This window comes from Falco biarmicus, chromosome Z, assembly GCF_023638135.1.
Source record: "Falco biarmicus isolate bFalBia1 chromosome Z, bFalBia1.pri, whole genome shotgun sequence".
NCBI classification, from domain to species: domain Eukaryota; kingdom Metazoa; phylum Chordata; class Aves; order Falconiformes; family Falconidae; genus Falco; species Falco biarmicus.
Genome location: NC_079311.1, coordinates 42,512,733 through 42,584,821, shown reverse-complemented (window position 1 = coordinate 42,584,821; position 72,089 = coordinate 42,512,733). Strand labels below are relative to the sequence as shown.

General features: G+C 40.7%; 1 protein-coding gene across 1 annotated transcript; it reads right to left on the bottom strand.

The window, feature by feature from the left end:
• Positions 1-21,650: 21,650 nt before the first annotated feature.
• On the bottom strand, positions 21,651-68,147 carry SLC28A3 (solute carrier family 28 member 3). The gene is made up of 17 exons (XM_056324893.1): positions 67,959-68,147; positions 54,763-54,845; positions 50,847-50,938; positions 49,236-49,425; positions 47,117-47,261; positions 45,338-45,451; positions 43,825-43,902; positions 38,655-38,735; positions 37,493-37,573; positions 36,324-36,449; positions 35,026-35,156; positions 34,062-34,230; positions 32,265-32,462; positions 29,456-29,537; positions 28,470-28,568; positions 25,985-26,108; positions 21,651-22,411 (listed from the first exon to the last, which is right to left on the bottom strand). The coding sequence occupies exons 1-17, from the start codon at positions 68,013-68,015 to the stop codon at positions 22,309-22,311; spliced, it is 1,953 nt and encodes a 650-aa protein (XP_056180868.1). The 5' UTR covers positions 68,016-68,147; the 3' UTR covers positions 21,651-22,308.
• Between the last annotated feature and the right edge of the window lie 3,942 nt (positions 68,148-72,089).

Genomic DNA, 72,089 nt, shown 5'->3' with positions numbered 1-72,089 from the left:
TTCAAAAGCTTTGCTTCACCCTCTTCAGGCCTGCCATTGGTGTACACTAGTGCACAGTGGCCAAACACCTAACAGACCTTCTACCTCTACAACCTTCTGGCTCTTCATGTTCTTCTTTTTTCAGTGGTCATGACAGAACCCTCATTTCATATCAATTAATTTCCTTTATGAGCAGACCTAGCACCTTCAACCTTAAAACAACCCTCATCAGATTACAAAAGCCCTCCCACCAGCAGCTTTTTTTTTAATTCTATCGAGCCTGGATCTCATGTGTCTGTGGGAGATTTGATTTCCTCAGACTTGCTTCCAGTTGGCTGGACACACATCAAGGTTTAATATTATTCAGTAGCTTTTCATGAGGATAAATTTTTTTAATAAAGGTAGTGCTTAGAAAAATAACACAAGGTTTTTGTTTGTAGTTTAAATGCAAACTAATCAGTTTCTGAGGATAAGAAGGATTTGGCTGAAGTAAGGCAAGAAGACTGACTGTAAAAGAGCATGTTCTAGTCCCTGAGACAGATACTTGAAGATGCACTTCAAAGAGAGAAATCGTAGAGAACTCACACTTACAGAGATGATTTTCTTCTCTTCGCTCTGAAAAGCAAAGGAAACAAATTGGTGCCATTTTCATTTGGGAGATTTACCTTATTTCACCCAGTCAAATTTCTTTTTTGAATTTTAGAATGAAAAGGAAAGAAAAGCTAGTTTCATCTGGTAGAGTTTAACAAGTTCTGATGTATGGATCAGCTCAAAAGCTGAAGCAGCTAATGGTCAGAGAAAGACACAAATGAAGGGTAGCCCAACAGCTACAACGTGGCAACCTCACTGCTGTTTGGGGCTGAGACTCACTACATTTCTTTTTCAGTGAACAAGCATTAGGGTGTGTATTACTAACTTAAATCCTTTTGAAATTATACTACCTTTACTTTCACGAAACTTGGCATCTGGTGGAAAACGCACTTCATATGCCGAGACTTGAAACTCTTTTGTATCAACTGCTCTTACTTCATGGTAAGTATTTTTGAATATAACAGCATTTATAATGTGCCTTTGCCTTGCCCGTTCGCAACCTATTCCCATCAATATCTGCCACCTGTATAGATTGCACAATTCATACTTTAGAAAGAAAATTTACTTAGGAGTTTAATCCATGGGTAGTAAATATTAATTAGGCACTTAAATTATTGTTTTAAAACAGCTTTTGTGACACAGAGGGCATGTTTTTCTGTCAGCTGCTCAATATTTATTTTAAGCATATTAAACCACCCCAGGAATATTCAGTGCACGAAAACCTTTTTATGTTTGAGTGGATTAAATTTACAAGACCAAATTAATGCTATAAATTAGATTTACATAATTCATTCTTCACAAAGGGTAATTTGTTTTGCATGTGTAGCTGTTAATATATGCAATTGAAGACAAAACCACAACGCAGTATTGTTGCCCGCATTGCTAATTTGGACTAAGCAGAGCTCATAGACCACTTCATCCCCCTCCTTGCTTGGTTGCTGGATCTTTCTTTCAGCAGCTGTTTTTCACAATTAAGCAGCATGTACATGTGTTCCCAAATAAAAACAGTCTTGCTAAGTAAACTCAAACAGGCCTTGCTTTGGTTCTTAGGAACACAATAATGCTTAAAAAGCTATTTTTAGTATTAGCATAAATAGGAAAAGGCAACTGGGGAGAAGTAATTGAACAGAAGGTTGAACACTAATGTCTCTCCTTGCTGATTTGAAACATCTGCAAGAAAAACTAAGCTGAGATCAAATACTAGTTAATATTAGGCTTTGATTTAAGAAGACAAAAGTTTTATGAAGTTAACCAAGGCACATAGCCATTTGTCTATCTTTGAAATTAATGGAAGTAATGTGGCTACATCCCTCTGCCATTTTGAAGCCCTAAATCCCACTGTAATTTCCAACACCTGAAACCACTTGTGCATTTGACATGCTTAATATTAGCAACTGGTTTTGCAAAATTGAACACCCTTATTACCCTAATGCCTGCTTTTAGAATCATGCCTTGTATCATACTAACAACCAATGATGTTCATGAGTATAAAGTAAGGGTACTTTGTATGGCATTAAATGGCCTGATCTTAAGTGATTTGTGTTCATTCAGACAGGAAATCAGAGACCCCTTTTTATCCCTGCCATCCACTGTTAGCTTTTAAAATCAACAGAAATATTGAAATTATCTTCTCCATTCTGCCTTTACCATGTTTGTTCATTAATTAAGAAGAGAAACCAAACCCAAAAGCTCCTATACAAGCACCTGCCTGGCAGTCAGATAAAATGGTTGAAGCCCAGGAGTTAAGTGGATCTGAAAGTGATGTTTAAGCTGGGCCATTTTTTTTCTTTTGTTGACCTCTGCCTCTTTCAACACAACATATGCACACAAATACAATAATTTGATTAGAAAATTATGACACACTCTTACAGATTTATATCCCATCCACAGACAAATAAATCAAACCATTGCTTAAGACATATGTAGTAAAAACTTCTTGAACCGTAATTATTATTACGATTATTATTTGTTACCCCAGCACTTATTTCTAGAGCTTGAATTCTCCCGTACTGCATTGCTTCAGTGACTAGACAGGTTTTGTTATTAATGCCATCTCACTATCTGTAATTTCAGATTTAATTCCAAAACTACCCAAATTATCCCTACTACCACTAAAATTAACATAATTTCTATAAAAATGTAATAAAAGAAAACAAAACTAGACAAACAGTACAGTGAGGATATAGGTTAGTACCTTGACACAAAAATTTCCATCCTTGAATGCCCTTCCTCAACAGCCCAAGAGCTCATGTCACCATGACCCTTCCTTGCTACCATACTTATGCACTGGTCCCCACGGGAAAGCGTTACCACATTTCAGCATGCACTTCCACCCATGGCTGTGCAGGGCCTCCTGTCAGCAGCTGTGCTCTCTGGTTTTTGTCTTGCTTGGAAAACAGCTGTGGAGATGACATAGATAAAGTGTGCTGACTGACATAGGCAGCTTGCACTTGTCTCAAAAAAGACACTAGGTTAAACAGAAAGTAGATGTATTTACAGCCTAGAGCTTATAGAGACTGTTCAGGAAAGCCTCCTGCCTTAAGTCAGTCTACCTCCTCCAAGGAATGACATGATGTTTTCTGAATCTGGAGGAATCATTTTCAGGAGAAAACATTTCAGTATCATTTTTTTGAGCTGAGCAGAGCCAGCTGAGGGTTCATTTGGTGCTCTCTTGCCCCTCACCCTCTGCGGTACTGTTAGCGGCCCTAAGCTTGGTATGCATTCTACTGTGCAAGGACTTTGGCAATGGAAGTAGGACTTGTGCCATGACTTCTGGAGTGCCCAAAGCAGGTTGATGCTGCTATCTGTTCCCCTTTATCATGGAAAGGGTGCTGCCATTTGCCTTTCAAATACAGACCATGGCTCCAGCTATGAAAACACAGCCAAGGAAATACATGCTGGAGATTATCAACTAAACCAACACTTCTGAGTCTGGCTGGGATGAAGTTAATTTTCTCACAGCAGCTTGTAGGGTGCTGTGTTTTAGATTTTTGGCCAAAACAATGCTGATAACATAGTGATGTTTAAGTTACTGCTGAACATTGTTTGCACAACATCCAGGCCTCCTCTGTTCCTTCCGTGCCAGCCCAGTGAAGCCCAAATTACGATTTGTGAAAAATTCAAACCTCAGGACACATTATTGTGGTGGAGGGATGAATCTTCCATTTTACATATCTTACAGATAAAAATGATCTTCAGCCCCAATGCAGAGTATGCTGTACATTAGTATTGAAGGGAACAGCACCAGAAACTGGAGAACAGGCAAGGACAAAAATCTAGAATGTACACTTAGAAAATGAAGCAACAGTGATAAAATAAGTTCAACTTAAATTCAAGAAGACAAAGTGCAACAACTTTAAACAAATAAAAAGGTAAAGCCTGTAGGCAGGTCTATATTCTCAGAAAATTACTACTGTGATGCACATAAAGAACAGTTAATGGGCTCCTTAACAGACTCCAACTGCCCCACATGCTTACATACACGAAGGGATGTCTTAGAAAAAGCATTAGTTGACAAGACCATTAATTCACTAAACAACCAGAAAACAGCTAGTTTGGATGATTTCCCATATAAATTCTTTAAAGTATTTAAGGAACTTGGAGGTCCTTTCTGTTTAACGTTCAGCATGGCCTCTAAATGCAGTGATGAGCCAAGACATTTGGCACAGCTCTGGTTGAGACTGCACATGTTCAACATCCTTTCATTTATCTGCAAAAGTCTTTCCAAAGAGCTTTAATCTATATTTGCCATTATTGAAAATCACAATTAATTACAATTTGTTAATGGAGATTATTTGATTATTAATAAATTTATTTATGGATTTCTTGTATTAATCAGAGAAAGTAGCAAGCATCATTACTCATGAAGTACAAAAAGGATTTGGTTGCAATGCCTTAGCTTTTAAACAGTGATAATAGGCTTGTACATCTATATCAGCAAATCACGGGAGATTTTTTTAAAGGAAATACTGTTCCTTAAGTACAGAAAGCCAGGAATTAGTCAAAGCACCCTTTTTCCTCCCATAAAAAGCTAATTTCTCAAAATGAAAATTGTTGCTGGGAAAACATTCCTTTCAACAAACTCCTGAGCTTGAAAAATATTTGGAAAAGTTTCAAAATTATCAAAATAGCCTGTTCACAATGCAAAATCCAGTCTTTTTCACTAGTGTACAAAATACGAGACAGTTATAGTGGCAGCTGTAGCTGACCTGAAACAAAATCTCCCTCCAGCTGAACAGTAGAGCTTCCACACTGAATCCTTTCACTGCATCTCCCAGTTACCCAAAGGGTAACTTTAGAAAGAGGCCCCTGATATCCTAAGACAAGCAGCTCCTTCTGGCCTTCTTACAAGGACTGAGAACTGTATCCACGGATTGTCCATAGTAAGAGATTGAAGGTTTTCCTTCCCCTTTGTGTAGGTCAGGATTGGTCCAAGATTTTCTTAATCTGGACCATCTGTTACCCTTCTGTCATTTTCTATCTCACAGGGAAATATAACCACAGCAAGAGGATTAATGTGTATGAAAAAAATTAATCTGTGTAATTGGAGCTTGCATTTGTTTTCCTGGGGTTTTTAATTATTTAATGCTCTTATAGTTTATTGTCTAGTTTTTATTTCCACTTCATCATCCTGGTCCTATTGATATAATGCTCTTATTCTTCAACCTTTCTCCCACTCCAACTACTTTGTTTCTTCCACTCACCTCTTTCTCCATTCCCAGTTCCTGCTTATTTTGTCTCCATTTCTTTTATCACCTTCTGTTTCTCCCTCTGACTTTTTTCTCTTTCTTGACTTCCCACCTCTCTCTTCTGTTTGTACTTCTTTGCTCATCCTCTGGTTCTAACTGTAGTCCTTTATGCTCTAGCTCACAAGGGTTTCCCTTCACCCCACACCCTCCCATATTCTTCTCTCTTGGTAAGACATAAACCTGGATGGAAGTAATCCCATTTATTTTTATTTTCTCCCCATCCCCCACACCAATTATCAGTGTATCACAAGAGGAGCGAAATTAAGCTGGCCAAGTGACATGTATCTGTGTGTTTCACAAGCTTTTTGTACAGTTTCTCTTTAACCTATAGCTGTTTCCTACGTTTCTAAATATTTGAGACTGTCTAATAGATGGCAACTTAACCCAGAGCTTGCAGAAAACTTGTATAATACTTGTGATTATGAAGACAGCCTTGAAAATACCTACTGAATGTGGCCAGTGCAGTGAGGTCAACCTGTACCAGCAAATAATGTGAAACAGACAATACATGACCTATTGGATTTGAGAGGTCTGGTGCCTGAAGGAAACTTTGTATCAATATTATTAGCTTTCTTTTCACTAATAATTTGGGAAACATTCAGCTGACATGTTTTTTGCTACAGTCAAAAGCACCATGGATATTACATACTTTCTGATCCTTGACTAAGTGAAAGGAGGTTGCTCAGGTTCCTTGGGAAACAAAAAATAAAAGCAGAAAAGGCAAAAGCAAACTACAGTAACAAAACTGAATTGGCCTGTGGGAATTATATCTGCAGGTTACAATGGAGGGAAGAGGGACAAGTACTTCTTAGAGCATGACCGCTCTGCCAGTGAGGGTAGAAACATGCATTCAGCCTCTCAGGATTTCACAGTGCGGTGAGCCACTTGAGAGTCATTCTTGTGGTTATTGTGTTATCAACGCTGCAATACACTTTTGAACTGCTACAGCTCCCAGTAATGACTTTTCTCTTTCAGTAAAACATAATTAGCCCCTGAAAAGTTACATTTAAAAAAAGCTAACAGAGAGGGCTCCTTACTTAAATCTTGAAAATTTCATTCTTCAGATCTTGATGTCATTCTCTGAGTTTGTCCTGCAAAAAAAGAGGAAAACCAAACTTTTTATTCATTATTTTAGCCATAGCTCAATTAAAAATATGTTAGTTACTTAGTCCTATGTAAAAGCATTTTCACTGCTGGTATTTCAAATTCCACTTAAGAATGACGTTGGAAAGACTGTGTCAGACTCTAAACCAGGGGTCCTCAAACTTTTTAACCAGGGGGCCGGCACGCGGATGCAGTGGCAGGCAGCCATCTGTGGCTGCTTGGTTCCCCCCCCAACCCCCGGGGGGGTGGGTGGGGGGTGGGGGTGGGGGGTGCGGGGGGGTCTGTAAATACCGGGGGCCGGATTGAGGACCCTGGGGGGCTGTATCTGGCCCGCGGGCCGTAGTTTGAGGACCCCTGCTCTAAACCTACACTGTGCCTGCCACATGTAAACCTGTTTCTTCCAATTTTGCCTGACAGTGACATTTCAAGAACCCATGTACATTATGCTTTTTTCATTCTTGTGCTTGCAGAGCTATAAAATAACAGATAACTTACAACTATTCAATGTATTTTATGTATAAAGATCTATTTTTTCATGGTCTTACAATGACACATCGCACCTCAGGTACTGTCTAACCCAAAAGCTCTCTGAAATTGGTGTGGCTTCCTCTGACTCTGCATTGACTTTGACTTATGTCAAAGCCCTGCATTGCTTTGACTCTCTGACAGGGCAGTAGACTGGAAAACTTCCTAGTGCTTGGCATGGTCTGGTCTTCCTTTTATCAGCAGATGTTAGTTATGTGGACATTAGTCCTATATTTACAGGTAGTCCCTATTCAAAAGTGCTCTGGGTTCAAGACTAGAAAAACAGGAGGAGGAGGAGGAGGAGGAGGAGGAGGGAATTCAACAGTGAGCTGAGGGAAGCCCAAAACCAATGAATGAATGTGTCTGGACAGCCCTAACGTGTACTTAATTGTCCGAAAGACTGAACTGTCAAACAAGTTTGTGAGAAGGAACTAGAAGATAGAAGGCAGTATAGCTGATGGGCTCAGAAAAGCAATTTTAAAAGCAGGCAACCATAGAAATGCCAGCTGAATCAGTAGGACACGAGTGGAACAAAGCCAGCTTGAAACCAGGGAGAGGAGTGAGGAGGCAACAGTTAAAAAAAAAAGGAAGTTTGAGAAGGTGGCAGGAGTTTCTAAAGTAGATTAATTTCCCATCATTCTCAGAGAGTGAAGAGGATGAGGATGAGTTTTCAATCAGTGAGAGACAACAAGGTAATAATAGAGAAAACATGGCTCTGCAAAAGTCTAGACAAAATTTGGAATCACAATTTAGTTGTCACACTGAAGTTGAGGGTTTTCTAGTGATGGGTATTTTTCCATTGATAGGAATTTTCAGTAATAGGTCTCTTTTGGTTCAAGAATGAGTACTGCAGGAAACCTACTTGATGAAAAGTGAGTGCACTTAATACTCTTATCATTTTCTCTCAAATGTTGTTTTGTCAATTCTTTGATGCATTGAAAACTTAAGCTTGGAAAACTGACAATGAAATAACAGGAAGCGCAGAATGAGATCAATCCCACAGAGTGGGTAGCATATGGATAAAGACCAGCCTCAAGTTTTCTAGGATGTTCCTCATCACAGTAGGTAAACTTTAGCTACATAAAGAGATGTTCTGGCAGACAAAAAGAAACCGACAAAACCTGGGAAGTAAAGAAGTTGACAGAGGAAAAATGAATTCCACCTCTGAAAAACACTCCTAGTAAACTCTCTGTTTTTCGTGTGAAAAATGGTGTTTTGGAAACCAGACAACACTAAAGCTGAGGAAAACACCAGACAACAAAATTAAATACATCTATGAGAGATTTACAATGAGAGATGAATCAGTCAAATTTTCAACATTGATGACAATTATTATATATTTTCTGGACATGCCTATTGTTAAAACATTATTCAAAGCTCATTTTAAAATACAAACTTTGCTTCCTTTTGCCTCATGAAAATATATAGCTTTGAAGAAATTGAATTTGCCCGTTAACAATAATGAACCTACTACATACCAGATGTGCGACTTATATATATTTCTTAATGGTGGGAAGCCCAAACACTGAACACCAACAAAGATGAGAATCCCACTTCCAGCCCATAGGGGAAAACAAAGTTTGTTCTGGGAAGCCTGTTTCAGAAAGTAATGGAAATTCAGAAAGTAAAAGAAATTGCACGGAAATTGTACAAGCAGCGATCAAAGGTTTTCATTTCCCACTCTGTTGCATTTTCTATTTCAGCTCCACTTTCCAGGCTTTCTTAAGTGTTTTCATCCTTTACCTTTGGGCTGGTGAGAAATTGTAGATGCTTCTGCATATACCCAGAGGACACAGTGCTGAAAATCCTCTTTGAGTTATGATAGTCTTCAGCTTGTGGATGGCATTTAGGGCCTTGTTTTGTGAAGACAGCTTTGAATTTTGGCATTCTGTGTGTGGACAAGGCCCTCACTCCATCCTGCCTAACACTGTGTGTCCCGCGGCTCCTTTGCCTACAGCCCTCCCTCCTTGCCGCACCACTATCCCCTCTCCCTGTCCCCCAACGGGAAAGCAACTGACTGGGGGGCAGCAGCACACTCCTGTCTCTGAAAAGAGGGACAGAGAGACACAGGGAAGCACAGCAGAGAGAATAGAAAAGAGACAGAAAAGTACTGGAGGGAGAACAAGAGCAGGGAAGAGGGGAGTGCCCATCCCCTGGGTGCTGGGAAGAGGAGCAAGCCTACTGCTGTGTGCTGTGAGGAGCCACAGTAACCTCCTTGGCAAGCTCCTTCACAAAAGGATCAGAGCAGAGAGCAAGTGCAGAAAAGAGGCTTGAAAATCTCTAAAAGATGCCATAGACTCAGAGAAACATCTGCCAGAAACACAAACACTAAAGTAGCAAAAAGCGTCCATCATGCCTGGAGATGCACGTTCTTTCATACTCTTTAGGGGAGTACTGCAGCTCATATGTTTTCACAACGTGCCACAACGTATGTCAGTATGTTACCGATGCTGTATGGATCATTACAATGTCCTACCGCAAACAGCATGGGGGGCATTTTCAGATCTTTGTAGTAAATTACTAGAAACAGCTTAAAAGCATACATCTAAGGTGTTAGTGGTTAGCATCCTTCACCTTTTTGTCACTTGTAGCCCTTGTCTCTAGAGAGTATCTCATAATAAATTCTCTAACATAGGCAAGCTCTACATTCCCTTCAGAAATCCTGTGAAATGCTGCTTTGTTCTTGCCTAGACCTGAAATCCAGAGAAGCAGGCAGTGTTCTTTTAGAGATCCTTCATTACTGATGGGTGAAAGGCAGAAAACAGTCACGTGGACTTTTCGCATCAGGGACTGTTCTTCATTCAACCCTACACGCACCATGCCAGCTTTGCTGGTTTGTTTGGTTTTCTTTAAAATTGTTTTCCTGATGTACTTTAGCGGAAGAATCATGGGATTCCAATGCACTGGTAAACTGAAGCAACTTGTAAGGCACTTTTAAGCAGAAGAGTGCTGGAGAAGAAGGTAAGTTTGGAAAAGACCTTGACTGACTGCAGAGCCTACCATAACCAAGCCTAAACACTACAGAGCCTGTTTTGAAGAGCTTACCCAGGGGACTTAGTTGGTACATGGTCAGTTTTGAAGGGTCCAATTTTGAAGGTACCATTTCAGTGTCAGAAAAGAAACAAATTCTTAAGATGTACAAGACTAGATTCTGAGCTCTCTGACTTTTTTTTGCCAGATGAACGAAGATCCAAAGAGCTTGAAGATGAGCACATGAAAGCTGTCTGTAAGTGTGATATGCTTGAAAAGCTGTCCCCGAAACCTGACTCATCCAACACGTTCACAGCAGTGTGGCAGCTCCAGGCTCAGTCACTTATTGATGTGCCTAGTCCTGGTAAGGTGGAACCACAGAGCAGCCCTTGTGCCAACCAGGTGCTGAGCCCTGCAGAAATAAGTGCAGGAACGGAAAAAAAGCCTGACTCTGCAGGTGTTCTTTTCCTTCTTCAGACTTTCCCGGGCAGGTTTTGGCTACTCAACAATACATTGTAACTGAAGCAGCTGAAATGAAAAATAATGAACTTCATCCTTAAATGATCTTACAGTTTGTATGAGAAGGATGATAAATATAATATAGATTATGATTACATTAACTATAAGTCTCAGACTGGTTCATTTAGCTCATTGTTTTGTTAAATAATAGTTAAACAGCATTGTTTTGTATTTCTAATTAGACAGGGAGTGAGCATAGATATTTCCATTACTGTCACTTACGCTGTTTGTGACTTTTTTATAGTAGACAGCGCTTGGAATTTGTTTACAGTTTTCTTTTTCACCTCTGACCTGCTGGGGCATCCAGACCAATTTCGTAGGCTGAACTTTCTCTACAGGCTGCACGTTGACAGTCTATGGAAATATTTCTATATACATGGTATGGGGACTTCATGTACAGTCCCTGTAAGGTATAAGACCTACCTTTTGTACTTAAGGTAAGGGACCATGCTCAAGTTATGTTTAAGCATTAAAGCAGTTTTTCACTTGCTATAAAGGAAAGGCAGATGCAAGTGAGGACTTTCTGCACAAAGAGGTGTAAAATTTTCCCTTTTTAGTCGTACTGCTCCTTTAGCAGTCTGGGGTTTGGTGCTGTGCTGACTGCCTACAGAAGAGATTGCAGCTGCAGCTTGGGGATTGGTCCCCAGCCCTGCCAGAACTGCTCCAATGTGGATCCTTTTCACAGGTACAGCCCTTCAAGAGATGGAGTCTTCCAGTGTGGGTCCCCCACGGGCTGCAGATCCTGCCAGAAACCTGCTCCTACATGAGCTCTCCACGGGCTGCAGCTTCCTTCAGGGCATGTCCACCTGTTGTAGCATGGCTGCAGGGTATACAGCTGCTCCAGCCTGGTCTTCCATGGGCTGCAAGGGGACAACCAGCTCCTCCACGGTCTTTTCTACAGGCTGCAGGGGAATCTCTGCTCTGGTGCCTGGGGCACCTCCTCCTATCCTTCTCCACCGGTCTGGGTGTTTGCAGGGCTGTTTCTCTCATGTTTTTCTCGCTCTTCTCTCCAACAACTGATGCACTGTGTTTTTTACCCTTTCTTAAACACATTACCACAGAGGCACCACCAGCGTTGCTGATGGCTTAGCTGTGCCCAGTGGTGGGTCTGTTTTGGGGCTAACTGGAACCAGCTGTGTCTGACATGGAGGCAGCCCTTGTCTCTGCTCACAGAGGCCAACCCTGAAGCTCCCTGCTACCAAAAGCTTGCCACGTAAGCCCAATACAGAACTTCATCCTAACAGGCTCAGTCCCATGTGCAGGAGTGTTCCAGCAACGGCAGCTCCATAACTTTCGCCACTGATGTCAGAAGAGTTCTAATAGCGTCACCTACATTGGTTTATGGTGGAGATCTAGCACAAAGCCATCACCCACCTAGAAGAGCCACTTAGACCTCATAGACCAGTCTTTAAACCCAATGTAGAACAGAGAGATGAATAAAATACTGCAAACCAAATATATTCTTTCATTTTTGAACATTATCAAACTATTTATAATCTAATCAAACAAGAAATCAAACAAAGCCATTGCCTTCCAACCCTCCCTTCACAAACACTTGTGAAAAGTCTGTCTTTGTTGCTTTCAGCTCCTTTTCAGCTCCACAGGTGCTACCAGCAGCAGCACCAGGCATATATTTTCAGTCCTGGTTTATCTAGACTTGTGATAAAGAGGATGGTGCTAACACTGGTTAAAACAAAAAACCCTCTCCCCAGATAATCTCACCAATGCTAGAGCAATACATGGGTCTCTTCAGAATATGCATGTGCATAAAACTCAAGTAATGAGAGGCAGTGGTGGAAACGAAGCCCCACATGCCCATCTATGATAACAAATGAGAACTTTGGCTCTTATCCATGCCAGCAATGGAGCTGACCAACACAGACCTAGCCATGGACGATAAACATGGGGCACAGCAGTGAAAGGAGGAGATTGTCTGATCGCAGTGTTCTGTTTTAGGACTGTTGAGGACTAGGGCTGAGGACTACACTATACAAATAGAATAAAAATCTTCACACATTCACCTCTTGCTTCAGAAAAGAGGCCTGGTTATGTTTGTATTGTCTCTGTATTGTATCATTAATGGCTGCTTAATCTGTATGGCCTTGAATTTATCTATGATAGCACTACTATAATTCTATGCACCTGTCTCTCTTGTTGCCTTGATCTCTACACATGCTTTTTCTGTTTATTCCATAAAAATGGGATTAAAAACTCTCTGATGCTTGGTCATTGTACAATGCAGAGTGAAACGGAGATTAGTGCTTTTTCATGGTCCCTGTGGAAATAATATAGTCAGAGTTATGTTTTAGAGTATGCTTTGTAGAAACAGTGCTGTCAAACAAGAAAGCCATCATCAACATAGTCTTATTCTGTCAGTCAGGAAAACGACATCTAGCAGCAGTTTGTTCTGTAGCATATAAGTACAAGAGGCTCTTCCAAGAATTTTAAACAAGATAATTATCAGAGACAGAAGAGTAATAGTGCATCGTGCCACCAGAATAGTTCCTGGGTCATTTGTAGCAAGATGTGAAGCTTCAGACCTGTATCTCTGAAATGTCTAGATTTGCAAAGAAAATCCACAAATGGAAGATTATTTTTTGTCTTTTGAAAACCGTTTTCCTTCATGTTCCCTCTCAAAACAAACCGGGGGAAGAATTGCTGTTCTCCTCTGCATTGGCAAGGACTATCAGCTCTGGTTCAATTGGAACTTTCTTTGGTAGATTCAAGCTTGTCAGCTAAGATTTTTTTCTTGACTACTAGTGCTGCAAAGTCAAATAGTTCTCAGGCACTAGTTCTGTGTTTGATGGCTAAGGAGTAACTATCTGACTTATTTGCACAGAAGTAGCTCTAACAGCTGTATCTAAGAAGGCAGAAAGCATGAAGAGAATCCAGTTCACTGTCTGCCACTGCTTCACATAGTTTTAGTGGGAGTCAAATAGGTTAACAAATATTTTTTTCCACATAAATAAGTGCTTGTAAGTGAACAGATATGTATATAGTGCAGAAGCCATTTTTGCCTGATACCTATGTTGTAGGATTTTGGGAGATGTTTGCACAGACCAAAGACCTTGTCTCAGAGAAGAAATAAATCTAGATGCAACTGAAAGCACCTTCCCATTGCTATTTTAGGGACTGTTTAAGGAGTAAGAAGGGGGTGAGGGTGACTTCTACTGCAGGAACAAGTTCTGTATAATTTTAGCACCTTACTGAATCCTCAAAGAACTGCAAAAGACAACATCTCTGTAGATCAGAACAGCAACAATTAAATACAGAATTATATTTTCCTAGTTATTGCAATATACTTAGGCATGGAGAAGAAAGTAATTCCAGTTGGCACTAATATTTTGAAGGAACTTTGGGCAGCAAGCTTGATGGAATGGAAAGTTATGCTAACTAAAGCCTTGCATTTCCCTGGAAACAAACAGAATATAGAGAAAGCACTGTGGTGAATTAGGCCAACACTTTAATCTTTTCCTTTTGGCCATTATTTGGAAAATTCTTCAATGGAACCAATCAAGTTAAAGTCTGCAGGACAGAAATGTACCTTTTGGAACTAGCTGAAAGTATTTTTGGAGAATATGCTCCCTTTCATGTCCAAGCAAAAGTTCTTTTATAAGCATGTTGCAGAAGAGAGAGCCTTTTCAATGTCTAGCATTGCTGGTAAGACCAACACCACCCACCTATGACTCAGAAGGCCTTTAGTTAACTCCGCCGATAAGTATGCACAATAGCCTTTATATAATTGCATTAGAAAATATGAAGAAAAGATAATGTAAGAAAGCCAAATCTATCTAAGCCTGTCTCAACAGCATGCTGCCTCCAGCTTTGAGCCCCTTGGGTTTTATGAGTGTTCTGTGAATAGTTCCAGTTCAGGTTTCTGAAGTATCGGTGCTCATATTCCCTCGCCTTTGTGTGTGCCTTTCCTCAATGTTCCCATTAACACAACCTGAGAGATGAAGAACAGCTCAAAGTAGGTAGCAAGTGCTCTGCTGTCTCATATTATTTGATGAAACATCTCTCAATTGAAGTGAAAGTAATGGAAAGACTCTCCTTATTTAGATTTTGAGGAGACTATATCCGTCCAGTCTCTTTTAAAAAGCCTTTAAAATTCTGTACAAGCTCTTGCAACTAACTCACTGTGAGCAGGGCAACTAACTTACTGTGAGCAGGTTACTGTTCTGTGAAGTGGATTACTTTGCCATATTTAGCAGCAAGTTTTTAAGTTCTTGAGTAGTGGTTCTAGTATCTCTGGAAGGCAAGAGACGTTCTTTGTGCTTTCCTCTTCCCTGTAAATAGTTTGCCAGACAATACAACAATTGATACTGCAGAAATAAGCCATTTACTTGACTCACATCTCGTAACGATATCTTGTCATTGCTTTCTCTGCAATACATATTTTCCCTCTCCTTTCCAAGGGTACCACTTTCTAGGGCTGCTATTCATGGTGTATGTCATCTTTAATATGTTTTTTCTTAACACTGTACCGAAGTGAGCTGATTCCTCCTGTTCCCCCTTAGCTCTACAAGGCAACTGAAGAAAACTATACCAGCATGTGAAAAGCCTTCTTGTGTTCACCAAGCCCCAGGGCAGAGCACATGCTGAGAGCTGGGCCGGTGGTGGAGATTACAGTAAAATGAACTTTGGTATTGTCCTTGGTGTTACTGTTCTGGGCCATGCGTGAGTTTTGAAAGCCTTTAGCCCCATATCATCTGCAGCTGAGGGATATTGTAGCAGGGTGCACAATTACCCTCCCCGCACCACCATTGCAAGTGTTTGCAGTATCTAAGCCTTTCTTTATTCCATAATCCGTTCTACTACTTTCACTAAGTTCACTACTGATAGGCATTAACATTCTTCACCACAATCTACAAAGGTAACAAGAAATCTGGAGGGATCAGCAGGTAGCATTTTAGGAAAAGATGATTTTCAGGGATGGCTGTGTGGCACTAAAAAGTGGGGCTATTCAAAGTGCCCACAGTGGCCCCTTAAAAGCAAACCACCTGGGCCAAAGCATATTATATCTTTATATTACTTGAAGATGGGGGGTAGTTAATAAAAGCATTTAACCTGAAATTTTGCGCAGCAAACCCCCCGAATCGGCCACACATATACAAATAAAAACGCTAGATACTTGTATCCCTACGTGTGTCTTGGGAAGAGCTTTTAGTGATTGTGTTCTGCCACCTAGTGATCCCAGAAAGGAAAAATTCCAGCACCCCTGTGGCAACGTGTGAAGTCAAAACAAGTAGCAGAGACAAAATCAAAATATGAACAGGGCTACTGCAAAGCTATGGAGTAGTCAGAAGAAGAAAAGATGAAAGGGGTGTGTGTGTGTGCAAGAGGCTTAGGAATACAACAATTACCTGGTAAATGAAGCTTGATCTAAAATCTTGGTCTGGGCTGTGCTGTGGTTTTATTACAGCGTTCAAGGTAGCACGAGGAGAGAACTGATAGCTCTGAAATTCCACGGGTTTTCCTGGGTGGTTTCAGGTTAAGCCAGATACAGCAATCGCTTATGCAGTGTATGTATAGTACCTCAGTTAGCTTCAGATGAGCTGTCTGCCAAAATAGTGTGTAACTGCAAGGACAAATTCCTTTTTTTAAATGCCTGGGCATGATTATTCAAAAAACTGTGGGGGCTGGATGTCTTTTACATGGTATTTGTGAATTGAAAATAGATAAAGGCTTTTCAGTGGCTTCCTGGGGAACTACCCATAACAGAAATTATCCAAGATATACAGATAAGAGACTTGGGAGTCTTTCCCTGTGTAATAATTGGTGTAACATGGCCAAATAGCCAACTAGTTTTGCAGGACAAGTTCAGTCAGCGGTTAAGGATACTTGGAATATTTGGTGTCACAGAGATAACAAAGTGGCTATGGAGGTAGCTGGGATGTTGCGATGTAACAGCAGTGATTTGGTATGGGCATGCATTTTTTTGTGTCCCTGCTGTTACTCGAGCTCAGATGCTACAGCAGTGCAAGTGTTTCTTTAGAGAGGGGAAATAGCATTGGTATGAACCTACCCACAGTCCTCTTCCTTTATTTGAACCAGAGCTGTTAGTTTAGGAAAAGTGCCAGACTAGTGGAGTTACGTATGTTTTGATCCATGTGTAAGAGCCTCTGACAGAAACTAGGCATGTTAATGCATAGTTCCTCATTACTTTTCAGTACAAAACCAGACCGGAGGCAGTTCCTGAGTGTATAATCCCACAACTGCAAAAGTGCTGCTCTCACATTCTTGCTGTCTAACAATTTTTGCTGTACTGCAACTGCTGGCAACACCCCAGGCTACTGCTTCATTTTACAGATCAGGAACAGAGACATCACAGAGATGAGAGCCTTTCCCAAGTACACATGGAGCCTATGACAAAACTCACAACTGGACACAAACCCAGGTTTATTATCCTACACACAGGGCCATTCCCACTAACATGGGGACTCCAAATGTTGCCATGCAATTACTGCTGAGGTAGGAACACTTCCACAGCATGTGGAAAACAAGTAAGCAACAAGTCCCAAGTATAATATTTCTTACATATATTTAAGCCCTGTAACATGCAAGATTTTGCATGTAAAAACTCAAGATTTTCTCATTTAATCTAGACAAACATGGTCCTGAACTGCCATACGTACTTGCCACCGGGGAACAATCTCTTGTAGCATGCTCCCATGTCCCTGACATGTCTAGTCTCCTGACATCAAAGGCACCAATCAATATAGCAAAAAGAAAATACCTGTTTTCACTATGGCAACCCGTGGCAACTCACGCATTCTGATCAATGCCTTTTGAGGTAGTACACTGGTTGCTATAGCAAATCTCTATGTTGCAGAATGCCATAGCAACAAGAAAATGCTTTGATTTTTTTTTTCCTCTATAAAATAAACTTCATGAAATAGTTCGGAGCTAAAGATTAAACTGATTTTCACCAGTTGTTTTTTCTGAATGCTCTCAGGTTTCAGATTCAGAGCTCCATGAGGCAAAACAGAAGCATGTGTACAGTTGCAATGATCATTATACAATATTGTATTTATTGAAGCACTTTCATTGGCTCATATGGACTGATAGGACTGAAAACTAGCTTAAAATCAGAATCAAATCCAAAGAAAAAAATTCTCATCTGATTTACACTGGTATGAGTGTATAGTAAGACCAGCTTCAGTGAAGATCCCCTAAGGTTAGATTGATGTAAACGAGAGAATTTAGTTCAGCCTCTCAAAGGTGATCTTTTTGCAACTTGTTTTTTATGTTTGATGTCAGATAACAGAATAGCAGCAGGCCTACCGGTTCTGTGGGCCTCCCTGCAGAGCTGGGATGGTACCACTCGAGTGAGCTGCGCCCACAAACTCCAAACTCAGTGCCTCACACCAGCTGCCCCCAGGGCATGTTTCCCGTGCCACCAGCTGCCAAGCAGGGCTCTGTGCTCCCCAAGACACGAACCTTACACGTGCACAGAGCTTCCCTTGCCCCATGCCAATGCCCTAGGCACAGGTTTGTCTTCCACCACTGCTGGCGGGCTGAGGTTCAGAGCTGCCTTCCCAGCTTATACACCACTGCTAAGCAACATGCTTAAGCAACTTTAAAGCTAAGTGTACCTGGCTGAAATTTGGAGGTCTGTTAGTGATCCACAGACTCACAACATTTGGGAACCATAGGTTTATGGCACTGTGTAGTGTGAAGCACTCTGACCACTGTGTAGCAAAAACTGTTTCGGTGTGCAGGAGGAAAGAATTGGTATTCATATTCTATATCTTTAGCATCTTGCCTCTGTACTCATATATTTTGTGAGAAAGAGATAATACTTGGTTTGGAGAACACCTGGCTCCACAACTTGCTGTGCATGACTTGCCTCTTTGATAATGTCCTGGTTTCAGCTGGGATAGAGTTAATTTTATTCCTAGTAGCTGGTACAGCTCTGTGTTTCAGATTTAGGATGAGAATGATGTTGATAACACACTGATGTTTTAGAGTTGCTAAAGAGTGTTTACACCAAATCAAGGGCTTTTTGGCTTCTCACACCACCACACCAGCGAGCAGGCTGGGGGGTACAAACAGTTGGGAGGGGACTCAGCCAGGACAGCTGACCCCAGCGGGCCAAAGGGATACTCCATACCATAGGATGTTATGATCAGTATACGAACTGGGTGCAAAGCTGGCTGGGGGCTGCTGCTCAGGAACTGGCTGGGTATCAGTTGGCCAGTGGTGAGTAACTGCATTGTGCATCACTTGTTTTGTATATTGTAATTCTTCTATCATTATTATTTTCTCTTCTTTTTCTGTCCTATTAAGCTGCCTTTATCTCAGCCCACAGATTTTGCTTTTTTTACCTCCTGATTCTCTCCCCCACCCCACTGCAGCGACAGGGGGGTGGTGGGGAGGGAGCAGCTATGTGGTGTTTAGCTGCCTGTTGGGTTAAACCACAACACATGGTCAATTATTCACATGTTCACAAAGGTTGCAAGTGCTGCTGTAGTATGTAGAATTGGAAAAAGAGCTTGTTTCTAAAAGTGTGTTTGTTTTTTCCATTTGCTTCTCAGCCAATTAAAGTAGAAATATTCCCATTACCTGCCAGTCTTCCTTCATTTACATATTTCAGTGCTTTTGTAGATCGGGGCCAGAGAGAACTTGTCTTACATTAAGGACAGTTTTCTTTGATTATATATGCTTTCAGCGTGATAAAGGCTACAGTATGTTTCCTCGAACTGTTGTTCACTGCACTGTATAAAACATTTCCTGGAATTATTACTGGTGAATTTTAGTGACTAACTAGCACACTGAATTCTACAGTAGGAAGCTCCACAAGGCAGTATCAGATACATACTGCCACCCAGTTGGTAGCTTCTGAGAGTGACAGAGTCATTGCCACCTGTGTTTCATTAACTAGTCATCTGTATTAGGTAGGACATATTGTGCACTGCCATGCCAGCAGCTGCAAAGCAGGTGAAGTTCTCCTTTTTTTCCAAGACCTTTGAAACAGTGATACTTCCACATAGGCTTCATCCATTACTTAATCCATTACTTCCAAAATGTTCATGTAGATCTTTGAATCTATGCAAGACAGAGTGTGTATTGGGTTTGTATGGCAAGGGGCGGGGGGGAAGGCTGTAGGGGTGCCTTCTGTGGGAAGCTGCTAGAAGCTTCTCCTATGTTCAATAGAGCCAGTGCCAGCTGTCTCCAAGAGGGATGTGCCACTTGGGCAAGGCTAAGTCCATCAGCAATGGTGGTAGCACCTCTGGGATAATGTATTTAACATGGGTGAAAAAAACCTGTGCAATTGCATCAGGAGACAGGAGTGAGAATATTTGAGAGCAACAACTCTGCATACACCTTAGGTCAGTGAAGAAGGTAGGGGAGGAGGTGCTCCAGGCACCGGAGCCACAATTCCCCTGCAGCCCTTGATGGAGACTACGATGTGAAGCAGGCTGTGCCCCTGCAGCCCATGGAGGTTAATGGTGGAACAGATACCCACCTGCATCCCCACGCCAGAGCAGGTGGATGCCCAAAGGAGGCTGTGACCCCTTGAGAAGCCTGTGCTAGAGCAGCTCCTGGCAGGGCCTGTGGCCCCATGTGGAGAGGAGCCCGCTCTGTGGCAGGTTTGCTGGCCGGGCTTGTGACCCCACGGGGGGACCCACGCTGGAGCAGGCTGTGCCTGAAGGACAGCACCCGTGGGAGGGACCCATGCTGGGGCGGTTCGTGAAGAACTGTAGCCCATGGAGCATGAAGGACTCATGTAAGAGAAGTTTGTGGAGAACTGTGTCCCATGGGAAAGACCCCACTTTGGAGCCAGGGAAGAGTGTGAGGACCCTCCCCCTGGGGAATAAGTTGCAGCAGAGACATGTGATGGACTGACTGCAGCCCCCATTCCCCACCACCCTGCACTGCTTGTGGGGAGGAGGTAGAGAAATCAGGAGTGAAGTTAAGCCCAGGAAGAAGGGAGAGGTGGGAGGAAGGTGTTTTTATGATTTGGTTTTTATTTCTCAGTTTTCTACTCTGATTTGATTGATAATAAATTAAATTAATTTCCCTAAGTCAAGTCTGTTTTGCCCATGATGGTAAATGCTGAGTGATCTCCCTGTCCTTATCTCAACTCATGAGCTTTTTGTTATATTTTCCATCCCCTGTTCTGCTGAGGAGGGGAGTGATGGAGCGGCTTTGGTGGGCATCTGGCATCCAGCCAGGATCAAGCCACCACAAGTACCAGCAAGCATTTCATTAAATCAAATGTTTCTTATCAGCTCTGTTGCAGGTTCATTGTTGCTGGCAATCACGTTGTTGGAAATGTGTTCATTTCCTGATAATCCAGGGTCTAAGCTGCCAGGTTAAACCTGAGTAGGTGAAGTGCGCAGCTCCCTTTTTGTGTCAAGAGAGACACAAAGATCTCTACATTGAACTCCTAGTACCATCACAACAGAGGCGAAGTTGTCACCTGAAAGCATGATGGTACTTAGCAATCCCATGCTGCTTTTGCTGCAATTTTTGCCACATTTAGCATGCAACGCCCCATGTATATCATCTTCTGATTAAGCCATCAGCAAACCAGGAGGGCAGTCTCTTTGACCATGTGTAGGTAGAGGCAATGTCACATATCCTCTGCTAAAACTGCCTTCTATATAATCCTGCTATAGAGTGTCAAAAAAGAGAAGAAACTCCACATCTCTTCTGTAGGAGGAATGCTGATGCCTCAAGCTATATGAAGGGCTTTTCTAGAAGTTCATGCATGGTTACCTTTACTAGCTGGAATAGTTCTTTTACCAGGTTACAATTGCAGGAATGGGAAGAGCAGCCATTTTAAAAGCCTAATATTAAATAGAGCATGTTAGGGAGCAGCCAGGAGGGAGAGTGCCAGTTATGACTGACTAATAAACAGAGTGTGTGGGATGTGTTCTGCTTGACAGTGAGAGTTAATGTTTTTGGCTTAATTGCCCTTGAAAGAATAGATTTCTCTATTTCAGACTCTAAACTTATTTGAAAGATAAACCCTGCCATAACCAGTATGCTGGCTAAAAATGGTGGACCAAACACATGCAGTTTCTTTAGCACAGGTTTGCATAAAATATTTGAGTATATATCTGCCATAATCAAGATTAGCAACTTTATTCACAAACACTGAAAACTGGGGTTGACATGCAGTCTCCTAAAACTAGGTGGATGAGGCCAAAGAAAAACACCTAACAATATGATACCTGTGATAAAAATCACAAGTAGTAGTAATACTGGCATTTATAATTTTCTAGAGGATTAAGCTAATAAACTGAGTTTTACAGGAAACCTACATTTTTTACAATAAGTGGCTAGTCCCTGATTTGAGTGCTTCAGTGACCTACCTGGTGGGGTGCACCACATGTTAGCAGTTCAGTTCACATGCAGCCATAGTTACTAGAAGAAATGTGTAGAGATTTCTGAGAAGAGAGTAATTTACTTTCATGCAGTAAAAACATATCTTTGGTACAAAACAGAGCAGAAATAATATTAGGAATGGATGGCAATTCTAAATATTATTTCTAGTTCACAACTTCTTTAAGTGGCAGTCATATCCTCTAAATCTGATTTTCTTCTTGCCCACAGTAGTTTAATTCTACAGATACATCAGTTTTAGGGTAGAGATGAAATCCGGAGAATTAAGCTCAGAAATGTTCCCTTCTGATCTGTAATGGGAGAAGAAACCTGCAGCAAAAGGTGTCTTGCATTTATCTTGTTTAACTCATGTGTAATTCCAAGCAAGTCAGAAGAATCAGGCTGCTAAGAGATGGAACGTAAAGGTTGTGGGAAGAGGGTCTGACACTTGCTATGGAAAAGGAAATTTTTTATTATGTTCCTACCGAGGAACAGAGTTCTTATTTATGGCCTATCCACCCAAAAGACAAGGCTTAATTTAAGTACAATGAGAAGCAGGTTGATCCAGTATTTGGCAACATCCTTTCAAGAAACTTAGGCTGTAGTTTCTTCCAGGGAAGATCTCCTGAGAATGATTTACGCTAGGGAAGGAGAGAAAAGCAGAAATCAGATATACTCTTTTTCTCTTATGGAAATTTTCACCCCTCCCTCCACCTCCCGTGTATATAGTGTGTATATATATACACACACGCATATGCACATCCACATGCACACACACTTGTGCATGTGCACATACACACACAGAGACACACTTTCTCCAAAGCAACTTTAAATGTGTTAAATTTCATGAGAAATTAAATGGATTTTCCAAACATCAGCCGTGTGCCATGACCAGATGTTCTCCCTTTTTGTGAGGGTAATGCCTGGTTTTCTGTATAAAGTACCCGTGCTTTGGGTATGTATTCCTAAATAACTGAAATATTGGTGGTTTCACTTCACTATTCAATGTTTTTGGATCTTTGAAGCAGTTGCTCTTCTGGGGTCTGCAGATAAGTTAGTTGACCTCAAAGACTTAGCCGTGTACCTTTAAGACAGCCACAAATTGTCAGGTATGTAAACAGGGTGTGAAGAACTGGAACTTAGAACCGCAGCATACGGGCACCTACAGCAACAGCAAATAGCAAGCAAGAAGAAGGACACAAAAACCTATCAGGGTCTAACACCTGCACTGTCTAAGATATATAGTTTGTATAAACAATAAAGGCCATTTTATCCAAACCCAGCCACGCAGACATAGTGTTTCTTTCAAGTCCGCCTCGACTTGCATCACCACATTGCTCAACATTCGTTTTGGTGAAAACACAGAAAGTTCTTGTCTTTGTAGCAATCTGGTAGAGTTAAAATTACTGTGATGAGGAAAAGTTGGAGCGGTGAAGAAATATGAATGAAGGAATGTAGCCAGCATCACAGATAATTTTTACTGTGCAAAGAAATTTGTGATACTCATTCAACATTATGATAAACTGGTTTGGAACTTCAGGTTGCAAGAACAGAAATTCCTTGCAGTGAAACTACAGGCTGGTCAGCCTCACCTCCATCCTTGGAACTGTGATGGGACAGCTCATCCTGGACATCATCTCTAAACATGTGGAGGAAAATGAGCTTATCAGGGGTAGTCAACATGGATTCACCAAGGGGAAATCATGTTTGACCAAACTGATAGCCTTCTATGACGGAATGGATGGACAAACGAGGGGAGAGTGGTGGATCTTGACTACCTGGACTCAGCAAGGCTTTCAACCCTGTCTCCCACAGCCGCCCCAGGTGAGCGCAGGCCGGGTGGGCTGGGCGCGTGGGCAGGGAAGTGGGCTGAGGCCTGGCTGATGGCAGAGCCCAGAGGGCTGTGACCAGCGGCGCAGCCCAGCTGGGGGCCCGCAGCCAGCGCTGTGCCCCGGGGCTCAGCACCGGGTCCCGTCCTGCTCAGCCCACCCCCCAGCGCCCTGGGTGAAGGGGCAGAGCGTGCCCGCAGCGAGTTTGCTGGTGGTACAGCGCTGGGAGGGCGGCTGATACCCCGGGGGCTGCGCTGCCGTTCGGCGGGGCCCGGGCAGGCTGGGCAGTGGGGCAGGGGGGGCGTCATGAAGCTCAGCAAAGGCAGGGGTAGGGTCCTGCGCCGGGGGGGAGCGACCCCACGCACCAGCACGGGCTGGGGCTGACCTGCTGGCAGGCAGCTCTGCGGGGAAGGGCCTGGGAGGCCTGGAGGACACCGAGCGGCCCGTGGGCCAGCAGTGTGCCCTGGTGGGCAAGAAGGCCGCTGCCAGCGCGGGCTGCATCAGGAGGAGCGTGGCCAGCGGGTGCGGGGGGTGTCCTGCCCCTCTGCTCTGCCCTGCTGAGGCCGCACCTGGAGTGCTGTGCCCAGCGCTGGGCTCCCCAGTTCAGGAGAGACAGGGAGCGACTGGAGAGGGGCCAGCGGGGGGCTGCCAAGGGGGTGAGGGGGCTGGAGCATCTCCCTCACGAGGGAAGGCCGAGAGAGCTGGGCCTGTGCAGCCTGGGGAAGACCAAGAGGGGATCATACCAATATCAACGCATACAAAGATCTTAAAAGTGAGTGTCATGAGGATGGGACCAGACTCTTTTCAGTGGTGCCCAGTGAAAAGACAAAGGCCAACAGGCACAAACTGCAACACACGCAGTTCCATCTGAATATGAGGAACAACTTCTTTGAGGGTGACAGAGCCCTGGCACAGGCTGCCCAGAGAGGCTGTGCAGTCTCCTTCTCTGGAGACATTCAAAACCCACCTGGACTTGATTCTGTGCAACCTGCTCCAGCTGAAACTGCTTTAGCAGGGGGTTGGATGAGATGATGTCCAGAGGTCCCCTCCAACCCTGACCATTCTGTGATTCTGTGGTATGCAAGTGCTGATGTTCAGGCAGAAGCTGGTGATCTTGACACCAACATGAATGATTTTTTGAAATTACATTTTTGTTAAGAGTTTAAATCCAAAACTGTTACCATAAAAATAAGGCCACCTCACATACTGCATATGCCAATATTCAAAACTACATTTTATGCCAAGGCATGGAAAGAAGAAATGTGTCAAAAGAATAATACAGGGGAAAAAATATCACCTGAAGTTAGAACTGAAATTTTGATTCTTGACATGAGGAGTTAAACATGTGAAATTTTTTAAATTTCATGCTGCCAGAAGTCTTGATACTGAGAAGATGTAATAAGTTACTGCTCTACTACACACAAAACCCCCCTGTTTTTGTTAAGCGAGTGGGTATGAAGGCAGATCCAGTGAAATCAAAACAATTCTGAAAAGCCTGAGGATTTTGTCAAAAGAATTTTTGTAGGTTAGAGTACAGCAACATCACTGTTACATTTGCATTGTATATTTCTGTTGTAGACAAGTGCTTGATGTTAGAGCATTGTCTTTACTAAAAGAAATGAGAAAAGAAGGATGATGTTCTTGTATTTTCAATAGCATTGAAAAAAGGTGAATTAGAGTATTTATTTCTAAAGCAGTTAGTTGTGAAAATGGAAAAAAAAACCCCAGCACATTAGGACTAATGTAAAAGTTTCTTGCCATAATCTAAATATGTGTACCTTTGGTTCTTTGTGGGATAATGTTAAGTCTGAATATATTCCTTTTTTAACATAGCTGGTTTTTTTCCTTTAACTTGGATAGAGAATTATCAAATACAATTTACCTCAGAATATTTTTCTACTTCAAATGTGTGTAAAGTTTTATATGTAAACAAGCATTATTACTGTTACGCTCAGCTAGATTCATAGACAGCAGAAGGAAAAGCTCCTAGCTTTTTTCAGCTAGACTTATGTTCAGATACTATGTTCATGTGATATTGGTTCAAATATTTGATTCATTTTTTGTTACTATTTGAGGTGACCTTGAGATAGACCACTGAATCTTTACATCATAATCTATCTCTAGCCTTTCAGGGAGCTTAGGTTTGGACAAAGATGTTTTGTCTTCTCTGTCGGTTCTGGTTCTGTTTGGCATGTAACAGAGAAATGCCCAAGAAGAGGGAAGAAATTTAGAAGCATTAAAATATCAGTTTCTTCAAAAGATTCAAGTTCATGGAAAACAAGTGCCTAAGGAAAAAAGCTAAATACAAAAAATAAAATTAGGCTTTTAAAGAATATGTGAGCTCCCTCAATTATGCTGATAGAAGGATAAAGAGTTGCTCAATACCTGGTGAAGAGTTGCTGGCAACATTCCACTAGGTCTGTGCTGTTGACAGGGAAATCTGTGGAGCTGAAGGCATTTCCTAGTAAGACGTGGCAAGGAACTTCCAGACCAGGGACAGTCAGCATTCCTGTGAAGTAAGTAAAATTTTCTTAATGAGTAATGAAGAGGAAGACCTGGGAATATCAGTCACCAGGGCATGGTCAGATGAAACATTCTAAATGACACAAAATCACTCCCCAAGATGGTTCTGTGAAGGTATAAGATTGAAATCCTTGATTGTGGAATTTTTAACAAATCCAAATAATTTTACAGAACTGGATTAAGGGGTGACCACAAACATTTTTTTGTAGGTAGAAATTAAACTATAGTAGCCACTTAGACTATTGTTTTTTTCTGCCCCTTTTAACGCTACTAAAAGGTATGCTAGTGGCTCTTTCACTGCTGGGCCAGTGTGCTTTCATCAACTAAAATGGAGCTATGATGCAATGATGCATTTATAGCAGTACAAGTAAATATAGGAACTTTTCTTTTAAATGGAGATAGTTATGGTTTATTCATCTTTGCTTTGCTAGATTTCTCCAAAATTTCCTATAAACAGTAATGTCAGCATCCATGCAGTAATGAAGAGACAAGAATCCTATGAAGAATGAAGACTTGAAGAATCATTTAGGTTGGAAAAGACATTTAAGATCATCAAGCCCAACGGTTAACCCACAACTGCCAAGTCCATCACTAAACCATGTCCCTAAGCACTGCATCTATGCATTTTTTAAACACTTCCAGGGATGGTGATTCCACCACCCCCTGTGCAGCCTGTTCCAATGCTTGACCAACCTTTCAGTGAAGACATTTTATCTAATATCCAATCTAAACCTTCCCTCGTGCATCTTGAGGCCGTTTCCCCTTGGTCCTGTCACTTCTTCTCTGGGAGGAAAGACCTGTCCCCACCTGCCTACAGCCTCCTTCCAGGTAGTTGTAGGGATCAATAAGGTCTCCTCTGAGTCTCCTCCTCTCCAGACTCAACAGCCCCAGTTCCCTCAGCCGCTCCCCATCAGACTTGTGCTCCAGACCCTGCACCAGCCTCGCTGCCCGCTCTGGCCACGCTGCAGCACCTCAGCGTCCCTCTTGCAGCGAGGGGCCCAAACCTGAACACAGCGTTTGAGGTGCGGCCTCACCAGTGCCCAGGACAGGGGGCAATCACTGCCCTGGTCCTGCTGGCCACACTGTGTCTGATGCAAGCCAAGATGTTAGCCTTGTTAGCCACCTGGGAAATATCAAAGTGGCATCCCCTTGTACATAGTTGTGGAACCCAGACACAGTTTTAATGTGTTCTTAACTGGGGTAGTAGAAATTGCTTGGCTCTTTTACCTTCTTCTGGGCATAAGGAAAGCATTGTCATGGCAGGAGTGGGTGGGATGTAATTTTCTTTCCAAAGCAGATTTTATTGTTTTGGAAAGATTTCCCAGTGGCTGTTGGCAATGTTATTCTTAAGACCAGGATTGTGAAATGACACATTTTAGTAAGGCTCCCTGATTCCTCAGTTATACAGAGTAGTATCGCATGTTAAAACTTCATGGAGAGCTGTGAGATAATGACATTTCAAGTGTACTGGTTCTATAACCTTCAGAAAATAGTGTGGGCTTATCCTTAAAATGTGTATGTTTCTGTTGCTGCAGTGAACACAAAGGGATAGGGAAGCTGTGGTAGAAACAGACATGCTGTTTTCAGCTACATGAAAAACCAAGATCTTTCATCACTAGAGGAATATGAGTGCTTTAGCCTTCATCATGCAATTCTGCATATCACACACTCAGAAAGAAAGCTGGGAAAGGGATTGTTCAACAGTGGAGATAAATTTTACCTGCTGAATCATATCTGGTCAATTAATTAATCTCTTGTACTGTTAATACTATACTCTTTTTAATTTCCTCCCTAAAATGGCTCTTTACTCAGCTTGAAGGCAAGACTGAATAAGGATCTGCTGTTGAATCCCACTTTAGGACAGTTTCATTAATTTAAATGCTCTGTGGGAGCACTAGCATCCCAAAATGTCAATTTAACATTAAGGCAAAAAAGTTTTTCAGCTTCGCCCTCGCTCCTTCTCTGTTCCACCCTCCTTTCCTTCCACTTCTCCAATTTTGCTCCGTAATTACTTTTGTATTTCTGTAGCCAGTGGTGTGGGGGAGGGATTTTAACTCATCTATAACTTGCTTTGTTCATGAGTCATGTGTTACACACAGACTAACACACAAAAAAAAAAGGGGGGTGTGTGTGGCGGGTAGGGGGTAAGACATAATGGAAGAGATAAAATAAATCTTTTCATATTCTAGTTTCCAGGAACTTTTCGTCGCATAATGAGTTTTAATCCTGCCAAACCCGAAAATACCAGCGTTTGAGTGACCGGTGCCGCTCGGCCGTGCCTGCCGTGCCGACGCGCTGCCACCCTGTGGTCACCGGCTGCAGGGGACACCAAGCGCGGGTACGGTACCTGCAACACAGGCGGTCATGAAGCAGGCGACAGTTCCCGCAATCATAGCTCTGAAAGCAGCGCCAGCTATTTCTTTTCTTTTTGAGGGAGCAATGCTTGCTAGGAAGAAAATGAAAGTGCGTGTCAGCCATAAATACATATAAAAAAAGATGAGCCTGCCAGTTCTTCCACTAGAAGAGGAAATTCGCACCCTGCAGTTTGAAACAGGAGAAACAAGGAGGGAAAATGAGACAAGTTAAGTGGGCCGTTTGAAGGCTTAGTGCCAGTGTTGGCTCTTTCTGTTAAGATGGTGGCTTGTGTATAAAATGGCGCCTTCTGTTTGCTTTGGCAGTTTGCATGTCTGTGCTGGCTGATGGCAGCTTTCAGAAGCAAATGCCAGGCACAGCACTGGCGTCTGGCCCCCATGGCTGGGTGCTGCTCTTCCGTGCTGTCCCACTACTGGCACTACAGGGCCCGCTAGGTCTCCAGGGTAAAGGCAGCTGCCAGCAATGCTGGCTGCCCAGTGAGGAACCCAGATGATTTTTCAATTTTTCTTTTTCCCTTGAGATCTGAAAAGCCTTTCCCCAACATTCCTTCCTCCTGCCCCCTGCCCTGCCCCCTTTCCCTATGAGCCTACTGCACATAGGTGATATTTTTACAGGAAACAGACAAGTTTGTCTTTCAAACCAGCAGGCTACCGAGATGGTTTTCTTCCCCTGAAGCCTAAGGGCTGTAGCAGCTCAGGTTTGTGGTGTGAGGGCTGGACTGGGAGTCCTGTTGGCACGGCTTGGTCCCCTCCCCTTGCCTTCAGCCCCTGTCACAGAATTTCCATGCCAAAGCCTCTGGCCCTCTGTGAGCTTTTCCATGCACGGTTGGGTGCTGGGTCTCGGCAGAGCAGCTGCTCATCCCCTAATGCTGCTAAGCTTCACCCACAGCCTGTTTGGTACTGCAGGTGTTTTCACTGGGATTTGCTTGCCAAATAAATTTTCTGTGAGTGGTGTCCTTACTGAGGCCTCCTATCACCAGTCCGAGGGAGCCAAAGTTGGCAAACCCACAAAGGGCATAGGTAGCAATGACTTCAGAGCGAACCTGGAAAACAAACACACACCCTGTTGAGTGGTTTGAGACTCTTGCGTTTATTTACAAGTATGAAAACACAGCATTGTGGCTCAGTGCCCTGAGGATTGAAATCATTCTTGCTTGCTTGCTTGTTGCCCCATTGTGCAGCTTTCAGCAAGACAGGCTCATTCTCTTGCTAAAAGGTGCAGGCTTTCATACCCATTGCCTGTGTGAGGACTCATAAATCATGTAGTGGTTTGTTTTTTCATGTATATTGCTGTGCCTCATTGAATTAAGAACTAGTAATTAAAGACAAAAAATAATTCTTATCTTATTAGTGACAATCTGGCTGCTGTTTTCTGAAGGTATGAGTCAGAGACCTTTAACCAGCTTCTTGTTCATAGCTAGACTGCCTCTACAATAAGGCATTGAAACCCCAAGTTTTGGTATGTGTCCCTGACTTCTTTGCCCCTGAACAAGCAGAGGGCTCTGTGTACAAAGCTGCTTTGTGTGTACTCCGCCCCAGGCACAGAAGGAGAACAAGGAAATGTGTCTCTGTGGGTGCTTTGGTGTGGTAACAGGCAGAGGGACATTATGATTTTGCATTCCCCATTAGCAGCTTATTACCTTCCCCACTTCAGTCACCTTCTTCCTCTTGGGCAACACCACCTCAGTCTGGACCTCAGAGCAGAGGCAAGTTTGGGTTGGCCTTTGCCCCCATTGAGGGACCCCTTACAGGACACAGAAGTACTTTTGGGTGAAATCAGGCTACAAACCTTGCAAACCTTCAGATACATGTACTTCAAGTATTTTGGGAAAGGAGAGCAAATGAATCTGAACTCCTATTTAATGTGTTTTAGGCCCAAGCTGAAGATGCCCGAATGAGTGTTCTGGTATGTTTCGTGTTTGTTAAAAGCTTCTCTGTTTCCATTCCTGCTTTATAAAAGCCAGTATGTAGGTATTTTCAGTCACTCTGCACATATGCAGGAAAATGCTTTTCAAGTACCCACTCTACCTACTCTTCGTAGAAAAGGCTTTGTGTACTGTGACTTCCTTGCTTTCATTTGCACTTAGCTCTGAACACGGGTAGCCTTGTTATTACTAGCACAGGTGAGGGAGTTCAGAAGACTGCTTGTTTGCTCACTCTGACTGAGTATCTGTGCCTGGATATATTGGAGACTTTTGAAGCTGAAGAGAAATTAAAAGTGGAAGTCAAGTGCACTCTCGCCTGAACTGTTGTACCATAGTTAAAATGGTTACTGGGCAGTTTTTACTAGTGTTAGGAATCAAAATAATTTTTATATGTCAGAGTTTTTTACCACAGAAGCTAGTACAGCTCTTCCTATGTATTGGAAGTGAACATGGAAGTTCTATACAAACAACATCTTACTAAAAAAAAAAAAAGAAAAAAAAGAAAAAGATGAAATACAGTTAATGTGATCTGCATTTTAAGGCTTCCAGATCTGACTTCCAGATTTAAAAAAACCTTCACTTATTCAGGAGTTTAGAGCCATATTATGCTTATAAAATGTAACATGACTGTAGCTGAGCTGATCAAAAGTCCATCTAGGCCAAGATCCTATTTCCAGGAATTCCAGGAACACTAGTAATGCTCAGGCAAACATGTAAGTAATTGATCAGACCACCTGGCTTTTTACCTCCACTTGTGAAATATGTTCTGGTAATGAGGGATGCAAGTGGTCAGGAACATGGGTTTGGTTTTGTATATAGTGCAGGTATCCATAGCACCACCCCAGATTAAATGACAATTAAAAGCTGTACAAAAGGATTTTTCCATATTAAGTCCTCTATGGTGAAAATTTGTCTTGATTTGAGGAAGAAAGGCCAGTGCAGGCGTTAAGCCAGATATCATGGTTTTCATTGCTTGTGTTTAGACTGAAGACAAACTCAGCGCAGGCTGTGTGTGTGAATGCCATATGGGGGAGCAGTCATAGCTGCAGAGGTCAGCCTTGATCACTGCATGCTTTTTGCCCCTGTGCACACATCTAGGATGTCCTTCGTATTGCCATCCTCTAGGTTTCTTCCTCAGTGCACTGTAGCAAGAATTATGTATCCTGTTGGGTGAATCTGGGTGGATGTATGAATGAGAGGTGGGCCCAGGTTTCCAGGCTGGAAATCCTCATGCAAACTAACTTCTTTGGTGGTTGAAAGAAGTTGATTGGACTCAGTGCAGCAAGGGAGGTGTATGCAATGTAATAACACATCTTGTGTTACTGCCCTTTTGTATTACTGGAACACCTCTGATGGAGATTACTGGAGAAAGTAATGTCCATCAGAGGTGTTCCAGTAATAACTTAAATGCTACCACCTAAAGCTTGCTGGATACCCCTCTTGAAGCTTAATGCTTGGCTAACCCTCTGCAGGCACGAGGATCCTCCAGTTCTTGCCCAGGATTTTTCTTGCCCAGGGAGAATATCCCATAGGGAAGTACTAGCTACAAATGATGTGAGAAGAAACCCACCTTGAAGACAGTCTTCATTTTAAGTGCAATGTCCTGTGGGACCTTCATGTCCCCCATAACTATGCCTTTCTTTTGCTACGTTTGTTTGAGATAGCTAGTGTGATGACAGTCATGGTGGCCTCACAAAGCAATGCTGCATTTTCATAACTGAACTCTGTCACTGAAAGACACACTTCAGAATAATATGCAACCATTATCCATTTATGCCCATATTGAAAAATAAGGTGAGTTTTAGCAGAAAACTATTATATCAAATAAATCTGTAGAATACTTACATTCATATACTGTTTCACACCATTAATGTACATGCTCCCACCCTTTTTTCGGTTGTGAATCAGTTTTGAGAGGCGCTCATAAGCTACAAATTCATTGAAGAAAGTTTTGTAACCTAGTAGTCCACCGACAATAAAACTGTCTTCCCAGTCTACCCCCATCATGAAAGAAAATGGCATGAAGACATAAGCACAAATGTTCTGCAAAATATATAAGACAAAGCAGGTCAAAAGATATGGTTGGTCAAAGAACAATGCCATGCAATAAGTTCTTTAAACTTAAAATAAGGATGGGTTTATTTCAGCAGAGGAAAATTGGCCTTGAATTATTACTTCCAACAGTCTGGGAGATAGAGGGATTTTAATAGTAAGGTGTACTTGAGTAATTTTTAAAAGACTAACCCAAAATCTAGGTATAACAAAGCAGTTATGTACATCCCTAATTTTACACTTAAAGTAAAACAAAAGTTTCTGTGCCTTTTTTCTTCGACAATAGCTTCAGACTGGGCATAGTGTTTGAAGCAAAGAAGGAAGGCTGAGTTAAAGAGCTGATTAGAGAATTGAGAGTTCTAGTTCTTCCACTGATAAATCAAATGCGTTAATGAACATGCTTAATTACCAGGTTATTGGACTCCAACTGATATAAATAAAAGAGTTGTCTCTGCATAAAAACTGTGCATCTGACGTAATTAAATCTGTACCTTTTTCCCAGCATTAAAAGTTTTTTGCAAATTAAAAAAAAATCCCATATCACAGTATAGCATATTTTTATATGAGTGACAATAGCTCCAGTTGTGAAAGGGTTTAATCAGATTATCTGGCCTTAGTGAATGTAACTGAGGTGTTTAAACAGTTACTATTTGCGACTGGTTTCTCTGCCCACAAAAGGCTAGGTGTTAGTATCCCTCAAAAGACATGGCTGGCTGAATGCAGCATGTCTGGGTCTCAGATCCTTGTGGGTTATCTTATGTGTCCAAAACTTACTCCATCCAGCAGTTATTAAAATACCAGCCCTTGCATCAGTGTGGTTGAGGTACGCATACTTGGGCCTTTCCTCTGTCGTGGGTGTCTGTTCAAGTGGGATAATCTGTGGAAGCTGTGCAGGGTAACATCTTAATGTTGCTGAAGCCGCATCTGCTGTGCGTGTCTATTCACTTCAGCAGCACCTTTGTCACAATGTTGTATTTTTATTTGACACAGGACTTTCCTTGGAAGCTTGCAAAACAAAAAGCCTAAACCCATTGTACTAAGATTGTTGCATTGGGTCAGAAATGATGTAATGACATGTTAAAAAGGAAGTCCTGTTTAAAATCTGTTTTCCCAGCTGAGTGATTTGGGTGCAGTTTTACAATTTAATTGTGTTGAGAACTGTGGTATTGAGTAAGCGTGGATTCAGACAAGTCTGGCCTTGCCCCAGTGTCCTTATCTAAGTGATGCTAGTGAGCATTAAGGGCTTGATGGGACTTTCTGAAGCTAAAGCCACTTTAATATTTAGCTGAAGGAAGTGTTAATGACTTGACAAGTGTGTAAACGAAAGATTGGCTGCCAAGTCAGAGGCAGCAGGTAATAGCATAAAATGATTTGCAAACATACTCTGCTCGCTATACATGGACTAATGAATAAAGTATTTACATGGCAACAATTTTTTCTTTGGCTGTAAAGACATTTTTCAGGAACATGCACATGAAAATATGTGGGTTTAGATCATATTAAAAAAAAAACCAAAACCCACAACAAAACCACAGAGGCACTTAATTTGAGAAAGACATGCATTAGGCATGAAGGACCTGGAGACCATACCTCAAAGTTTAGCTGTGGATAGTTAAACAGATTGCCCACCCAAGAGAGAGCAGAGTCAAGGAAAGCCAGCAGGGCAAGGAAGGAGATCAGATTCACGGCGATGTTTGCTACCATCGGGATGGAAGCAGAGGCACCTTGACTGGCAGCTTCCAGCAGGTTCTTTGATTCACTTTATCAATGAAAAGAAAATCAGAGTGTAAACATTTTTTATTTCAAGAACAAATCATAGAACTAAAAGTTACATCTACTACTGAAGCTATCTGATCACTCATAGGGAAAAAATGATGAGGTAGAATAGGTTTTTGCTCTCGATCCTCTTGGGAGCCACTGGAAGGGTATCCTTTTGCTGCTCTGAGGATGAATTCTGGCACATTCAGGGTTGGGCAAGATCTGGATCAGGTCTCAGTACTATGGCTGCCTGTGGCACTGGTGGAGTGAGGGAGTGGGCACTGGTTTTCTTTCAGGCAGCCCTTGCAGAAATGCCAAAGAACAGGAACAGCTCCTTACCAACCATTTTGCTTTGCTTGTCATTCTCAAGGCAAGTGAGTCTCCTTGCAGATGGGTGACAAGTAAGGTGCTGTCATTGTTGAAATTATTGCTCCACCTTTGCTTTTGTTTGTTTACATTTACAGATTCATTACAAAGGAAAGACAGCAACAGAGCAAATGGGAAAATCCCTTGGTGACTCGTCTCATGTAGGCATTTTCCTCTTTCTTTTGAGAGTTTACTGTCTGGGTCAGGTCCTTGGCATTTCAGTGCCTGTCCCAATGAGTAGTGACACCTACTTACATTGTAATGGGGAACATTGCATCTGAATTAAAATAATACTCATTTGGGATATACTGGTGTGTAATATATTGCTTGCACATCTACCATGTACTGCCCCTAAAGCCTATGTGTGAATGTCATGCAAATCTTGTTTTTGCATGACTATTATTATTAACTACAGCCTAGATCAGCTTACCCTTTTCCCATTTGTAGGCCACTCGTCAGAGTTACTGTAGACTTTTCAGTTTCAGGCCAGAATAGTTTGGAAGTGGCTAACGATGCTGGTGCTGACATGACAGAAGCAGTCATTAGGTGGGAGGCGGAAACCTAGAATTCCAGGTGACAGAAGAATAAGCTGTGTTAACCACATCATACACAAACATGGAGGAAAGCAATTAAAATCATTAGATGATTGGGTGATTTTTCTACAGGTGGTCATTAAAAAGTTCACATTGATCATAAAGAAAAGAAGAGAATGAGCAATAGAGGAGAAAGCAAACTGGAGACAGGAAAACCCTAAGTAGTTAGAAGTATGGAATAATCTTTCCAAGATGCAAACTGCTTCACTCCTTTCTAGTGGCAAGCCAGAAAGCAAAAGAAGCTACACAAAAAGCCAGGTCCTTCAAGTGCAGCTAGGTGTAGCAACAGCAGAGCAGGTGAGTGAGAGCCAGCCTGCTTTAACACCCCCTGTGCGTGTTGCAGAGACAGAAAACTGGTTTTGTCCCTTGAAGCTGTGTTTACAAAAAAAAATATTACATGGCGTAATATAATTTCTATTCACCCCTTCTTCCACAAATTTCTACAGAAAACAACTCCTTTGGTAAATTCTGCAGTATTTCCATCTCTCCTTCTTTTACTTTCTCAGTCTTTTTGGCTAATACTCCCTTCTTGCCCCTGCCTCTCCACTGTATTTTATTCAAACATGGAACAAACATATTCATCAACTATCCTCCAGTGACCCTGATCATAAACCAAACCTTCAGCTATGTTTTTCTGGCTTTATGTTGCCAGCCCCTTAGTAGATGGGACACTTATTATCTGTATTTATACAACACCACCAGAACCTCAGTCACAAGTCAACTCTTCAGGCTCATATGGCTAGCACACTAGTTCCTGAAGGACTTTATCTGTATCACTGCCACAGAAGTGGGAGTGTTGATCAGTCAGTGTATTCTACATGTCAGTTCATCTGAACTGTAGGAAAGTATACAAATCAGTCATCTCTTTGCAGCTATGGCAGGAAGTCTCTATATATCATTATGCAGACATTTGTGCTACTTAACAGGTTACTTCAAGGTCAGATCTTGGTATCCTTTTTACTGTCAGAGGACAGGGGTTTTTTTTGTGATTAATTTCTTCAGAAGAAAAAAAAAAAGGGGTGGTGGGGTGGTGGCGGTGGGAATGACTCAAAGTATAATTCCAAGGCATTTTAGCTGGGTTTCTATGCTTAACATGATTTCAGATAAACAGTATATTTCTTGTTTCATTTCTTACCCCAAAAGAAATATATGCTCCTAAGACACTTCCAGCAAGAGTTGAGAATCCTGCTGTCATGACTGCATGGAGTTCAGATTTGGTGATGTACGGTAAGAAAGGCTGTATCAGGAGGGGCGACTCTGTCTGGAAGTGAAGAACATCTACCAAATTAAGAATTTCCTTTGAAATTTGACAGGTTTATTTTATTAACAGAGCAGAAAAATGAGTGGCTGCATCATGCTTTCTTAGGTGTCTTTGACTAGTTAATCTTAGTGCTAATGAGTGCTCTCAACATTAACAGATTGGGGTTTTTTTACCGCAAGAAGGAAAATTGTACCAACATCCATCTTGTCTGAAGACAATTCTTGCTGTCTTGCTGTCTCTCCTGAAGGCCCAATGAAATTGCTAAGAAATCCTAATCCAGTTCTGAGTAAGTTAGGGATAGCCACAGGTCTGAGTGCAAGTAAAGCTGTGCAAGGCTGTGTGTTAAGTGAAACCAGCTGATATGGGTAGCTTAAACCTCCCAGCCCCTCTGGTATGTGTGTGGGCACATCCTGGAGGCAGTATCATGTGGAGGTACTAGTTTAAGTCTTGAAGCAGTGTGATACAGTGATGCAGTACTGCTAAATAACTGATATGCTAACGTCACTTTTGAGCTTGGATGTTTCTTTGTGATCTTTCCACGTTGCTTTGAAGCCTGTAGTACAGGTTTAATGGATATCCCATAAAGAGGAATGTTAGACACTGTCCCATGCTTTTGTAGGTAAGGCCTTGCACAGCCAGCGCTAGCTTTTAGTTTTCTGCATTGTCTGTCTCTCCTGCCTTGCCTGCCTCATGTGCATTCTTTTCGTGCCATTCGCCTTTTCAATTTAAAAAAACCCTGAAATTGTTATTTCTTCATAGCCTTGGAGTAGTCTGGTAGTCATTTTAAGGGAGATCTATCATCTGCATTTATGCTTGACTTTCTGTTGGGAAAACATATGGCTCCCAAAACTCACTCCGCATTGTGCATCACTGCTGACATATGAACATACTGGAATTCTGGAAATTAACCACCAGTCGTGCTGTATTGGAGTCCTAGCTTCGTATGAAATGATGATTTTTCTGTACACAGATGCTCACTGAGCAGCGTATTTCACAATATTCAGTAATCCTGTGCTACTATGTTTTTTTATGCTCCAACTCACCTGTCCCACAAATATGTTACCTGCAGCTACCAGAGACTCAACAGGAGTTGTCCCCATGAGAATTTTCATTATCCAACCAACCTAAAATGATACAAAAAACCCCAAACAAACATATTGGTCTGCCTATTCCACACACTTCTTCAATTAATCATGTCAATGTGAGAGTTCTGAGACAATTTAAAATATTTTCTGCATTCCTGAGTTAATGATTTCAGCTTCAAGACATGGCACATTCATTTAATAGTAGCGTGCTAAAATAAGCCAGAGAGGGAATAATATAACAGAACTGAGAGTAACCCAGACTCCTCCTGGGCACTAAATTGTTAAACTAAATTAATCAAAGTAGATATTTTGATGTGCCCTTATTACTTATGTACCTGTTCAAAGGGACTCAGATCATATGAAGGGGGAAAAAAAGTGAAATTTAGATTAAGGCTAAAAATGCCCCATAGAGATTTTAGCACACTATTTCAGCTAGTTGACATTGGTAGTGCTTACGTAGCAATCCTGTGAATGAGAAGGAAAAAGGACTTTTAATTTAATAGTATCTTCAAATAACCTTTACTACCACTGTACAGGAAGATATTTTTCCCCATATGGTAAGCTCATCGGGTGGACAGGGCAGTAAGTGAACTTTCTGTGGACTTGCTCTTGTCTTAGTGGACACTGGCACTGGGCACAGGACCTGACAGAAATGAACACTTCGACCATGAGGTAAGGAACCAGGCCTCCGATCTTATTGTGGGGATCTGTGATAGGAAGCTATCTGCAATTACTACTGCAATGCTTAGTAGGAAGCAGAAATCCACTGTCTGTGATGTAACTTCAATCCTGCACCTTGGGGACTGAGAGAGGGGGAGGCAGAAAGGAAGATTTAAGCAAACATGGCATCTAAGGGAAGCTAAAACTAGTCATGCAAATCTAACAATTACTATGACATTAGCAATAAAAGTAGGGGGGAGGAAAGTGTGATATATGATGCCAATTAGGAATTTGAAGTAATAGTAACACCTGGAACTATTCCTAGGTTAAAAATAAACAACTACTTTTCCTATGTCTGCCCCTGAACATCTTGGTCAGGAGCAATACTACAGTTTGGCTATATGTGTTCATGAAGTGTCCTGTACTAGGCAAATGAGTACCTACTGGCAGAAATTCGTACCTTTCCAATGAGCCATTGCATGAATCCAACATGGTAAAGCATGGACATTACTGTGCTGAAGAAAACCACAATTGGAAGTACCTGATGAGAAGACACAAAATCATTAATACTTCGAGAATGGTTTGCCTTTCCTTGATTCTGTAGGCCATTTAGTTTTTGAAAAACAGGCTCCTGTTTTTGGAAATACACTTAAAGGTATTGAAAACTCATTATTAAGTTTCCGTTTATGCTGTAAAATGTTTAACCTTCTAGACTCATTGTTTATATTTGTGCTGGAATTAACTATTTTTCATGTATCTACACAGTTTTCTAACAGGACTGCAAGTTTTGAAACTGTCTGGTTTTAAAATGATATGCGGTGGTTTATAGCCGTATTTAAGTCAGCTCCAATGTTTACTAGTCAATGGTATCTACAAAGACTTGGATATCATCTGTAGACTTCAAAAACCATGAACAGAAATATATGCAATGGGACTGGTGTAGAATTCAGAGCTCAACTTCTTTGTGTTTAAAAAACATTGGTTTGACCGCTATATAAGCAGCAGTTGAAAAGATTTTGATTGGGATTGTAGCTGACTTGATTTCACAGAATGAAGGGCAGCTTCCTTAGAAAGCCTATACTGTGTAGCTGCTTTTTGGTAACACGCTACAGAAAAATCCTCTTTTCTTCTGCTCTATTTATAGTATTGATTATAGTGCCAACATGGAGTATTCAAGAGCTCTGTAACTGTATGCAGAGAGAGAATTTGCTTAATAACAAAATCACAGGTGTATACTTATTAAATACAAGAAGTGAATGAAAGTTTCTTTCAGTGGAGACTGAAAGAAAAATGCTTTCCTTAAACATATAATTTAAAAGAATTGCATGATGCTTAACCCACTGTTTGATGGGTTATTAAATGTGTTGTTTTCTCATCCTGATTAAAACTAGTATCACTTGATTCTCAAGTATTTTAAACACAGGATCCCAGCATTTCTACACTCGTACATAACAGGAAGAAAAATCTCCCCAAAAGGTCTGTCCAAAGACAGGCAGACAGATCATTAACACTAAGAAGCTTTTATATGTGTTCAACTGAGGACATAATGCATTATAAATAAAAGCAAGGAACAGAATAAAAAAAGAATAAAACATTTTGTTAGTTCAGACCTTTTCTGTAAATAGATCTGTGCCTTTCTAGAGGAGAGCTAGTACTATAAACAATTTTGATAAAGGTTTGGAAACTCAATTTAGATGATCAGAACCTTTCACTGAAAGAAGCGAGTGCAATTCATGTATATTTTTGTGCTCTTCAACAAGTTAATACGAGGTGCTTTCTCCAGTCTGATTCTCTGATCCTTTTAACAATCCTCTAGGGGCTTGCCATGCAATGGTAACAGAAAGTTTAGTTCAGTAAAAGTAACACCTTTCTCCCCTGCCTTTTCTCTCCTGCTATTTCCCCTGCCTGTTCCTAAGTGTGTACTAACTGGAGAGGCATCTGGCTCCCAGCTGATTCCATATGCTGGTACAAGCAGGGACTGCTGCGATGCCTGTAGGGAAATGGGTCTGGAGAAGCAGTGGGCAGACAGGCAAAGGTCAACTGTCTGTACTGGATGGTAAAAACCATAAGTGAGTGTCCTCACATCTTTCACTCCAAATAGATAAGAAGTGCTTTCAGGTTTGAGAGTTGTGGTTTGTTTTTAGCTGAAGGAGCAAGAAGACAATGTTCTGCCTATGCTGGGTGACAGCAGACACCCTTCAGTCTGTTTCCTATGCACATTCCTCTGAAAATACCTCAGATGGCTTTCAAACATGCTTTTCCGTATTTTTTTTTCCGGTTACAGAATGTAAGCAACACTTCACATCATAGTGGGTTTTCAGTTGCATTCTGCTGAGAGAAATGCAATGAAAAGCACTTAACATGAAAGAAGTTCAACAAAAAAATCCAGAACTCTTCTATAGAAATGCTCCCCGCTGCGATAATACACTAAAGTCACTAAAACTAAAGTTTTAAAGATAAAAACTTGGGAGAGAGGAGAGAACAGCCTCAGGAAAACTCCTTCTGTCCCATATGTATATGGAAGAACCACCTTCTCTCCACCAGCCCCAAGATGAGCTTCACCTTTGTGCTGGACCCACATGGAGTTCCACGTTACAGGTGGGACAAGAATGGGGAAACTGATGCAGGAGTGTCTTCTGCAGCTTCCCATCCTCTCCTTCATCCTCTTTGCTGTGCCAAAACCAAGGGAGCAGGTGGCATGGAGTCAATAATGTCAGAGGGCTCCCTCTGAGGCTCTTAGGGCTTGGGTGGCAGGATGTGCATGTGCAGGCAATACCTTGATGGTGAAGAGCTGTGGCAGGGGCATGGGAGAGGGAAGGGAAAGTTCTAGTGGTGCTCCAGTGTCAGGCATGTGGTGAAGCACCCAGAGGGTGAAAGGAGCTCAGGCTAGCAGCACATCAGGGGAGGGTGGAAGGAGTGCAGCCTTGCTGGACCTGTAGGTACAAGATCTGGGGAGGTGAGGAGGGTAATGGACCATGCAGACGTTTGTATTTGAGGAGCAGTCTGGATGGCTAGGGGATCGGGCATGTGTACATGGAGGCAGGACTGTTAGGAAAAAAGGAGGCATGGGGCTGATCCAAGGAGTCTGAGAACAACTTCCCTGTGTAACTATGAGGCTGTTGCACACCCTTTGTGTGTAGGAATATCTGCACAGCCTGGGGAGGTCATGCTGGAATGTCAGCCTTAACTGGCAGTGTTACCTTTGTTGGTTAAATGTGAAACATATTTGGAAATAGAAGGTCAAGAGTGCCCTTTGTTGGTTTTTTTTTTCCTAAAAACCATGCACTGACTGCAGGAAATACCTTCTAAGGAAAAAAAAAGCTCTTAAAACTCATACCTATATATCATGGACTTCCAGTTCCCTCTTTCTGTTGTAGTGCCCTTATTCTCTAAGTCTGCCTTAAAGATGTGGATACTCTGAGCAGAGGATGACAAAGAGACCGTCTCCAACTTACTTCTGCCATTAAAAAATTCACCAGTTTAGTTAGGTTATATACACACCATTACAGCCTGTAGGTGGAGACAGTTCTCAACTCTGTGAAAATGGTGAAAGAACTGCAAAAGGAAATATGACAGGGAAATCAGATGGACCTCAGTTGTAGCAGAAGCCTACTGTTCAAAAAGGGCTAGTGCATTTCCATATAGGAAGAGTGGATGGCCCTGCAATGTAAATATACTTGCATGGTTAAGCTGTTAGAATTACATCTCTCTCTGTGGACAAACTTGTGAGGAAGTTTAGTCTCTAATATGTATAGCTCCTGATACCTAATACATACCTTTAAATAGTCAGGTTTTAACTGATGAATAAATTTAATAAGCACGCTGAAAAATCCCATGTTTCATTGGAGAATTGATACCAAAGATCTCTTCAGGATTACATGTATGCAGCCCACAAATGTTGCAATGGATGCTTCCCATAAGACACAAGGGATGTGTCTTCTCTGGTTAACTGTGTCCATCTACATTAGCAGAAAACTGAGGTGTCCCTGCATGCTGCTAAGGATGCAGATGGGTACAACTGTGTTCTGACAGTTTTCCGTGAAGACATACCCTATCACTTGTCTGCTCTGTCTTAAAAGCTAAGTTAAGATTGAGACTTTTCTCTTGGAGGACACTTGGAAATATCTTGGGACAAGATTTGCACAGCTTAGTGCTGCATGCAAACCTCACAAAATATGAGAAACACAAAAAAGTACTTCTGACCATCTTAATTCTAAATAAATGGCAAGTGTTTCAAGAGAGAATAGGCTGGCTGTCACTCACTGACATTGGAAGACAGAAATCTCTTTCTACAAGAAGAACAGATGGAACATTTTGATGTTGCTGTGCACTTGTCTGTCACTCTGTTTGCCATATATATTCCTATATCAAGACATATGCAGCTCTGAAAATCAACTCGCGGGTTTTGCTTTCTTATTTTTCAGTGTGAAAATAACCTACTTGTCCCTGTTACCCTCTTCTAGAAATTCCACATGACTTTTGCTGGCTTATCGCATAGAATAAAACTAATGGATGTGTGCATGCACAGAAGCCAACTTTTAACTATCTGGCCCCTAGTTACAGCTTTAGTTAGCAAAGTATTTAGCAACACCACGGAGGCATTAAAAAACTACCTTGAAAAAATCATATTCATAAGGCATTTTGGAAAAACACGAAAAATAGCATTGGGGTGGGAATTAAACCATTTCACCCCCAGAATATGTGTGAATGCAAATTGTCACTTGAATATTCAATAGAGTAAAGGTGAGAGGAGGCTAAAATGTGAAACAAAAGGTACAAAAATACTGTAATTAAAATATAAGTTATATTTCTTGCTGAAATGCTTAGGGTTTTTTTCCTTTCTAAGGTATTATGCCTATTCTTAGTAGCAGCATCTTCTACGGATAGAATCTTCTTAAGTGGCGAAAGAGCTAAGATTCAAGAATATCCAGTTTGGAATGTCTCCTCCAGAAGAAAAGAAGATGAAAAGTGTGTAAGCACACAGTCAGATGTCTGAAATACCAGACAGAAGAATGGTCTCTGAGAAAGTCCAATTTATTTCTCATGGTTGTTTGTGGGTTTTTTGCTATATATGTGCTTGATTCCAGCCAAAGCAGGTATGGCATGGCTACATAGGAGGGCAAAACCAGACAGGATGCTGTGCGGTTGGAGAGCACAGAACGTATAAGCCATATTCCAGCAGTTTCCCAACAAGGTCCAACAGGGAGAGTTAATTTTTATTAATGTAAAATAATGTGTTGTAATTCTTCCTGTTTATGCATGGGCAGCTTCTGTCTCTTCTATCTGGTAAGTATATCAGTGTATATATATAGGCTTCCTACTTCTACAGGGGCAATGTCTGTGAGGCAGTGGTCTGCACAACACTTTAGGACAGAACAGGATAGCATGGTATAACACCTTTACTTGTGGAGAGGTCGACTCAGTGTATGGCGGTAAACGAAAGACTTTATGTGGAGTTCCTAAATTTCCTATTTGGAGTGTCACAGAGTAAGGAATAATTTACTTCTTAGCTGATTTCTCTAGTGATTGCACTGGTATCACAAGACATACAATTAATTTATTTCCCAGCCATACTGTTCCTGTTTCTGTTGCCTATCTGCCACATACAGTATATATAAAACCCATCTTACCTTAAAAGCAAAGAAATGATCTGTGTATTTCTCGCCAAATACAAACTTAGCACCTGTGTCAGAATACTCCAGAAAAGTCTAGGGAGAGAAAGCAACAAAAGTTAACCATAAGTTCCAGGTCCCTGCCAAAAATTAAGCAAATATTCTTTGTTGTCTTGCAGAGATCTGTTGAGGTCTCAAGGAGCTTGTGCTCTGCTCTGTATGGGTCCAGGCTTCATTGACTGTGTCTGGCTGAACGAAGGATCTCTGCCCTCCTCTGCCAGGAGTGCAGGTTACTTTGGAGTATGTAGGTAAACAGCAAAGGCATAGGGCACATTTTCCTGCAGTATGCAACACGATAAAGGCTATATTAAAAGAAAAAATTATTTTTTAATCCCAGGACTGTGGTGCATTTCTACACTCCCACTCATGCAAATAAGTACAATAAGTGATACAGTTTAAAATGGAGATTTAATGGCTGAAGAAATGTGTTTCTAAAGGAGTAGTCTAAAAAAAAATCTTCCACATTTTAATTCTAATACAGTGGTACATTTTTATACTCCTGATGCCCACACATGCAATTAATGATATGGTTTAAAATGAGATGTAATAGCTGGAGTAATGAGTTATGACAGGAGTGACCATAAAACATATGGAGCTAACAAAAGGGGGCACCAGACCTGCTTCAGTCAGAGACGAAAGGGGAGACTGAGAAAGTAGTGACAAAGTCCAAATGACTCCCACTGCTTGCAGATTAACAGCCAGACAGACATCAGACCTGTCCTTCACTTCCATGCAGAAACAGTACATTCTGCACTGTCCTGTTTTAAATGCACTTAATTATCCGTACTGCAAAGAACAGCTGTGAGAATAGTATCCCTGGGGTGACAAATCTGAACATGCTTCACTGGGTACTCTCTGATCTACATTTTGGACTTATTTAAAAAAAAATACTTTGTGCTTGCATACTGCCTGCAGGGGCACCTACCTACAGCCAGATCGTGTCCTCTCTCAATATCCTTTGTTGCTCGCAGCTGTTGGTTTTGCCACCTGTAGTTAAATTCGTTTTCATATATATTGTGAGAACTATGATATGCCCCTGGGGCCAGGACTATGGCTATTCTTAAGACAACAGTGGTTCTGCCTAGCTAAATCACAGAGGTTTTTGGCATATCAGGTATTGCAAGGATGCTTTGGAGTTGAGCCAGATCTAAGAGTTTCTTATGAGCACCCTGGCACAATAGTGGTTTTGTGTTTGGAGGGTGCAAGTTATAATTTCAGTGCGAAGATGGTAAAAGCCATTAGAAGACAGGGTCACTCTAGTCATTACTCAACAGCCTGTCCCATACGGTCTTGTATTAATGGGACAGAAAAAGAAATGAGAAGGTTGAAATCAGGAAGTCAACTACCTTTCTGACAACCCAGTATTTCTAAAGAGGAGGAAGCATCTGGGGAAACAGACCCTTGAACTCCTGGCTGTTACATAAGAGTTTCAAAACAAAAAATAATATAAAAAATAAATTTTTTAACTTACCTGGACCTGAATGCCTAGCCAGTTAAATACATCAAACCCTACTTTGGTCCTTAGAATAAGAAGCCCAAGAATAAACTGCATGCCTATTCCTGAAACCACTGGTCTCCAAGCAACCTAGATGGACAGAAAAATAAACCACTTGTTATTTAATTAAATAATAATTTACTTTAGGTGTTTGTTAAAATAATGTAAGGAGATTGTCTAACTATACTGCAGGATAGGAGCAGCTGCCAAAACAGGTTCTAGGGGACTTGCAGCATGAATCACCTCACCTAATTTGAAAGCTTTGTGATGTGGATGTCTCATCTGAGCCAGCTGCTGAAAGCCTGACTAGGTAAGTATGGACATGCCCATTTCTGCATCACAGACTGGAAGCAATCAAGTAGTATGAAAAGGAGTTATAGTTCTTCCTCTGCTACAGTTTATAGATGAACTAGACATACATGCGAGCAGCAGATATGACTTTTTTCTTTTATTTTTGGTGGTTTTTTAACTGGAAGGGAAACATCAGAACAAAAGTTACCAAGCATGTATATTCTTCGTGTATCTGGACTGGGAATAAGAAGATTTTGCTACAGGTTTTTCTGTGTGCTTGGGTAATTTCAGTTTTGTTTCTGTTCCCCAGCTTTAAAGAGCTTTGATACTGGAGAACTACTCACAGTTAGATATTGCAATTCATATTACATAAATGCACTTGTAGAAAAAATGTGCCTGCCTGTAAGCAGTCCCTCTTCGTTACACTGCAGATTTCTGCTCTGCTGCCTCAGAAAACATCTTTGTTTTGTGAAAATTGAATCTGATTATTTACAAGGCAAAGAGCTCAGGTGGCACTCTTAATTTATTCAGATGATATTTGAATAACACAAGCCAAGTAGGTATAATGAGGACCCATGGGAGACCACAAAGCATTTGGAGTACAAGAGTTTTCACCTCAGCAGCAGTTACAAAGGATGGGGAGTGACAGGTCCATTAGTCCCTTATGAGGGGACTTTTTCTGTTAAAATAGTCTCAGCACTGATGCAAGAGTGTTGAAAAAGTATTACTGAAACTTGGGATTAATGTATGACTGATGAAAGCATGTGCTGTATGCTAGGTGTGCGCACAGGGGTAAAAACTGAGGTAGGAGTTGTGGTGGCTGAACTAATCCCTTTGTAATATCACAGCAGTTCAGAGTGGACATTTTAACTGGAAAATTAAAACAAATGGCATCAACGAACCTATGGGAGTGGGTTACCGAAAAGGGAGGAAGAACTCAGCTTGGCCTCAGCTGCTGCATTTGCAGTGGGAATCAAACTTGTGAGGGGTTAAGAGCTACATGGGGGAACATGTCTTCAGTTCTATGTGATGTGCGTTGATGTGATGACTGTGTCCTCAAATAAGTGCCTGTGACATCCAGAGGACTGTAGTGAGCCTCCTGTGGGCGGAAAGCAAGGTGCAGGCCTGCCTCAGTGCTCCAGGACCAATGTGTTCCAATCTGCATCAGGGCTGGAACAAAGGATGGGCTGCAGCCTTCCTAAACAGTGAGAGCCAGGGGCTGGTAAAGCCCCACACATGCTCCCCAAGATGTCAGAGCAAAATGGCTTTCCTCAGAAATTAAATAAATCACTGGGTTTTAAAATGAAGTACATCACTGGGTTTTAGCAAGCCTAAATTTTGGCATTTGTGGGTTTGTTACTCTTACTGAACTTGTTGCTAGGGTAGGGGAATAGCTTTTGAGACACTGAACAAAAATCAAACAAATAAACCAACAAAAAAATCCAACATGGGCTAAATACTCACTCTGGTTGGATATTTGGAAAAGATAAACATCAAGAGAACATATAGCACAAGCCCACCAAAGGAGATCAGCTGACGGGATCCTTGTTTTGCTGTGTCAAAGATGATCCAGCAGATGACAGCTATAATAAGAGCTGCACCCAACACCCTAGGAAAAAAAAAAAAAAGTGTCAGGCATGACACCTTGAAGAAGACCAGATCTTCCTTCCCCTTCCCCTCCCCACAACACTACATCTCTGTGATTGAACTCTGTGAGTAACATACTAAGCTGAAACATGTAGCTCTACACAAGCAGGAATCTGCCTTTGCTGATGCAGCTTTGACAACAACATCCCATGGTGGCATCCAGAGCAAATGTCCTCCAACCATGTCCCCAAAGTCTGAGTGTGGGGGAAACCAAATAAAGTGCAAGTGACTCTTGTCTGGGTGTTATTTCTATTTTAAAGAAGTGTGAGAAGATACCCTCCTTTCTCATTCCATCCTCTTTTTCCTTCCCTGTCTTCTTTGTGGAATCTTTTCTTAGCTCTGGGCAATAGAGGCTGTGGTTTTTTTAATAGCACTGTGCAGTTTAACTGATGGGCCTATGAAATGCACAGTATGGAGGAACGACTTATGAACCGCTTACTTCTTTGTAAACAGCTGTAGTCTGTTTAGAAAAATAACTTTCCTGTAGTCTGTTTAGAAAAATAACTTTTAATCACAACAATTTTAGCTATCTCAGAAACAATGTCAAGAGCAACGTGTACATCTGTGAACCGTGTTCAACTTGCATACTGAAGGTAAATATTACAAGAGCCCGAGACCCAAGGGAATACATCATCCCATTTACAGAAGGGAAAACTAAGCATAGTCCCAGTTCTTTACTGTTACCTATGTCTAACAGCTGTTTCTTCCACTAATTTTAGTGGTATCTAGATACCTGAATTCCACTTGTAGACCTGGATCAAAAATATTGCAGGCCAGTTCCACAAAATGGCTTGGCCATTGCAATGCTGAATAACACTTTCTACACGTGAGAGACTTTCTGTCTTTTGGAGGAATCTGTGACATGCAGCTAAGCGCTTAATCTGTGATATGTACAACTTAAGGATTGCAGCCAAGGTAATACAGCACTTGCTGCCCCCAGCTTGTTCTGTCTGCTCACCAGGGCTTTCCTCTTCTGTTTGCTCCTGCCACCAAAGAGGCTGCCAGATTGTCTAATGGATGTGCCTGTGTGTGACTGCTCTGTAATGTGGCTCCTGAGCAGAAGGACCACAATCTTTCTTAGAAGTTCCTGCTCCTGTGGCAACACTATTTCAAAATTTTAAGAATAAGTTGGGACATTTTCCTGGAACCAGAATGACTCCTCCTTAAAGTCTTTCAGATAGAAGGTGACCTAGCTGAGATAGAAGGCAGCTGGCCAGTTTCCTTTTTCTTTTTAATGAGATTTCATTTGGTCTTTTTTTTGGTCTACAAGCCTTCTTTGGTTCCCCATTTTCCAAGGAGTGATTTAAATATTCCTGATAACTGCTCAGGAATACTTGGAATACCAGATCTAGAGTATCTACCATTTATCTACCAGATGAATGTCTACCATCCCAAACAAGGTTATATGATCTTATTGTGATACCAAATGTGGCTGGCATGTTTTGACTCCTGAAGGTCAAGTAAAAATTGCTATGGGGGTATGTGAATAAGTATTGTCTAGATAACACAGTTTTTAACAATTTGCATATGTTAGAGTTAAGTTTTTTGCGAATCTCACAGCTCTCTGAACAAGTGACAGTGAGGCACTTTTTGGCCTGCAAAATGAATGCAGAAGGCTACAACACATCTGAACTTCTGTAAACATGTTCTCTTGCAACCACGAACTTGTCCTATGTCAATCTGTGGAATTTTTATACACAGTCTGTCCAGATTTTTGATAACTATTTACTGTATTGCAACCTTAAAGGTGTGCCTGACATGTATAAACTGGAAAATATTGAATTATTCTGTATGTGTTCTTTGATCTTACTGCAATTTGTCTGATTGAACCATCTGCCTGCCTGTGCTTATGGGGGTCTAACCTGAAATTAAACTTCAGGGGTAAATTGGCTAATGCTTTATTCTTCTGCATAAACAGGAAATAATTAATATTTACCATTTCAGCCAAAACCACTGTTTCTCCAGATATATTTCTCCAGGGGAAAAGAATGCAGCAATTCTGTCTTCATACTTAGCTATTAAAAAATCCCAGCAGATGAAGAAGATGGCTAGGACAGTGATGACGAAGAGTGGCAAGGCCCTCTGAAAGTTCAAGGTGCAGGCTGCAATAACTATTGCCAGGTATGCTGCCACAGAGACAAGAATATACATATCAGTTAGGCTGGTCTTTTTAAAAACAGAATAAATCTTAAATTTAAAGATGTGATTGAGGTCAGACCTGTGTTTATCTTTTAGTGCTTTTCTGACTCTTGGCCTAATTACTGAAAAATTTTGCTTTCACAGGTAATGTTGTTTATGGTATGCTTATTGGTATCAAAGGTGGCTTCATCCTGTCAAAGAAGGTTATATGCTATGCCCAAGCCAAGTTAATATCAAACATGTTAACTACTTGGGAAAATTAAACTCATCTACAGGACTGCTTTTTCCTGTGTAAAAACTGTGAACTGAGAACAATGGGTCTTGTTTCTTCTTTCACAGAAGGATAAGTTTATCCAATAAAGAAACACTTAGAAACATTTGTCAATTACCTGATTTGATGGCCCTCTGAAATAATTGGGAAGCTTAGAAGTAGTTTATTTCATAAAGAAGCTGTGAAATGGTTTGTCATTTGGCAGGTTCATGGCTAATACATGCTGGCCGATGAAATATTCAGTTCTTGTAAATAATAATCTAATTCTGTCTATGGCAAATAAGGAAGAAGAACTACTGGGTTTTGTAAGGCAAGTTGTTTTTTTATGGAATTAACATATGAAATCCTGACATATTCTTGGAACTCACTCACTTTTTGAAGCCAGGATATGCCTGTACCATGACAAAGCAATACAAGCTGATGCTAGGAGGGCAGGATATTCAGCATGCATGCAGCAGCCCTTTTATAACCACTTTATGGTACACTGATGCCTATCACACAGACATTTTAGGTCTATGTGTTCTCCGTGTTCAAGTGGGAGGAACTCAAAAAAAAACTCGGTGAAGTGGAAGGAGACGAACCAGTCTACTGGCTAATTAGGAAAGGGACAAAGAAGAATATCTGAAATACTTTGCAGTGCATGCTGACATAAAACACATTTCCTCTAGCAAACATTTGCTATGGATAATGAGTGATATGAGTCAGAACATAAAACTTTCATTTCTAGCCTGCTGACTTCAGTTCAGTGCAAGCTGATGCTTGACTCTTTCTAATGAGATTTCATGTTTTTGAGCAAGTTCCTAAAACTGTAATTTAACAGGCTTCTTGGAGGGGGCTGGTAATGGAATAGACACAAACCCTGAACTACCCTTTATCTCAAAAGTAATTGCTAATTGGATTTCAAACATGCTGGAGGAGAAGTATAACAAGATCTGTGCTTCTATTAAGTTTGGGAACAAGCAGAGATGTTCTGGTCTGGAGCTTTCTCTGGGACTAAATTAACTTCTACCTCCCTTCAAATGCATTCTTTAAGACAATCAAGAGTTTTTGTGTCAGGTAGAAGACATGCACAATCTATAATCTCATATAGGTAAGTAAAAAAAAGGCTTCAGCGACCTTAGGTGTAATATACTGTACCTGTTATTAAAATTCCATAGATCACATATTGAATTGTGGGTTTATGTTTCTTGCAAAGGTCACAAGCTTTATCATATTTCTCTTCTAAACACCTAGGAGAATTAAAAACAAACAAAAAACCCAACAAAACAGGAGATATTTAGGCTGTAGATAAAAAAGAAGAGTAATTTGCACAGGAAGATCAGGTTAAATAGATGAAAATTTCTCCACTGGAGTATGCTGCACTTGGTAAGGATTAAATTTGTATCCCAACGTACCAAAGAAAATCCTGCTGACGTCTGCTGAGCTTTTGGGAGGACTTCTTCGGTTTGATGTCGAACAAGTGAAAATCTGGCAGATAACTAATGGGCAAAATTATTAACTATCTAAGAGGCCAAAGTTAGGGGGTCAGTTCTACTAGACTCTGAAGTACAGCTCTTCTGTGAGGATGTCTGTTAACAGGGTTAGTGCAAACTGGGAGGGTAGGTAAAAATTCAGTGCCCATTGCCAGGCCTGCAAAGACTGTTAATATAGCCAGCCCACCATTGCTATGTGGAGCAGTAGTGTTGCTATAGTTGTGAAGGCCTAAGGCTGCATTTGTGTATGCAAAATAACCAATAGCCACCTAAAACCTTATTAAAGTGTGCATAGATGTTTCTGGATATTTGAAAATTTGTTTATTAATTACATTAATTTCTCATCTAATAATTATCAGTTCATGGAAGCTAAAATTATTTGTTATATTTGAATGTCCTATTCTAGTACCTTTTCTTCTAATTATTATGTACTTCACTTTCATTCTTTTCTCATCTCACTAAGGGTAGTACAGCGTGATTTCATGAGGGATGCTGAAATACAGGGAAATAGTAGTTAAGAGAGTTAATTCCACACAGTTTTCCAATGTTAAGTGATGCAGATGTATTTCAGTTAAAAAACCTTAACTAAATAAACACTCTTGTATTGTGCAAGCTGACAAGGAAGTATAGCTGGAAACAGCTATATCTCTGTTTCTCTAAAGTGGTGTGTTACACTCTACAGTGTATAAAGGTAACAAATCTAGAGATGCTAATTATCCAGACTGTTCTTTTGTGGAAACTAGATGCAGCTGGAGTCAGATACATACTGATTCGTACTGAAATTCAGCATGAATACCTTTCTTTTCTGCACAAAAAAAAAAAAAAAGAAAGAAATTGGAAAGAAACAAGGAATATTAACTTAATTCATATAAGTACTCAGAACAGCAGAGCAAGAATATACTCTTAACTAGTACAAAGAGTAACATGGTCTCTGAGAAATCTTGATTGCTTTTGGTATTTCAGTTTTAGTTCTGGGAATTCCTGTTGCCTCACAAATCATAGTTATTTTCTTTCTACTTGTAAGAACATTAGGTTATCTGCCCAATCTCAGCAGAGAGGTTAGAAACAACAGGAAAAGAAAGAAAAGAAGAAATGAGAAACAGATGTATGAATAAAGTAGAGGTCCTTTATCAAATTTATAGTTCATCCATCAACCAAAAAAAGGAAAAAATATTATCTACTATCTGTTGCTGGTACTTATGAGTCCTTTGGGGCTTAAAATTGCTATTTTAAGATTACAGTTCCTTGTAATGTCTTCTTCGCTCTAACATCTCTCACTCTCTCTCTTTTCTTATTTTATTAGTTTAGATGATTATCACTTTGGTACGTGGATATCTTAAATGTTTAGGCATACATGTCATAAATATGAAGCTCTGTTCTGAAAGGTGACAGGAAAAACATCTTCCTTATGAAAATTAGTTATTTTACTAAGGAAACACTTTTTTAAAAGCTGATTCTATGTGCTTAAAGTGCAGCATGTTGCTTTTACTTAACCAAAGATTTTTAAAAACCAAGTAACACACACAATTAAAGGAGAACCTTAATGTGAAATATTTGTATATGCCATAACTATTCTTGCTTGCATTTTGCAACAGAAATCCTTTTTCTAGTCTGCATGTACTCTGTAAGTGAATGTTAACACCTTGCACAGGTAGTGAACCCTTGTTATCAACAGACTGATCTTTCAAAGGGCTTGTGTTTCAGGTTACAGGCTCTCCCCTACCGGAGACACATTCATAGTAAAGGCAGCTTTGTGAATGCCTTCCTTTTAAGCAGATACAAGAAAGACATCAGATCACATTAGTGCCTGCTTGTAGGAGCTAATGTACAAAAAATAACTTGGTAAAGATACCGTTGCCCTTGTCAGGTGCTCAACATAAACATTAACCTAAGCAAAGTACAAAGCCGGAGAGCACAGAACAGGCCATAGCCTGAATGTAATCAGAACGGAGCAAAGTGCTCTTCTGCTTCCAGCCTATGAGGAGCTTTCGCTTCCAGAGATAATGGTACCTCTGCTGATGAAAGAAAAAGAGGACCTCAGGAACAGTAATTCCCCGTGAATTAAACCTTACTTGTCCCTTGGCTTTCCATGGGAGCACAAGTAAATAAGAATGAGAAAAAAACATACAGGCTTGGTCTCAACCCCAGCTCAACCTGCTCCCGTGCAGAGATGCCTCTTGTTAAGTGACTGTGGGCCCAGGTTTGAGGGGAAGAAACCTTGTACAGCCATTTGCATGCCAACACTTGCCTCTCCAATTAGCTAGCTTATTTATCAGTAAGGCTGGATACCTGCCACTGGAGAGGCCTTCAAACTTGGATGTTTGATCTACGAAATCTCAGTGTTTGTTTTTGCTAGACAAGACACCAAAAGTTTTAAACAAGAAAACGTTTAATCCTGCGTACTGCTAAAGGAATGACAAATCTCCAAAAAACAGAGGAGAAATGAGACGGTATTTAAGTGAATTCTAAGTACTTTTGCTAGATTTTTGAAGTAGTATTTTAATGATAACAGCAGTAAACCTGATCATATGAACAAATCTTTAAGCTCTGTATGTACAACTCAAAAACATAATTTAAACCTTCACAGCTACTTCCTCATATATCATTTGTACACGAGATCTTTCCACGAAGTCCAGTTTGATTAAGACAAACTCCTATCTGAGATATCCAGTGAGTGAGTTGCTAGAATCTGCTGACGGAATCATAGAATACCTTGAGTTGGAAGGGACCCATAATGATCATTGAGTCCAACTCCCTGCTCCTTGCAGGACTACCTAACACCAAATCATATGACTAAAAGCATCCTCCAGACACTCCTTGAACTCTGACAGGCTTGGTGCTGTGGGAAAAAGACAGGTTCAGATCTGAAATAGTGTGCTGTATAACAGAATGCAGTCATTGAAATCAGGGGAGAAGTACAGTATGATTTCTATGAAGGTTTATATGAAGACTCAATGACAGAAAAATACTAAGACTTTATAATTTTAAATATTTATTTTTTTTAATGTCTTGTATAGGGTTTGTAGTTCTTTCCAAAAAACCCTAATCCTCAAGTATAAAATGTAGATTTGTGCTTTTACTGTGTGGTCACCTGACACCAGTGCTAAACAAAATGTAAAAATTCTACTCCATCAAAATGCCTTTTTTTTTTAACAGCTATTCTATTCCAATTTTGTATAGGGGTAAATAGCTATTGAAACTGAAGGACAATAGTGAATCTTTAACTCCCTGAAAGTGATCACTGTAAGTCCTCTCTTTAAAAAAGGCTCTTATGGAAATACTGGAAAAGTACAAATGTATAAAAATGGACAAAAAAAAACATTAAAAAAAAATTGCTCCTTTAATTTACAAGGCTTTGGAAGGATAGCTCCACAATCACATGTATCAGTTGAAAGGTATAATAATCTTAAATACAATGTGTTTCTGTATTTCACAGATTACTAGGCAATACAAAGGTCTGTGTAGCATAGGCGTATGGGAGTGAAATTTAGAGCTGTCACTCCAGAAACAGAAAAGCTGGCAGATAATTGCTTAGGCCAGGATGAAGTGAGTGGAAAACTTACTCATCCAAAAGACATTACCCTTTTGAGCGGGGCTGCTCATCATCTGCTGAATCATGTTTGTTTTCATGCAGATCACTCTCAACATGGATGTGTTCATCCTCCTGGAAAACAAGGATGCCAAGGCTGTGAGGGGGGTGCATGCCTAAGTAAGGTGCAAAAATCCCAGACCCCACTGGCAGATGGTTGAAGCAGTCTCATGAGTTCCCCGTCTGCACTGAGTGCATGGCTCCAGCTTTCCTGTCTGCCACCAGTGCTGTGATCAGCATCAGGCAAACCCAGTGGTGAGACCCTGGCTGTGAACTTTCCCAAGCCAGCCACACATTTTGAAAAGGGAAATGAAGGGGGGGAAAACACCAGTGTTTCTCAGAGCTGAAAAGCGCCCCATACAGACCACCACTGTATACATGCCAAAAGGTGAGAGGTGCAGGTGGGGATGGTAGAGCTGCTAATTAGCCAGCTTGCCGAGCACCTCCTGTTGACAACCTCCTGTTTTTGTTGCTTTTCTCTTTGCAGAACTTTAATTTTATGTCTGGAGAATGGTTAAATTGCAGGAGGTGGGGCTTATTGTTTTACAAGTGTAACTAAGCCAAAACATTTATTCTTCAGAAAAGCTGCTGGGATAAGGTGACAAGTAACAGTCCTTTAAAGGGAGCTGGGGATCCATGGGCTTTGTAGCACAAACTTGAAATCTGGCCAGATAGCACATTTTCATCAGGAACACACCTTTTTGCTACCTTAACCCATATAAACCTGGCTGCATTAAAAATTTTGAACAGCAACAGCCTGACCTCCACCACGTGCCAGGACCATCCTTCAGGTGGCTGGGCACAGCCCCCAGAGCTGCTGGGCACACCAGTGGGGGCTGCCATGTTCATGCTGTGTTCGTCCCACCAGCCCAGTGCGGACAGGCAGAGGGAAGCACTTGTCCCACAGGTACGTGCCTGTGAATAGGCCAGTGACAGGCAGCAGGTGACCGTGGCGTCCAAAGGCAGCAGCGTAACTGTGCCTGGCCCTTGCGCCACACTTGCCCTTCCCCATTTTAATGCCGTGCCAGGGCAGCGTGACCGGTCACCTGCCCTTGCGTGTCCAGCCAAGATCACAGTGAAGGCACCCAGTGTTTTCCTGAGCCGGCAGCCATGTCCTACCCTCTTGAGAGTAGCTGGCCTGCTGTGCCAGGCCACTTGGACCGGTGGCAGGCTGCAGGCAAGTTTACCTTTTCTTTTTGCCTCACTATTATTTGTGGTAACTGCATTCCTCAAACTGCTGTGTGAAGCAAGGCCCACCACAGACCTTGCTCTGGCCTCTGCCTTCTGTCTGGCCTTCCTGCTGCTGGAAGTCCTAGAAAGCCCACAGTTGGTTTTAGTGAGAAACCTGAACCAGTTCACCAGCAAAATTAACACACAGCCAGTAATTACAATGGTGTGGAGGAGTATGTATGTAGAAGCTGCTATTCATTCCCCTAGGAGAAAACTCAGCATGACATAGACAGGAGTCCCTCAGGCCTCCTGGTTGCAGTTTTTGGAGGGGGGGTGGTGGTGGTAGGAGTTGTGTAGCAACATGGAGCTGCACTGTAACTTTTGGCTGTATTTTCACTAAACTCAATTTCTTTCTCTCTTCGGTATTGACTGTGAAATAAAGCAAACTTGAAAGATGCAGATGCTTTCACCTAAGTTGCTATTATTTTTGGTAATTGGGAGCACTCTCCAGTGGCTGTAGGAGGTTGGCTTCTCAGCTTAGGGCCAGCAAGTGCTCATAGTATTGAAATATCATTTATTCCTTGGCTTAAATTTGGGGTATATTGTATACTGGTGCTTCTCACAGATTATTGAACCTACATTATAAATCAGGAGGGTCCAGCCCTTTGGGTTGACAAGCCATGTTTTCATGTTTGCAGGTGGCTATGCTCCCTGTGGCACCACGTCCTCTCTCCTGGTCACAGCTCAAAGCCCACGTTCCATACCTCCCTCCCTCAGTCCTCACCACCATCCCCAGAGCCCCTGCTCCCCTATTGCTTTCCCCAATGCCATAGCATCCTCCCTGGGCCAGGAACTTGCCCGGAACACCCAAAACCCCAGGCTCTGGCTCTTTGAATTTGTGAAATACATTATTTGTCTTGAGAATATAACCTATTTTGTCTTTTGAGTATTACAATATAAAAAGCATCAATCCACATCTCTTCACATTGTCTACAATGTATTTGAGTATGCTCAGAATATTATTATGTTGCTATGTTATTGTTGCAAATGCTTTCCTACACTGACATTAAAAGGTGTTCAGAAAATTTGAAATCAAAAACCACTTTGTGTCTAACTCTGAGCAGATACATAAAGAAAAGGGAGAAAGGATCCAAACCCTTTTTCTTCTTTTTTCATGGCCAAACATGGTATCAGATCTGGCTCATAGGGAGTGTTGGTCCTTGCTGAGGCTAAACCAAGGGCTGCGTGGAGCACATGGACTTCTGCCAGCAGGGGCACAGCGAAGTCCATACTCTGCAGAGCTGCAAAATAAAATTCTCCTGCCTCAGACACGGTGTGCCTGAGAAAATGCTATCTCTAGTAGTAGTATCTCTACTACACTTGCACAAAGTAGTGGCAGATCACTTTCAGCTGAACTTTTTCAGGGAGGAATTGGTTTCTTTGATTAAAATCAAGCTGTCATTGACTGCCACTACTTTTGTCCATTTTTCAGCTGTTTCAATCTGTTCTGCAAGTCCTTTTATTCTTTTTGTTTTGACATTTCCCTTTTTGCTGGCTTTTTTGAAGAGGAAGGTATAGACACTGTCTACCACCTTCCTTTCCTAGGATCTCAGAGGTTTAGTTCCCAGAGGAGCATATCAGAACAGTCCAACTCATCCTTCCCATCACTGTAAATCTGAAATCACTTCAACTTTATGAGCAGAGGCATTTCTTTGGCAGCATACCGTTGCTGCCTTTGATCATACCCCAAAAAACTGGAAGATAGAAAAGAATACCCACAAGCATCAGGAAACCTCTATTTTTTATGTGCTGCTTCAGGTATGTTCACCAATTTTGCAAGTAGCTATGATTACAACACAGGAAGGTACTAGAAGTTTTTAATGGAACTTTTAGAGTAGATTATTTCTGGAGTGTGGGTGTGAAAATATTAATGCATGACAGTAGTAAAATATCTGTTGGATTTTTTTTAAACTCTCATGTCTTCATAGTGAGCTACTCATTATGTGGGCTTAAACTAATGTCCAGTCAAAAAACTTAAAAATGAATGCGTTCATGTGTCATCTGTATTGTATTTTCCTCTTCTTTCTCTGGCCAGTTGTACGTCACACGGTTGCCTCCAGTTTGCTTTTGTCTGAAATTTCCCCCATTTTAGATGAGCAGGTCTTTAGTAATGTGTATGCCCCACCTGACTGAAATATTTTATGACTAAAGACAGTGTTTCCACCTTCTTTTTTTCCAACTTCTCGGGAGAAAATGCTTCTGTATCAGCTCCTTGTCCGCAATATTCCCTCTGATCACCATTTCTGATGCCTCTTTTGTGTTGTGTATGAAGCCATGACATTAGAAAACATTTTTCTGAATCCTACACATCCTGTCAATTTTCTGTGTTCTTTCTTCAATGTATTTCTGAGAACAGAACTTGCTTCCTTGTCAGTTTATGAATTTTAAATTAAATTCAGGTTTTGTTAAAATATCTCTCTTGGATATATTATCACAGCCAATTACTGACACTGAATTTGAGATTTATGAATTTACATAAGGTTATGCAAAAGAAAAAAAAAGAAAAAAACCATACCTGGTTAGTATTTTGTGAATACTTCTTATTTTGTGACTTCTTGATTCTCTGTGAATTCTTGATTCTCTGAATTGCCTTTGAGACCTTTTAGATTTATAACATTCACACCTTTGCTGTTGTTCTGGGGGCATGATGAGACCAGAAACTGTATTGTTTCAAGTCAAAAGCTCAAAGCCTTTCTCATGTGTGGTAAGAACTGATTTATATCCTGATGCCTGTGCTTCCATGTTTTACTTTACTAGTACAGGGAATCCAAAACTCAGAGTACAGAGCTTGGACGTTCAAGTCCCTGCACTATTACCCAAAGCTCTGTCACTCATGGATGGTGCTTAGCTAATGTGAATCTGCTGTTTTCTTGACCCAAGCTCACATGACCTCCTGGTGCTGCCTTTTGCCTCTGGACTGGTTTAACAAGCTTACAAAGATCCAGCCCTTCTCCCTGTCAAGGGCAAAACTGCTTTTTCGAGCCTTGTCCAGGCTCTTAGTACCTTTGCTCCAGTATATATACTCCTTAGGCATATGCAGTAAATGCATATTTTTTTTCAAATATGTACTTCTATTGCTCTTGAGATAAAACACTCAGAGTATCTTGGGAAAGAGCAGTTAGTTTTACTACACTAATTCTCTGTGATATACCTTTTATCAGAGTGTACTGAGAGTACGGCAATAACCAACTCCGCTATTTCTACTTTTTTCTTTTTCCTGAAGCTGAGTTTTCTTGTTTCTTAATGTTTTGAAGGGTACATTATTTCTTTTTAATGATCCTTGAAAGGCTGGTTCTTATTTGGGTTTTGTAAGAAAGCAGCTTAAACAAAATTTCAGATAACTTATATCCACAATTTATACAAATGTTTTATATTTCAGTGTTTTCTTCTGGCAGCAATTACGGTGTGCTCATTTCATTGTTTTTTGTTGCATGAAGTAGAAGTATCTCATTATTTACATGGTAATAAACCCAGTAAATTAGCATCTACATTTAGCTTTCTGAGAAAACAATAATTTCCAAATGAACAATACAGAATAGACTTAATCATAGTAAATTATGATAAAGGCAGGAATAGGCAGTACTACTAGATATCAATTAAGTTTTGCCTTTTAGCAGAAACATGACCTTAGAAGAAATCAGAACACTTTTCAGTAACGTATTTTCCATAAAGATACTCTGACTTTAAACTTCACAAAAAATCAATTTCAGTAAAAACGTTTCTGGAACTTTGTGTCTGGGGGAAGAGGGGAGAGTTGCAAGAAGCTATTGATTCACCTGCTCTTGCCCTGATTAAACCAGATGCCAATAAATGAGTTCCCCTCCTTCTAAGACAAAAGTATCTTTGCATTCCCTTAAGAGGGAGGTATTTCTTTTACAAAAAGCTCTTCTCTTCTGTTACTCTTTTGCTTTCCAACCATGCTGTCTTAGGAGTTTGCCATAGCTGCCTCTGCAGCTGATAATGAAAACCTCCACTGAAACTCTCAATACGGTGGGGAAAAAAAAGGAAAAAAAATCCAAGAAGCTGAGGTTAACTGTAACATTGAGATATAATATCTTAAAAACACTATACAGGACAGTACAGTGAAGTCTAAGTGGTACAGTTCTGTAATTGACACACAGACACTGCTGGGGATAGTCTCTTTGATGACTTCTATGCTTATTGCCAAGCAAGAAAAAGCAAAGATTTCTTAGGATTATTGTCACCGACAGTGTGAAGAACAATAAACATGCAAGTTGCTGTCTACAAACAACAGAAGTTCAGAATAATTTGAGTTGGAAGAAACCTCTAGATGTCATTTTGTCCAACCCACTGCTCAACTGCAATAATTACATAAGAGTTTTATTTATAGAGTAATTAAAATATATGAATGTATGAGTAATGTTACAGAAAATTAGTAAGAGCATCACATGATTGCTGGCACTCCAAATAGCCTGCACTGCAGAATGGTAGATTTGTGTTCTTTCATGCAAGCATAAAAAGCACTCATTTCAACTGAGAAATACCACATTTCTGGCATATTCCAAATTCAGTAGAAACTTGTTAACTGCTATTGATAACAAGTTTACTTCAGTAAGAGTCTAATTCTGTTGACTAAAACAGTCTTTGAATGAGTGCAATGAAGATGACTGATTTTCTTATACTTCACACCTGATTCTTCAAGTGCAATTTCTTCATCCTCCCCTTTATACAACTTTTTTTATTTTGTTTGGTGAAAATGCATGCTATTTAACTGTATCCCTTGAACAAAAATAATTATTTTTAATTTCTTGTAAGAAGGGCAGTATTCAAGTGACAAATAGAAATGCCTATTCCTTTTTCCTGTTTGCTTGAGTCTTTCTCTTTCTGAGTTTGCTGAAGGCATTCCTCACCAAAATGTTGAACTCTCTGTGCTTATGGCCTGCTGTAGCAAACTGTTACCTAAGCACCCAGCAGGGCCAGAAGACCTCTATCTCATTTGCCCAGTATTCTTTTCCACCTTCCAGGATATTTCTGCAGAACAAAACATTGCAACAGAAGACAGGAGTTCAAGTCTTAGGGACTATAGCTAGCACAGCCCTGTTACAAGCCCAGGCCAGGTCCAGTGATATGCCTAGTCACTTCTGAACTTACTCAATTGGTAGACACAAGGAAGCTGAAAGCTAAAACCAAGTTAGAGACACTTGGATAGGAAAATTCTCTTTCTTTTAGGTCATGCTTGAAGGATTACAGAGTTGATCCATCTACTTCTAATGATGATCACATGAGAAGTGTTATGCAGTTGCATTTCTGCTTCTACACTCTGCTGTACTTTTACTGATTGAAATTTCATACTTGTAAAATACTTGGCAAGGGCATAGAGCTATCTCTTACTTGAAAGTGAAATACTCTTTCAATGCTTTTTCAGTTTCCTCTAGGTTTGCAGTTCATTTGCCAAGTCTTTTTGCCTAACTACATACTTTGGCCTTCCATCCTATCTCCTTCTCACCTATCTCCTCTCTGACTTTTGAGAGAGGATTGGTTTTGCAAAGAGCACATAACTTCTGTTGGTTGTGCTTTTAACAAGAGCACACAGTCTCTGTTACAGTTTTCCCACCCCTATCAGTTAGTGATGAAACCAGATTTGCTATCAGCACATCCAGGCAGCTGCTTAAATTGTTGATGGTTTAAGGGTGGGTCATTAGATTAGCTTTGGAGATTAGAATCAGGGTACTTTAGGAACTGTGTGGAAAACAGATGCTTCAAAAGCAAATGTTTTAAGTTACCATGTTGGATTTAATTGGATTTCAGATTAGATTCTGTCAGCTGAAATGAAGCCATCTGATTTTTAGTTAAAAACTTTGCTATATTTTTAGTATTCAGTGTAATAGAAGAACATTCATGTAAATTTCCCCCCATGTACTACCTTTTGCTAGCCAGAGTGTCATTATTCTGAAGGAGTTAAAGTGCATTTTAAATACTGAGGAAGAATTTTTTTGATCAATAATCATAGCATTCATAAATTCCTGTGAAATGACAAATTTGAGTGTAGATGGCAGGAGGGATGAAAGTTCATTATTTATGTGTTAAACTATAGTAAATAAGCTGTAAAGACAGCAGATAAGAAACATGTGCTGCCAGATTTAAATTCAGCTGGCTAAATCTTTATGAGGTGTTTTAAAACAGGTTGTAAATTAGGCTCACCCACCTCTGAGTACATTAGTGTTTTCTTTAAAACTTTAAGTGGTCAGTTTTGAGTAGGATAGTTGGATAGTATTCTGAAATGCAGGATAAACAAGTTAAAATGATAGACTGGCACAATCGGCCATAAAAAAAGAAATAGGAAATCCTTTTGCTCTCAGAGCAAGTAAAATGTATGTTCCTGTAAGAGATGGAGTAATATCCCACTTTTTTAAAAAAATACCCAAACATGGCTTTGGAAAACATGTTTTGAAAATGTGGAAAAGGACTGCATAATTTCCTGCCTGAATCCGATGGAGTTATACAGTACAATGCCCTCATAATTTCCAAGGGAAATTACAACAATTATGCTCATGAAATGTAAATTCTTAATAACACCTATAGTTTTAATCAACTAACCAGACAAGAGTATCTAGGAAACTGTGGAGAATGGTGATAAACACAGAAATATATGGCATTTTTTAGGATGTTATAAGCTTGTTTGAATGAAATGGAGTGTGAGGGCTGTGTATGTTATGGCAGTACCGATGTCCTTATGCAGCTTGAGTAAAAGGCAGAGTTTTAAAGGGGATCCTTCCTTCAGCTTAAGAGCAGTTTGCTCTTCTACAGAAACAGGTACCAACTGCTTAATACATCCTAGCACTAACAATAGGAGGCCAATGAATAATAACTATTTATTAGCTGTTATCTTCCTTTTGTATTGTATTTATTTTATGTTTACCTCTGAGTTCCCTTTAAAAGTTTGTCAGGTTTTTTTTGTCCCACCAACATTCCTTTTTATGAGCTAGTTCTTACCATTCCTTGAGAAATGTGTGATTTGTTTAATGCCATAATTAGCAGAGATCTGAACCATCAGCACTGAAGAGATAAAACCTTTGCCTCTTAAATAAGGGCTAAATTCAAGCTAGATAAATAAAATCTCAGGTTTAGGGTTACTATTAATGTAGGATTTCTGAGCAGGAAATTCTGTAGCCAACTGTAGTGATACTCTAGCCAGTGCCATCAGAGAGAAGTTAACCAAACTACACTGAATGGAAGAGACACAGTAGTGTTTCTATACTTTATGTATGACATTATTGTAGATGTAGATACAGAATGTATTACATTGGCATGCAGACACTTAACATGGACAATCTTCTGAGTAGCAATGGGCAGATGAGGGTGAGGATTTACATTCCTTATATTGCATGACATTTAAGGGGGGAAAAAAAATCATAAATCCCTGGATGTTTTGGTATAAACAGTGTGGCAGTCTGTTGATTCTAGCTATGAGGTAGCATCCAAAGCAGGTAATTTAGCATGTAGGTCTTAACAATTGCATTGGAGTTTTATTAAGTTTATGCTGCACTGAAGGATAAGAGCATGCTTGTGAAGAATGGCAAGTGTAGGTAGAGCTATGCATCTTCCCAAAACTAATACAAGAAGCTTACTGAGATGTCCCTGATATCAAAGAAAGAGGTAGAATGAGAGGTACATTTACATTTGAGGTTTGCTGTCTGTTTTCTTTTGAGACCATTTTGAGCTGTTAATGAGGTGACAGTTGCTTCTAAGTCTCCCAGATACTGGCATTATCACAAAGCAATAACACAGGACCCACAATTTTTCATGTCATGCCTGTAAACAGTTCAAGTGGAATCTGCTTAGTGTATAAAAGAAGTAGGTGATATTTCACAGGATCATGCATTTAAAAAAATATGATTAATGTGGTTAATAGAACTTTACCCTACATGAATGCACACCCTCTCTGAAAGCTAACATTGCTTAGCTGACTTCTGAGGGTCTACTACAGTAAGGCTGAAGAAGTTTTACACTTCTGTGATGCAATGGTTATTAACTGTATCACAGTTTCAGCTGTGACAGTTAATTTTCTTTATAGTAGCTGGTGCAGAGATGTGTTTAGGATTTGGTGTGAGACCAATGTTGATGGCAAACTGTTGGTTTTGGTTGCTTTACATTTCTTTCCAACTCCTCCCCATCCCTCTGGGTGAGAGGGATGTGAGTGAGTGGCTGAAGTTACCAGCTGTGGTTAAACCATGACAGTCCTTTTTTGACAACCCCAATGGGGAGGAGAATCAGAAAGGAATGTAAAACAAGGGTTAAGATAAGAACAATTAAATAAGTAAAGCAAAAACCACACACACAAGCAAAGCAAAGCAAGGAATTCATTCACTACTTCCCATCAGCAGGCAGGTGTTCAGCCATCCCCAGGGAAGCTGGGTTCCATCACCTGTAACGGTTACTTGCGAAGGCAAACACTAACACCTAATGTCCTCCCCTCTCTCTTCTTCCCTCAGCTTATATATACTCAGCAAGACATCATATGGAATGGAACATCCTTTTGGCTAGTTTGTGTCACCTGTCCAGGCTGTGTCCCCTCCTAATAACCCATGCCCCTCCAGCCCTCAGGGCCCAAGAGACTGAAAAGTCCCTGACTTAAACATCACCCAGCAACAACTAAAACCATCTGTGTGCCATCAGCATTGCTTTCACACCAAATCCAAAACACAGCACTGCACCAGCTACTGAGAAAATTAACTGCATCCTAGCTGACACAGTACAAAACCTATTATAGTACAGAAGGATGTGTGTGTTTAAATATCAATAACCAATGTGAAATTCAGATGAGCTTGAATAGTTATCCCTCTTTGACCATTTGTATGACTGACCAGTCAAAAGACAGATTACTCTATATTACCACCTCTTCAACTTGTTAAGAGTCCTTCAACAACAGAAGGTACAATGCTTCTCATTCTTGACTTAATAAAACTTTGATATGATCCTTCATCCACCACTTTTTAGCCTTGAGCTGCTTTGTATTGTTAAGAGCTGTTTTCTTAACTTTCTGACTTTATAAAACAAACTACCTAACCCAGGTTTACTTTGTCACTGCATTATTTTTTATATCCCATTGTGCGTTAATCATTAAACTTTAGCAAGCTAGCAGCCTAATCTACTAAGCAAATTAAGAGCGTGTACTATTCTTACAGAAGAAATTAGAGAAGCAAAAATGTGCTGCACTGCATTCCAGAACTCAGCCCGAGAGTTACAGTCTGCTGTGAGTTCTGCATTATAATCATTTGACACATGTTGGGGTTGCGATTGTGAAAGTTGCCTGTTTACAATTTTCATTGGCATTATCATAGCTAGTTGTTTTAAAAGCAACCCTTGAGCTTTCTCATGCTCGACTTGTTGTTGCAAAATATTCTGAAGCTGATCAATAAAGTTAGTATATGACTCTTTAGGACCCTGCAAGACTCCTGCATCCTGACTGCCTTAATAGCCATCTCCTTCATTTGCAAATAGTTGTTCCTGGGATACCTTGCCTGAGTCACAGAATCGGCTCAGGTACATCTGAAGGTACCTGTGGAGTGCAATCCCACACTGATACTTAAAATGGTTTAAACTAATCCCTTTCCAGTACAGGTTTATATTTTGTGGTTTAAGAAAGACACTAATTGCAAAATACTAGAAGACACTGCATCTTGGAGAAAGAAGAGTGTTCATTCTTTGTGCAAGAAAAGCTCAAATACAAGAAAATAGGGAAAAATTATGAGATTGTTTTCTTCTCAGTGGCTTCTACTGTGAAGCGATTTATTTTTCTATATGCAGAAGTTTACCTATTTCCTTCTGTGTCTTATTTTGTCTAGGGAGTCACTTACATGTTGAGTCAGCGATAGTGTAAACATAAATACCTTCTGGTGTTTCAGAAATCAAAAGTAACCAGAAAACCTGACTCTGGCCAGGTTTCATTGTTGCACAGTCTCTATGATTTGGTATTTGCATTGTTTAAATCAGAGAGGATTTGCAGGATCTTGCAAACCTCTGCAATGGACAGCTGCAGGAGGGGGCCTGGGAAGCAGGACCACAAGTAACAATGTTAGTTGAAAGGAATATGCTCGAGCTTGTGGGTCACAAGCCCTGCTGATACAGGACATGAAAAATTACTGAAGGTATAGGAACAGGGACTAAGTATCAAGTTGAGGCTATACAAGGAATGGTTTGTCAGATTGCTCAAGGATGTGGTGTAAGAACTGCAGACATTGTTATCGTTAACTACTGCTGAATTGCTAAATAGCTAGTGTGAGATCTTTGCGCGAGTTGCCACAGTTATAGAATAAGCAAGTTTTGAACCTATCAGAGTAAGATGTAACAATTGCTTGTGTGTATATAATCATGCTATCAGGCTAATAAAGAGACATTTGCTTGCATCAAGCTGCATTCCCGTCTCTCAATTGCGACAGACAGCAAAGGAAGCACCTGGATTCCCTGCACATTGCCCAGGTGAGCTAGCTGTGTAAGGCAGAGAATTAACCTGAGTTACTGAACTGTGCTCCACAGAGACTGCTGAGGAAAGAGGTGCTTTTCAGCTTAGGTCATCATTCAAAAGCATTTGGCATTGAGCTTATGCAGCTAGAGAGGGACTTACTTCCTCTGTAAGTTTGTAAGGCAGAGACTTTAGAAACTGAATGCACTATCTTGAACACACATTTTGTGTGAAAATGCACCCAGGATTAAGTCCTCACTTATCTGATTTACATGAACTGAGGGAGACCCAAATTCAAATTGCTTGTCTGTCTGCTCTGAAGCACAGGTGTGTTGAGCGCACTGATTACCCAGGAGAATGCCCTAACCACTGGCTTATGTTTTAAGACAGTTATGTCTCCGTCTCCTGTTGAAGCTGTCCCACTTAGTGTGAATTATTAGCTATTGACTGGAGTAGGGACTTGACCGCATTTCCCTTACATTCCACAAATATTCCCTGACTGGCAGATTACCGGATTAATCTATTGCTTATCGTTGTCTATAGCTCAATGAATAAATATAACACCAGAGTGGCTGGATGTCACTGGTGTTACATAATATTCCACATGCTTAGCATTTCCAAAGACCTTTCTGTGTTATTTGAATAGCGTTGGCTGATACCCCACTATGTGCTACCCTTACTGCTAGCTGAGCTCAGGGGCAGTGTAAAGATCAGAGGCCGCAGAGGAAAGCAAGGGGTACTTCGATAATACAGCACTCTTTAGAGCCGCTTTCTCCCTGACCTGTTCCACCTTCAATAATAAACACAGTGAATGGCCTGGCTGTGGGTTTGCAAATTTCTGTTTGTCCCTGTTCTAATTCCTATAAAAATGCAGGGGTGCTGGGCACTGAGAACAATAGCTAACTGGTTAACAATTTATTTTTTTTTGGTGCTTCTGCTTTTGAAATCTGCATTTTTAAAATGGCTGTTAACATTACTTTATGCACATAACATGCAGAACCCTCTGGGCTGGCTCTGTGCCCTTCTTGGGAGCAGAACAAGACAGTTGCACTTATTTTATGCATGGAAGAAAGAAAATATGCCCCACTGTGATTACGTGATCATTTTTCTCACATTATTAATATACATTGCTTTGATGAGATGTACGTCTGCTGCATAATGATGCGTCTCTTCAACAAAACTGAATTATTTGCCCTCAGGAAATCGCAGTAATTGATACAGCAGATGGGAGAGGTGGATGGGCTAGTTGTGAGATACACCAGCCTATGAAATAACACTGAGTTAGGAGACTTTTCAAAGATACAGTGTACCAGGCAGCAGACGAAGACAATAGGCAGAGCCTACTCCTGAATGTGTCAATTGTGCTCCAACTTTTTGTACAAGAGACTTGTACATTGGCAGGATATCACTGCAAAGTACGTTGATGCAGGAAGACAGCATAAATTGCTTTTTCTTTGTTCAAGGACTGAAGTAAGCATTGTTCATTGTTTTTAAGTCCTTCCTCTTCCCCACAAATCAAAAGAAATCATAGTTACCTGGAAGGCCACATTGTGCACGCCTGGGTGATCACAGGTAGTGTCCTTCAGCTCCATGTGCCTCGCCTGGGCAGGAGAGTTTTGGGCGGATATTGGAAGTTGCTTGCAGCACAGGGGCACAGCAGCCAGTACCTGGTTAATCCATGTACAAGGTGGGTGAAAGTCACTTGAAGTGATGCTCTTTTTATCTGGAGCATGCTCAGGTTGCTGTTGCTCACTCATAGCTCCACCTTCTCACTCCCCTGGCACAGCCCCTTTTGGCCAGTGTGGGAAAGGGCCTTCGATGTTTCTTGAGACAAAAAGGAAGGATTACTGCGAGCCCCAAGAGGCCGATGTATCCCTGGGTGATCCCAAAGGCAAAGGTGTGTACTTATATGACTTCTGTCTTTCCTCCCTTGCTTGGGGGAAAATCTTCCCTACCCAGATCTTTGAGAGGTCAACACAGTTTTAGTCTTTTTTTTACAGCTATTCTCAAATCACTGTTTCTACGATGTTATCACAACTCTGTTTTCATAGTGGTTAGGGACTTAATCTAGAAAGAGAAAACAAGGGAAAATTAACAACTCCCAAACCGCCAACAAATACTAGTTATGCATTTTTAGTTGGCATGCCAAATCTTATGGCACAGGCTCATTTGATTATCTGTCCTCAGTTTACTCATCTTTAACTGGAGTTTTCTAATAACTTTCCAGGCTTGCTCTTTGCAGTATGGCAGTTATATTCGTAGAACTATCAGTCTCTTAGCCATGTTTTTTATTTTGGCTACCTGTGGACAGCTTGTTCTGTGTAAGGTCTCTGAAAATAGTAGCACTATTACAGACACTTATGTCAGATAGGATTTGAATGAATATAATTTTTGTCTTTAAGGACAACAAAAATGAGAGAGAGTTCTGTTTCTTTGAAATACAGCAATGTATATTTACGTACTCATTAGGTGCCTAAATTTGTAACTTTCTACACAGGGATTGAAAATGTCACAAATTTTGCCTCATCCTGTGAAAAAGCAAAAAATTATGTGCTATTTTAGGAATAAAGACAGAATGGACCGGCACAACAATATATTCTTGCAAATAAAGAACAGTTACATGAAAAATTAAATTATGCATCTTTCTGAGGAATCTTCCAGCTATGTTTTAATTGTATTATAAATCATACAGTTGCAATATGTGCTCTCTGAATCTCATAACTGTTGCTCAGAAAGAAGGACTAGGGTTTTTTCTTTTATTCAGTTAGGAGCACATGACTTTTAATGATATATTCTGTTTGTCAGTATTCAGAATTTTTTTTGATGCCCTAGGTTTTGAAATCAACAAGTTTGTTGCTATTTGTATTTACCCTGTGAGTAGACTGTGACTAATTGCTTCTCTCTATACATTATTTGCCAGCAAAAATAGCTGCAAATATCTTTAACAATGTTGATATAATTGCCTGCTGATTACTGCATACCTCAGCTGTTTCTCTCTTCCTTTCTTCCTTCTCTCCTCCTGCCAATATTGGACACATGAGTTTACTATCAGAGGGAAGAGGGCAGAGGAAACAAAGTAGTGAATCATCTTCAAATCCAGCCCATTGATTCCTAAAAACCGTACTCTGCACTTGAATGTTGGAAGAAAGTTCTGCCCTGCCTGGTAACTATGCAAAGACACAATTCTGCTATTGTTCCTCTTCTTCTGGCAACTCATTAGATACTTTTCAGAACTGGTTTTCTCATTGAAAAAGGTCAGAATAACACTAATGTAATCACTTCAGTGCAAAGTTTCCTCCCCTGGGTTGTATTTTCTGTTAGAAATCTCACAGGATACTGAAAACAAAACCACCTACAAATCCAAGAAAAATCCTGAACTCACTATAGAAAACATGAAATATGCTATTTCTCTATGGACAAAGGACCATGTAATTAACCAGAAGGTCACAACTCGCTGATATATTTTTCATGATTAGCCAGCAGTCTACTTGATGTCTCATTTACAGCAAACCCCTTCCCATTTCTGGTTAGTTTCTATACTCATATGAAGACATCAGCTTTCAAGAAGTGTCATGCGTCTGAAGGATATCACATCCTGCTATTTCAATTGATAACAAGCCTGGACATTTGTTTTCCACTTGTGTGATTCCTCCAGCTATAAGAGGGCATTAAAGACTCATTCTTCTATTTTTTAGGGTGCTTTTACATTAGACTAACAGTGCTAGACTCAAGTCAATTCGTGTTACCAAAATTCTACTGACTAATAACAGAGAGAAAAATTTACAATAATCCAAGAGTTGCTTCCTAAAAATAGCCCTAAGACACTTTATGTTTCATCTCAGTCTTTCTACATGAAATCTGGGCTCTCTTTCTCTTAGTTAGAGGAAGACCAATCAAAAAACCTTATTCTTTCACTAAGTTTCACATATAAAAGAGATTCATGTTTTTCCTAGTGTGAATAATATATGGAGAAAGTTCATTCTCATTTGAAGACATAATTTTCCTGGTTGCTTCTCACTTCCTTTTTTAATGGTAGGAGTGTATGAATTTATTGAAAGAATCCTTCTGTTTTGGTTAGCAGGACTGAGAAAGTAGGAAAGGAAAGCATTTTATTGCATTAAAACAGCAATCTGGAAAAGGAGCTCAACAGCACAGTAAGTATGAAAAACTACTTTTTTATATGGATTAAGGAAGATTTCATTTAAGTGTATTTTATATCTTTGCAACTTTGCAGACAGCTGGCACAATGAACAACTTATCACATATATGACAAACAGAAAATGAATAAACTTGAGAAATGAACATTTTAAAAAAAATGTATAACAGTTATTTTTTTGGATCCTTTGCTCAAAAATCATGAGAGGTGTTTTCAGTCACTCCCCAGGAATTTATTAAGGAAGCAGCAAACTTAAACACCAGCCCTTCAGAGTGTTTTCCTTGGAGTCTTATGTAGGTAAAGGAAACCAGAAGTCTTGCTAGCAAGGGAGGTTTTCAGCTGATCTTCATACTTTTGATACAGAAAAATGTTCCTATTTATAATATAAAGTAATACAGATTGGTATAAATGGGTATATTACAGGCAATGGGAGTTTTGTGCTGACACCAGACATCAGTATCTCTCTTGGAATATACACAGAGGTCTGACTAAAAAAACCGGAGTATTATGGCAAATAAATAAAACTTCTGGTTAGCACAAGAAAACCTTCCAATACCAGTGCTAAGTAACTTTGCTATGAAATCCTAATCACAATGGATAGTATTGAGAGCCTTTTTGTGCTTCAAGTAATAGCACACCAATGCCCAACTTGCTCTGAAATTTTCATGCAGACTGGCTAGGCCAGAAAGAGTTTTTGGGGTACTATAAAATATTAATCAACAGTGCATTGCTTACTGTATTCACAGCAGGCAAATATGTAGCAATAAGATTCTTAATAATTTGTTAGGTGTATTAAAAGATGAGCAGAAATATGAAGAAACAGATGAGGTATCTAAAAAGAGTAAGGCCATCCTGTTTGTTTCATTGCTGAACTGTCAGAAGCTACTTTATAGTTAGGATTTGTACAGTTGCTCAGAAATTAAGATTTTTTTACATACTTAATTGATAATATTCAGTGTTTATAGTTGTGCTAGTTTTACTCAGCTGTGGTTTCTAGAACATTTCAGTAAAAATTTCAAAAGCTTTGAGACAATAAATACTTGAATAAATTCTCTTAGACACCCTGGGTTAACCGTGACTTCAAATAAAAAATACAGGCTAGGCCATGAGGTGGGCAGAGAAGCTTCAATCCTGACCTAATGAAAAAATACAGTTAGATTTTCCAGGGATACTGTTATTCTGAAACTCAGTGACCATGTTTTTCTATGCAAATTATTGCCAGAGCCACTGAGATCTCCATGATGAAAACCAGGGGAAAATAATGTAACCCCAACAGCAGAGTTGTGGGAGGAGTCAGTGTAAAACTGCAGTTGGACAAGTATTTTTATGATTATTCCATATTACTGCTTAGATTTTGCTCCTCAAAGGAAAGGTGAGTGAAAGAAAAACATGGTTATCATTTACAAATGGTTGGCAAGTAGAAGATTAATTGCTTTACTGTTTCCTATATATCATGAGATTTATTTAGGCAGTCCTGTTTACCACTCCACTGTCTTCTCTGAGTGAAAAA

What these genes read in the sequence shown, in the direction of transcription:
- SLC28A3 (XM_056324893.1), bottom strand. Translation starts at nt 68,015, where the DNA reads ATGGAGCTGAAGGACACTACCTGTGATCACCCAGGCGTGCACAATGTG. An exon ending in TGCACAATGTGGCCTTCCAG is followed by an intron (nt 54,846 to 67,958) that starts GTAACTATGATT and finishes CTTGTTTTCCAG; the next exon opens with GAGGATGAACACATCCATGT. An exon ending in GTAACATATTTGTGGGACAG is followed by an intron (nt 36,450 to 37,492) that starts GTGAGTTGGAGC and finishes CTTCACTTCCAG; the next exon opens with ACAGAGTCGCCCCTCCTGAT.